General features: G+C 45.0%; 1 protein-coding gene across 2 annotated transcripts; it reads left to right on the top strand.

Annotated features, from left to right (window-relative positions):
- Nucleotides 1–32496: 32496 nt before the first annotated feature.
- FGF5 (fibroblast growth factor 5) lies at nt 32497–62249 on the top strand. 2 transcript variants are annotated; one of them, XM_039325165.1, is made up of 4 exons: nt 32497–33152; nt 40411–40446; nt 45534–45637; nt 61094–62249. In XM_039325165.1, exons 1-4 carry the CDS (start codon nt 32714–32716, stop codon nt 61430–61432), a joined length of 918 nt encoding a protein of 305 aa, XP_039181099.1. In that variant the 5' UTR covers nt 32497–32713; the 3' UTR covers nt 61433–62249. The 2 variants fall into 2 exon arrangements, with proteins under 2 accessions (XP_039181099.1, XP_039181100.1); XM_039325166.1 differs by lacking the exon at nt 40411–40446.
- Nucleotides 62250–66941: the final 4692 nt, after the last annotated feature.

Genomic DNA, 66941 nt, shown 5'->3' with positions numbered 1-66941 from the left:
TTATTTCAACAACCTTGATTCTCATGCTAGGTCCAGTCTAGCTGAACTCTCATGCACATCCCCTCCCCAGCATCATCTAACTCTAAAAGCAAAAATAAGAAAATGGCTACATCTCCATCTGTTGTAAAAGCCAAAACATCCGATGTTAGCAGAATTGACACACTTTTTTCAGGGCTGTTGTAACTTTGAATGGTCACTAAATGAACTGTTGTAAGTCGAGGACTACCTGTATATCATGGAGGGAAGAGAGGAGTGGCCCTGATCATCTGTGGATGGCTGCTGGGGAGGCGATTCTCTTTTGCTCTCTGTTTGTATACAGCGCAACTGTCAGTCTTGCCAACTGAGCTGTTATTGACAGGTTTGTGATCTGAGAAGGAAGTGGGGATTATCGGCACAGCCTGGGACGTTATCTTGGGCTGAACTTAGCACTGAGGTGATCCACGTTGCCCAGAACAGTTTCTGATTACACACCCCAGGCCTAAATATATCGCCTGTACAAAAATACCCCCCTGTGGCTGTGCAAAATAAAGTTGTGGAGCCGTGTTATTTATAACAGCCCAGGGAAGGGAAACGGGTCTTTTGCAGAGTTATTCTGAGACAGGCCACTGACCTCCAAAAGCTCCCATAATAGATCCATTTCCTTCTGACTGGAGTTTGTCCACCTGAAACAAACGCAGCTCTAATCCCTGGCTGCTGGTGAGACTTTTTTTTTTTTAGTATTATGGTAATTATAAGGCTAAATATAATTGCATTATGGTCATTGTAAAGCATTATTAAGGTGACCAACCATCCTCCTTTAGGGAGGACAGTCCTCCTTTTGTGAGTTCTATCCTCCCTCGAAAAGTGTCCTCCTACATGTCCTCCTTTTCGATATTTGAAGACTAATCTGCAGGGCCTTTTTTTCCCTCATAGAACACTCAGAATGGCATTTTGGCACTTTTTTTTGATGGTTTTTTTTCAACTTTTGCATGAACTGTGCTACTCCTGCTATTGGTTTTCGAAAGCCAATAGGAATTGCTGCTGAGCGCGCCAAAACACCTGGCTGACAAACTTTGCACATGCAAGTTGTCTGTATTATTGTTGCAATGAATAAAGTGTTTCTTTTATTTACGATATTTTTTCTTCAATTTATTTGTGTCCTCCTTTTCATTGTAAAAAAGTTGGTCACCTTAGCATTATAATACAATTATGCGGAATGTGATTGTGCAAGATTTAAGTATTTCTCAGATTGGATTCCTGACATATGTATTTGACTGTCGATGGGGTGATTTGTTTGCAAGAGATTTTGTTGTCTCCAGTTACTGCCATCCAGCCTTTCTTTTGGTCTTTCTTGTTATTCCTTTATGGCAGGGGTCCCCAACCCCCAGTCTGGGGACCAGTACCGGCCTGCGGCATGCCAGCAACCGGTCCGCACAAACAAGCAAAGCCCCATCCGTGGGATGCAGGCAGCACACAAAACCACGCACCCTCCGGTCCGCGCAAAACCTCTCTCCATGTAACTGGTCCCTGGTGCCCAAAAGGTTGGGGACCACTGCTCTACAGCACCCTGACTACACCACCCAGAAATTCTGGAGTGATTAGCTGGCATAGTCAGGGTACCATAGAGGAATAATAAAAAAGACAAAAAAAAAAGTCTGGATAGTGGACATGGCAGTAACTGGAGACGGAAGGAACTGGAGAAAAAAATCACAAAATACCCAGACCTGCAAATAGAAGTAGAATGACTGTGGCAAAAGAAAGCAAAGGTAGTACCAATAGTAATAGGCTCCTTGGGTGCAATCCCAAAACCTGGAGCAACAGCTGAACACCTTCGGCATTGATAAAAGCGCCTTCAGTCAATTGCAGAAGGCAGCTTTACAGGTGGTCCTTGACTTACAATGGTTCATTTAGTGGCCGTTCAAAGTTACAACGGCCCTGAAAAAAGTGACTTAAGTCCATTTTTCACACTTACGGCCATTGCAGCATCTCCACGATCATGTGATTTACGTTTGGATGCTTGTCAACCGGTTCTGATTTAGGACGGTCGCAGTGTCACGCGATCCCCTTTTGCAAACTTCTGACAAGTCACTGGGGAAGCCAGATTCACTTCACAGCTGTGTCACTAACTTAATCATCGCAGTGATTCATTTAATAAATGTGGCAAGAAAAGTCGTAAAATGGGGCAAAACTCACTTAACAGGCTTCTCACTGAGAAGCATTCATTTTGAACTCAATTGTGGCCATAAGTCCAGGACTGTACTTGGAACAACTCACATCCTGCAACAATACCTTTAATACCTTTAAGAGTTGCAGTGGCACAGTGGTTAGAATGCAGTACTGCAGACTATTTCTGCTGACTGCCGACTACCTGCAGTTTGGCAGTTTGATTCTTACCCGTTCCATCCTTCCAAAAAAACCCGAAGACTTGGGGGTATAATGCTGACTCTGTAAATCGCTTAGAGGGGGCTGTAAAAGCACTGTGAAGCGGTACATAAGTCTAAGTGCTATTGCTATTGTCACAACATCTGATCCACAGCCCGGTACTGGTCTGTGATCCTTTGGGAACCAGGCTGTTGAAGCGGTGTGTGTGTGTGCAAATTTTCAATTGCATATAGACCAGATTAAGTTGAGCATGCAAACCCATCCTCTCCTCTCTGCCACTGCTACTAGCCAGCTGCGCAGCCAAAAAGGGTGGCAGCTGCTACTTTAAAGGACGCTACAACCGGTTGTAAAGGCAGCCTGGAGATTAAAACATACGAAGAACGGCGATGGGACTTGGGTTTGGCTAGTCTAAAGAAAAGAAGAAATAGGGGAGACATGATAGCAATCTTCCAGTATTTGAGGGGCTGCCACAAAGAAGAGGGGTCAAACTGTTCTCCAGAGCACCAGAGGGCAGGACAAGAAATGATGTTTGGAAACTGATCAAGGAGAGAAGCAACCTGGAATTAAGGAGAAATTTCCTAACAGTGAGGATAATTAACCAGTGGAACAGAAGTTGCCTTCAGAAATTGTGGGTGCTCCATCACTGGAGGTTTTTAAGAAGAGGCTAGACAGTCACTTGCCTGAGATGGTATAGGTTCTTCTGCTTGAGCAGGGGGCTGGACTAGAAGACCTCCAAAGTCCCTTCCAGCTCTATTCTATTCTATTCTATTCTATTCTATTCTATTCTATTCTATTCTATTCTATTCTATTTCTTTTCTATTCTTTTCTTTTCTTTTCTTTTCTTTTCTATTCTATTCTATTCTATTCTATTCTATTCTATTCTATTCTATTCCCATTGACTTTACTTGTCAGAAAATGGCTGGGAAGTTCATAAAAGATGACCACACGACCCTGGGAGGTTGCAACTGTTATAAATACATGTTACCAAGCACCCAAATTTTGATCACGTGACCATGGGGATGTGGCAACAGTTGCACGTGCAATTGTAAGTAAGTTTTTCCGTGCTGTTGTAAATTTGAAGGAACCTTAAACACAGTGGTGGCGAACCTAAGGCACGTGTGCCAGAGGCGGTACTCAGAGCCCTCTCTGTGGGCATGCATGCCATTGCCCCAGCCCTGCCTCCCCCGCGGCCTCCTCACCAGTAGCTCCCCTGGAGGAGAGTCACCCTGAGCGTGGCCTGAACAAAGCAGCACAGTCAAGGACATGGCAGCCAGGCAGCGGGGACAAAGACTCCGCCCTCACGCACTGTCATGCACAGTTGATGCTGCGTGGTGCGGGCAGAGGGCGTGGCCACCATGGCGCTGCTGGTCTGCCTGGGCGAACTGCGGCAGGCCGTGGAGGTGGTGAGTGGCCCTGCGGATGGGCGGGATAGGGGTGGGGCAGGGCAGGATGGGGGCAGGGCAAAGTGGGCGGGATGGGGGCGGCGGAGGTTTTTGGGCACTCGGTCTCTAAAAGGTTCACCATCACTGCTTAAACAAATGGTTGTAAGTCTACCCACATACATCTTCATTATTCAACTGTCTTACTCGTACATTTTCCCACGATTTCTCAAAAAAATCTGTCATTCTTTTTTTTTTTGCTTTCTTCTTATTTGAAAGTCTGTATTGTCCCTAGCTTTCAGGATTCAACATACTTTGATGATTATGAAAGCTTGTTCTGAAAAACTTAGATCTTTTACTCTTTGAAATCTTATGAATAGTTTTTTTTTTTTTTTAAAAAAAATCTGCTTCAGTTCTCAAGTCTTTTATCTCCTTTCATAGCTCCTCCTGTAACATAAGTTAAGAAGGATTCCATGGATGAGAATCCTCAAGGGGAAAACAACTCAAGAAGCTTGGGAAATTTTGAAAAATGAGATAATAAAAGCACAGTCTAGCACAATATCAACAAAGAGGAAAAATAACAGCTCTCAAAAGAAACCAGCATGGCTGCATAAAGAACTCTCTGACAAATTGAAAGATAAAAAGGACAAGTATAGAAAGTGGAAAGAGGGGAACATAACTAAGTCAGAATATCAGCAAATAGCCCGAGCCTGCAAAGATGAAGTGAAGAAAGCCAAGGCTCAAAATGAACTAAGGCTTGCGACCAAAGTCAAAAATAACAAAAAAAGCTTCTTTCAACATGTAAAAAACAAGAAAAAAGTGAAGGAAATGATTGGTCCATTAGTGGGTGGAAGTGGCAAGAAGGTGACAAGCAACAGGGAGAAAGCAGAACTATTTAACTCATTTTTTGCATCTGTCTTTACACAAAGGGAAAAAACAGACCAACCTATCAAAAATAGTGCCATAAAAAACAAAACAGAAACACAAGTTAAGATAGGCAAGAAAATGGTTAGGGAGCACCTGTCCAGCCTAGATGAGTTCAAATCGCCAGGACCAGATGGATTACACCCCAGAGTTCTCAAGGAACTGGCAGATGTGATATCGGAGCCACTGAACTATATTTTTCAAAGATCCTGGAACACAGGGGAACTACCAGAGGACTGGAAAAGAGCTGATGTAGTTCCCATCCTCAAAAAAGGAAAAAAAATGGATCCAGGAAATTACAGACCTATCAGCCTGACCTCAATACCTGGGAAGATCCTGGAAAAGATAATCAAACAACGAATCAACGAACACCTAGAGGCAAACAAAGTCATTACTAAAAGCCAACATGGGTTTGTCAAAAATAGATCATGCCAGACAAATCTTATTGCATTCTTTGACCAAGTGACAAAATTAGTGGATCAGAGGAATGCTGTGGACATAATTTACTTGGACTTCAGTAAGGCATTTGATAAAGTAGATCACAACCTACTACTTGACAAGATAGAAAAATGTGGGGTAGACAGAACCACCACCAGATGGATCCGTAGCTGGCTGACCGGCCGTACTCAGCGAGTGGTCCTCAATGGAACTGCATCTATATGGAGGGAAGTGTGTAGTGGGGTGCCCCAGGGCTCTGTTCTGGGCCCAGTACTCTTCAACATCTTCATCAACGATTTGGATGAAGGGATAGATGGGGAACTCATCAAATTTGCAGATGACACCAAGCTGGCAGGAATAGCCAACACTCCAGAAGACAGGCTTCAGTACAGAAGGATCTGGACAGACTTGAACACTGGGCACTAACTAACAAAATGAAATTCAATGGTGAAAAAAGCAAGGTTCTACATTTAGGCAAGAAAAACCAAATGCACAAGTACAGCATAGGTGGCACCATGCTCAATAGTAGTAACTGTGAGAGGGACCTCGGAGTCCTAGTAGACAATCACTTAAATATGAGCCAGCAGTGTGTGGCAGCTGCCAAAAAGGCCAACACAGTGCTAGGCTGCATTAACAGAGGGATAGAATCAAGATCACGTGAGGTGTTAATACCACTCTTCAATGCCTTGGTAAGGCCACACTTGGAATACTGCATCCAGTTTTGGTCACCACGATGTAAAAAAGATGTTGAGACTCTAGAAAGAGTACAGAGAAGAGCAACAAAGATGATTAGGGGACTGGAGGCTAAAACATATAAGGAACGGTTGCGAGAATTGGGTATGTCTAGTTTAACGAAGAGAAGGACAAGGGGGGACATGATAGCAGTATTCCAATATCTCAGGGGCTGCCATAAAGAAGAGGGAATTAAGCTATTTTCCAAAGCACCTGAAGGCAGGACAAGAAGCAACGGGTGGAAACTAATCAAGGAGAGAAGCAACCTAGAACTAAGGAGAAACTTCCTGACAGTGAGAACAATTAATCAGTGGAACAGCTTGCCTCCAGAAGCAGTAAATGCTCCAACACTGGAAGTTTTTAAGAAGAGACTGGACAGCCATTTGTCCGAAATGGTGTAGGGTTTCCTGCCCGAGCAGGGGGTTGGACTAGATGACCTCCAAGGTCCCTTCCAACTTTACTATTATTATTATTATTATAATACTAAATCTGGTTGCATCTGCTCCAAGCCAAATCTTACAGGCACACCTGCTCTCTTCAGTTTCCCAGATTTAACCTGTATTTTGGACCTGAATACTATGACATCTTGATTTAAGGCATCGCCACGTAGTGAACTTTTGAGACAATGGGTCAATTTTTTTGTCCAAACATCCTTGCAAAACACAAGACAAATCTGAAGTAATTCAAAAGAGGCAGTTAAATTTACATTATTTTTACATCACTCATGACAATTTACATCATTTTCATAATGACCTCATTATGCAAATAACAAAAAAAACAGCATAAATTGCATCAATGTGCAGCATTTATGCAAATGAAATAATTACTGCGTTTTAATCATTTGCATAATGATGTCATCACTCAAATGACATAAACCACACAAATGATGGACCAGTTGGTCTATTAAATCAAGCACAACTCATGGTCTGTGCCACAATTATATCACCTGAATTATATTTTTGCCTAACCTAAATCTTCCTATAATACCAGCTTCTTCGATTTCTCCAATTTTTGCAGGGCCCCTAAAGTCACATTCACAACAGTTTTAAGGGGCAAGATCATTTGAAATCTTTCTCTTTGAAGTCTCAGTTTGTTCTAAGTTAAAGGTTTTCTTTCCAACCTCAACCACTAAACCTGTTGCAGGAAGACCAAACACATTCTTGTCATTCTCATCTTGGAGATAGCTGCCTTTGTCTTTTCTTGCCTGACTTTGAAAATCTATGTTCAATCATCGCACAACCTTTTTGATGCCCTGGCTTTCATCATTCGTCGTTGAGTTGCAGATCATAATTTATTTTTAGAGTGCTTAACATATATGCTTAATGCAATGCATCACTTTATAAAAACAGTAGTAATTCTCTACAAAGCTATGCTGTAAGGCCTCGGAATTCCAAATTTGCATTTTTGTGTAAATGCCGCTGGTTTCTGAAGATAGATAATCATAACCATCACTATTATCATCATCTTAAAGCATATATTTTATGTTTTGATTATTATAAAACATGGGAAATCCACGTAGATTATGATGATATGTAGAAAGCTAGATAAATAGCTAGGTCAGGGGTAGGCAACCTTGGCTCTTTTATGACTTGTGGCTGGCTCAGGAATTCTGGGAGTTGAAGTCCACGAGTCATAAAAGAGCCAAGGTTGCCTACCCCTCAGCTGGGGGATGATAGATGGAAAGACAGACAGACAGCATTGATAGCTAGCTAGCTAGGTTAGGGGTAGGCAACCTTGGCTCTTTTATGACTCGTGGTTGGCTCAGGAATTCTGGGAGTTGAAGTCCACGAATCATAAAAGAGCCAAGGTTGCCTACCCCAGAGCTAGGTCATAGGCAGACAGAGAGATGACAGACCAGATGATAGACAGACAGATGTTAGAGAGACAGATATAAGATAGATACTATTAATTCTAATTCTATACATAGCTCTCTTTTTTTGGAAGTACTCTTCAACATCTTCAAAACTGATTTAGATGAGGGGATAGAAAAGGAAACTCATCAAATTTGCAGACAGCACCAAGTTGGAAAGAGTAACCAAAACTTTAAAAGATAGACTCAAGATCCAGAAGGATCTTGACAGACTTGAACACTGGACCCTATCCCAAAAAATGCAACTCAGTGGTGAGAAAAGTAAGATTTTACACTTAGGCAAGAAAAACCAAATACAAGGTGTAGAATAGGTGGCACCTGGCTCAATAGTAACTGCAAGAGGAATCTTGGAGTCCTAGTGGACAATCACTTAAATCGGAGCCAGCAGTGTGCTGCAGCTACTCAATGCAATCCTAGTCTGCATAACAGAGGGATAGCATCAAGGTCACATGAAGCATGTATCATTTTATGCTGCTTTGGTAAGATTACACTTGGAATACTGTGTCCAGTTTTGATCATCGCAACACAAAAAAGATATTGAGATTCTAGAAAGAGTGCAGAGAAGAGCAATGAAGATGATTAGGGGACTGGAGGCTAAAACATATAAAGAACGGTTGCCGGAATTGGATATGTCTAATCTAACAAAAGACTAGGGAGTGTCATGATTGCAGTCTTACAATATCTGAAGAGTTGTCACAGTGAGGGTGTGTGTGTCAACCTCTTCTCCAAAGAACTTGAAGGGACGACACAAAGATGGTAACTTATCAAGGAGAGAAGCAGCCTAGAACTAAGGAGAAATTTCCTGACAGTGAGAACAATTAACCAGTGGAACAACCTGTCTCCAGAAGTTGTGGGTGCTCCATCACTGGAGGTGTTTAAGAAGAGACTGGAGGTGTTTAAGAAGAGACTGGAGGTGTTTAAGAAGAGACTAGATAGCCATTTGTCCAGAATGATACAGGATCTTCAGCTTGGAGAGAATCAGCTACCTTGATACATATGGTTGCACTTTCACAATCAGAATCTCAACACTGCACCAAGGGAAGCTGATTGTGCAACAAAATCTCTATTTGCAAGTATTAGGGCTGCAACTTGGATTAAATTTCCCAAAACGTATTTATGTGCTTGCAGTTGTGGGCAACTCTTTAAAAAGCTAATCCTCATCATCATCTCACTCTTTAACCTAACACAAGACATCAAGATGGGACCTTGTCCCGCCAGGATTTTTCAGAAGCGGTTTTCTTATCTGTGCAAAGAGGCATGGCTGTGAGACAGAGTTGGAAACCTATCATCTGCTCCTGGAAAGAAGAGGAGAAATTGCCAATTTCTCCGCCCACAAATTTGGTGGGAAAGTTTGAACGGCCATTTTGACTTCCCTACAGAGCAAACAGACAAAACTTGCAACTTTTCCAGAAGGGGAGAAAAATGGTGATTTGTACAAATCCTTAGCCGTGAGGGAAAATTGCAGGACTTCTATTGTTTGTGGTGAGTGACTAGTCATGCTTAAGCTTGAATGTGATTTAGCTTGGATGCCATTATAACAATAGCACTAAGATTTATATAACACTCCATAGTGCTTTACAGCCCTCTCTACGCAGTTTACAGAGTCAGCATATTGACCCCCAACAATCTGGGTCCTCATTTTATCGACCTCGGAAGGATGGAAGGCTGAGTCAACCCTGAGCCCCGTCAGGATTGAACTAAAGACTGTGGGCAGAGTTAGCCTGTCATACTCCATTCTAGCCACTGCACTACCAGCGCTCCAGGGATTATGTTACTTTGGCGTTGGAAAAAAAAACTCAGTAAAACTCAGGGGATACCTTGAATTATCCATCTCTTGAGAAATTGAACAGAGCCTAGTCCTCAACTTTATTTCCTTATTTATTAAATTTTCCTGTCACCCATTTCCCCTATAAGGTGACTTTCGGTGACTTACCAGCATTCCTTTAGCAACTGTTTGAAGTTGCAACGGCTCTGAAAAAAGTGACCTATGACTGGTCCTCACACTTAGAACCATCAAAGCTCCCCAATGGTAACATCATCAAAATTCAGACACCCGGCAACTAGCACGTACAGGTAATCCCCGAGTTATGAGCATTCATTTAATGCTCGTTCAAAGTTACATGATGAGTAGTACTTATGAGCAAGTACTACTTATGACTAGTACTTATGAGCAAGTTCCCAAATTATGAATGTTTGCAGCGCCACGGCAGTCATCCACCCTTACGAGTGATCGCAGAGGCCCTCTAACACTCACCCTGATTAGTCCCTCCCTCCCCCTCGCCCCGGGTTTTCCTAGGCCAGTGGAGGCGAACCTATGGCACGGGTGCCAGAGGTGGCACTCAGAGCCCTCTCTGTGGGCACACGTGCCATCGCCCCAGTCCTAGGCCTTCAGCTGGGTTTTATAAAACCTTTTCGCTTTAGGCCTCTGCCGCCGTGTGCAAAAAAAAAAAAAAAAGGTTCAATCAATCAGTCAATTTTAACTTCTTGTGGGAAAAAAAAAGGTCTTGCAAAGTTGGAATTGATTGACTGAACTTTTTAGTCCCATCCAGTCTGCCGTTACCACCACAGCCACGCCCACCCAATGGGCCACACCCACCCGGCACCCGACGATGCATAAGTGGGTTTTGGGTTGCAGTTTGGGCACTCGGTCTCTAAAAAGTTTGCCCTCACTGCCCTAGGCACCAGGCCTTCAATACTCTTGGCTGCTCCAGGCCTTTAGTGCGTTTGCAGAAAATGGAGGCCTAGAGTAACGCAAGATCAGTGGGGCGAGATCTCACGCTACTGATCTCACGTGATCTCACGGTACTTTAGGCCTCTGTTCTCTGAAAAAGAGAACGGAACCAAAGCCAGGGATGCTTCCGCCTTGCCTCCGGAGGCTGGATCCGGGCTCTGGAGGCCTTTTCCAAGCCGTTGCTACTTGTATCTGAGGCCGGCAGATGCTTCTGTGCCTCTCCCCCCCCGCGGCCCAGAGCGGCCTGGAAAAGGCCTCCAGACCCTGGATCGGAGCACGGGGCAGGGGGCGCAGAAAAATCCCCTGGCCTCAGATATGGGTGGCAGCAGGAACCGCGGCAAAGAGGAGATGAATCTTTTCCAGGTGAGTCCGGCGTGGCAGGAAGAGAGGGGAAAGCGTAAGGTATCTTATTGGTTCAGGGAGGCCTTGGGGGTCTGTCCCTTACTAGGCCCTCCATGGCCTTACCCACCCTGAAATACCTCATGTTTACTTAACGAGCCCCATGCATCTTAACGAGCAAGGGAGTGATCTCGTTTGAGTTACGAGATTCACTCTACGAGTTTTCGAGTTATGAGTGGAATGGGCAGGCTCCATTACACTCGTAACTCTAGGACCACCTGTATTTACAATGGTTGCAGAATCCCAGGATCACATGATCCCAAGCTAGCTTGTGACAAGCAAAGTTAATGGGGGGGAACCAGGTTTGCTTAACGACCATGCGATTCACTTAACAACAGCAGTGATTCACTTGACAACTGTGGCAAAACTAGTTGTCAATTTGGGCTCATTTAACAACTGAGTTGTGTTTAGCAACAGAAATTCAGGTCCTGACTGTGGTCCTAAATGGAGGGCTACCTTCTAACTCCCAGTTGAAGCTGCTCGTAACTTTGGGGAAAAAAATGAGTGAAATGTCTTTTGATTAAATTAATTATTCAGGTGCAATGCAGTGATTAATACATTTCAGCTTTTTAACAAAGCAAAAATCATAATTGTGTTCTTGAAACACATTGTTCTCTCTCAGCAATTAGCAGCCTACTGTGAAAGATATGAGAAGAATTGCATACATTGGGAGGTATTACACTGATCGGTTGCCTTTTGCTATTAATAGAAAGCATTTGTTCTTTCAGCCAATGTGGGCTCCACCTGCAATAAAGCAATAAACCTTAATTAAAAGTGGATTATTTCGGATCAACAGTAGTCTCCTTCTGGCAAAGAGTTTATGATGATTTTCCCTGGTCAAACTTTCAGCAGGATTGTGGTTTCTATCTAGATTCAGAATGGCTGTATTCACATGCTGCTTAATACACTTTATTGGTGACTGTGTGGGTATACATCAGTTCAGCTACTGTGATTTGCGAAGTGGTGTTTCTTGATTTAAAGAGTTGTGTGAATTAATAAATTAAAGATGGCCTTGAATTGAACTTGATTCCTAAAGATTATCTTTATGGCAATGATATAGAAGAACTTTGCCATTCCCTTCTGCAGGATTTTTTTTTGCCTTGACTTCCCAGTCCAGCTTAAGGGGATGGATATCCCTGGTGATCCTCCTGGTGTCCAGGAGATTCTCAATCCTGGAGATCATGGACTTTCTTGGGATTTTTTTCCTTGAACACATTTCACTTCTCATCCAAGAAGCTTCTTCAGTTCAGCTTCTTCTTCTTCTTCTTCTTCTTCTTCTTCTTCTTCTTCTTCTTCTTCTTCTTCTTCTTCTTCTTCTTCTTCTTCTTCTTCTTCTTCTTCTTCTTCTTCTTCTTCTTCTTCCTCTTCCTCTTCCTCTTCCTCTTCCTCTTCTTCTCTTTTTCAGAACTGAAGAAGCTTCCTTTTTCTTCAAGGAGAAAAACCAAGACAGTCCAGCTGCCTTTTGGAAAAAGCAGCTTTAGGACTCCAGTCCAGGTCTTAAGCAGACCATGATGTTCATTCCAAGATCAGCCAAAGTTAGCTAACCATAGTCATCTTCCACAATGATCATTCCTCAACCTTTAAGGGGAAGACACTGCAGAGAAGATGACATCTTTGAATTATTGTATTAATGTCTTTATATAATGGATAAACCCATGCATGGTGCTTGGTTCTATGGGATGGTTCTGAAGTTCCCATCTAATTTGAAAACTTCTGCCAAGATCTGAGCAATCAAATTTGATCTTTTTCTGAAGTCATCTCCTCCTCCTCCTCCTCCTCCTCCTCCTCCTCCTCCTCCTCCTCCTCCTCCTCCTCCTCCTGAGAGCATTTAACCAATCCCATAAATCCATGATGTGTCATTCCAGTCATTGAAGCAGAGACCACAAAAAGAAAGGGAGCAAATTTTTGGCTCCATAGAAATTCATTCCAAGGGATTCCAAGGGCCTGGAAAGTTAAATAAGAAGTTGGTAGTGTGATGGACCATGGTGTCAAAGAAATACCTGGCTGGAAGCAAGACATAATGTTTGGTATTGTAGGAATGGGCAACCTGTAGCCTATCGCTGTAGGAGAAAAAAGAGGCAGAGCCTGGGGGCAGAGTCAAGAGAGGAATAAGTCTGGAGTCCTTAGGTTGCCACGTGCGATTCAAGTTCAGATGCTCTTGAATTCTCTTGATTCTTATCTAGTCTCAATTTACTGCTGGTGGTTAGTCGGCCAGATTCTTGCATATAGGCACGAGCAATAAATCTTCTTAACTGGAACTTAACATGTGATCCTGATTTTTTTTTTATGCCTGTCAATAGCCTCTTCATGCATGTTGAGTGAAGGAGAAGTGCAGGTGGACGTGGGAATGGAAGACAGCAGAAACAGGAAATGATGAAAAGAGGAAACAGAGTTCTTAATGAGTTCCAAACTCACGAGATAACTTTGGGGTTCTATCAGGCGGAAGGCTGGGTTGACATTGCATAAGCCATTTGGTTGTATAGTGTTGTGAGAAGGCAAAACCCTCCTGCCACTTTTGCCACCCAGACCACTCACCGACTCTGACCATCCCTGGCCTGTCAGTGAACCCCAAGCAATAAACTGAAGACTTCTTAAGCCTTTCTGCCCATATTAACCCTTGGGCTGAAACCGATTAAGCACGCCTCTCACTAGGAAACTGGCAAATATCAGCAATACAATCAAAACCACAAGAAATCCCCTCAAGATATGGAAATCCTTTATACATTCAACAAGAGTCTCTGGACTCAAACCCATCACCCAAGGTCAACATCTGGGCACACAAAGAGTTGAAGATCTCATCTGTAGGGTGAGAAGACTACATCTCTTCGTCTTCCGGATTCAGCTCAACCCCAGCTCCACCCAACGAGGCCAACCATGTTCACACGCTTTCTAAAACAAAGACTAAACTCTCCTATAAATATTTCTAGTCTTGTCTTTCCATGTGTGGCCCTCCTTTGATTGCTAAGCTGTTCATTTCATTGTTAAATACATTTCTACTTCCACTTCAAGCATTTGTCCTGTGCTCTTTGACCCATCCGAAACCAGAATTAGAACATAAAATAACAGAGTTGGAAGGGACCTTGGAGGTCATCTAATCCAACCCCCTGCTCAAGCAGGCAAATGGCTGTCCAGTCTCTTCTTGAAAGCCTTCAGTGATGAGGCACCCACAACTTCTGAAGGCAAGCCATTCCACTGGTTGACTGTTCTCGCTGTTAGGAAATTTCTCCTTCGTTCTAGGTTGCTTCTTTCCTTGATTAATTTCCATCCATTGTTTCTCGTCCCGCCTTCTGGTGCTTTGGAGAATAGTTTGCCCTCCTCATCTTTGGGGCAGCCCCTCAAATACTGGAACACACCTATCGTATCTCCCCTAGTCCTTCTTTTCACTAGACTAGACATACCCAATTCCTGCAACCGTTCTTCGTCTTTTAGCCTCTAGCCTCCTAATCACTTTCTTTTAACAGTGTATTGTGTGAATCCATGCCATTCAGTTAAGGCACCTCTGGGCATTTTATAGCCCCCAGGCCACATCTGGCCCTTTGGCCATCCCTGTGCAGCCTGCCTGTTTTATTTTTATTTTGAAAGTGACTTCCCCCCCCCCCCGCAATTTAGTTACGTGCGTGCATGCATGCTTGTGCACCTTCACATCCCTATTGGTTCAGCCCTCTGCAACGGTCCCGGTTTCTCATGTGGCCCCTCAGTTAAGGCAAGGTTCAGTTGTGTGATGTGAACCCAAAACCTGGACTAACTGCAGCCTGATCAAATCTTTGTAAGAAAGTGGCCAAGTCCAATCTAATTAAGGAAAACGTGCCTAGTCCCTTCTCGACTTGCGGTGGACTTACTTCTGCAGATTAGCCCGTTGCTAAAGGGGTGGTGCCATCATCCATCTGGACCAGTGGTTCTCAACCTGTGGGTCAGGACCCCATTTGGGGTCAAACGACCATTTCACAGGGTCGCCAAACAAGGCAGTCCGCCATTTTTTTCCCCTTTTCCTTAGCTGTGCTACTCCCTTTTATTCTATTGGCTTTTGAAAGCCAATAGAATAGACTCTCTTGAATAGAGTCTAATTCTATTGGCTTTCAAAAGCCAATAGGAATTGTCCAGGCTGTCTCTGCCCTTCTCAGCCCGCTAAAAGTCCCATTCTGCAAAGGGTGCTGCAAATTGTCTGCAGCGAAGGCGAGCTGTCTGGAAGTTTCCACCCCTCCCTGCTGAGCAACTACTAAAAATGTAAGTAAAAGAGGGCCAGGGGTGGGAGGTGGGAGGCCGACGGGCACAGGGAGGGTTGCTGGCGTGCGTGGGGCCCAGCGGGTGCCTTACACTCCTTGGGCTTGGCCAGCTGGTGGCCCAGCCGGTGGTTGCCCTGCGCCGTCGCTGCCCCTTGCCAGCTACGCCTCGGCCAGCGCAGGGGGCGGCACCACACATGCACGGCGCTCCCGGGCAGGGAAAGTCCTCGACTTATGACCGGTTGGGTAGTCCTCGACTTACAACCAGTTGGGGTCGCGGCATTAAAAAGGTTGAGAACCACTGATCTGGACTTAGGTCAGGCTAATCTTGAAGACAAGGATCCGTGTGGGGGTGCTGTTCTGCCTGGTCCTGAGCACCTTGACCCTCCCTTGCAGCTGCTGGCAATCTTCTTGCCTTCCCAGAGCCTAGGGCTGTGCAACACAATCCTTCTTCCCCTCTCCTCTCTTGTTTCCTTTCGGCTTCGGCTTCGGAGCTGCTGCTGCAAATGATGCCTGGAACAGCCATCGGGCTGAGCTGAAGCCCAGGAGATATTGGGGAGGGGGGCTGCGATGGTAACCGAAATCCAAAGCTCACTGAATTTGCTTCAGAAGAGTCAACAACTTAATGCTCCAGATTTATACACCCCGAACGCCCCCCCAGCACCTGTTGGAGTCAGAGAAGATGAAACAGCCTCCACAGTGACTCCTGTTCACTTGAAATACTCAGCAATGCCAGGAATTGGGAGTCGGACTGGAGAAAAGAGACTGAAAACCTAAAACCCGCCATCTAACATTTCAAAGGCAGCCCTTGTGAAAGGGATTGAACCTGCTGCCCTCTGGCTGAACAGCCACAGAAAACATTTCAGCCAGAACAAAGATCTGTATTTGTTCAGACAGCAGCAAACAAATTTAACTGTGCAGGAATAGACCGCGTTGGTCCCTGGAGAGGGCATGTAGACAGCGGAGGAGGCCACGTGCCACCTGCCGGGGGGGGGGGGGAGGAGGAAAGTTGGTGTTGAAATGGACAAAAATCAGATTACTGTGAGCCAGAATAAAGTCGGCCTATTCCCCATGTTGTGGCTTTCACAGGAAAATTTAGAACCGACAGCAGTATTGTAAAAGAGGGGGGGCAGTTGGGTCTAGTGCAGCAGTTCTCAACCTATGGGTCGCGACCCCATTTGGGGTCGATCGACCATTTCACGGGGGTCGCCAAGCAAGGCTGTCTGCCATTTTTTCCCCTTTTCCGGCGGGTGCCTTACCTCCCTTGGGCTGGGCCAGCTGGTGGCCCAGCCGGTGGTCGGCCTGCTCCATCTCTGCCGCTTGCCAGCTACGCCTCGGCCGGTGCAGGGGGCGGCACCATGCATGCACAGCGCTCCCGGGCAGGGAAAGTCCTTGACTTATGACCGGTTGGGTAGTCCTCAACTTATGACCAGTTTAGTCCTCGACTTACAACCAGTTTAGTCCTCGACTTATGACCAGATGGGGGTCGTGGCATTAAAAAGGTTGAGAACCACTGGTCTAGTGGTTAAGGAAAAGGCTAGAAATCAGGAGATTATGAGTTCTAGTCTCGCTTTAGGCTTGAAAGCTAGCTGGGTGACTTTGGGCCAATCACCAGGAGACTGTGAGTTCTAATCCCGCCTTAGGCATGAAAGCCAGCTGGGTGACTTTGGGCCAATCAGTAGGAGATTGTGAGTTCTAGTCCCGCCTTAGGCACGAAAGCCAGCTGGGTGGCTTTGGGTCAATCACCAGGAGACTGTGAATTCTAGTCCTGCCTTAGGCATGAAAGCCAGCTAGATGACTTTGGGCCAATCACCAGGAGACTGTGAGTTCTAGTCCCGCCTTAGGCATGAAAGCTAGCTGGGTGACTTGGGCCAATCATCAGGAGACTGTGAGTTTTAGTCCCGCCTTAGCCACAAAAGCCAATTGGGTGACTTTGGGTCAATCACCAGGAGACTGTGAGTTCTAGTCTCACCTTAGGCATGAAAGCCAGCTGGGTGACTTTGGATCAATCACCAGGAGACTGTGAGTTCTAGTCCTGTCTTAGGCATGAAAAACAGCTGGGTGACTTTGGGCTAATCCCTCTCTCTCAGCCCACCCCACCTGAGAGGTTGTTGTGGGGAAAATAGAAGCAGGAAGGCATATTGGGCATGTTCCTAATCTTGTGTTGTTTCTAAAAAATAATACAGGCAGGATAAAAAAATGTAAAATAATAAATAATGACAAATAACTAGGCAGTGCATAAAATTACTACAGTGTAGTGATTCCAATATTTTAACAGGGGAAATCGCAATCCCTGCTTTCATCCCACAGGCATAGGGCAGGGGTCTTCAAACTGGGCCCTTTTATGACTTGTGGACTTCAACTCCCAGAATCCCTCAGCCGGGCACCCTGGCTGAGGAATTCTGGGAGTTGAAGTCCACAAGTCATAAAAAGGCCCAGTTTGAAGACCCCTGGCATAGGGTGTAAACCATATACAAGTTATTTTTTAAAACTTATTGATTGAGTGGGTACAAGATTATGGCAGCAGAAGAGGCAAGCTTCAGAAAGGGAGATAATATTATAGAACAGCATTTATTGACTTACCATCTCCCTTTGATATACTAAATAAAGGAAAATTTAGGAGAAGTTACCGATACAGCTGGAAGATTTATTTTGCATAGTATAAATTGTATGAAGCTAGTTTGATCTACTGGCTAAGTCACCAGGCTAGAAATTAGCAGTGGTGATAAAGGTTCTGCAGTATAAAATCATATGAGAAATGGTTTAAGGGGCCCAGGTATAACTAACCTAACGAAGAGAAGAATTAGGGGTGACATGATAACTCTCTTCCTGTACTTAAAGAGCTGTCACAAAGAAGAGTGGATCAACTTATTCTGCAAAGTTTCTAAGGCTGGGCCAAGAAGCAACGGGTGCAAACTCACTAAAGGGAGATCCAATCTGGAACTAGGGAGAAACTTCCCAACAGTGAAAATTAACCAATGGAACAGCTTGTCTCCCAGAGATGCCAACCATCACTGGAGGTTTTCAAGAAAGGAAATGTTGGGCTCAATTGTGATCGTAAGTCGAGGACTGCCTGTATTCCATTCATCTCTCTAATGCAGTGGTTCTCAACCTGTGGGTCAGGATCCCATTTGGGGTCGAACGACCATTTCACGGGGGTCGCCAAACAACTCAGTCCGCCATTTTTTCCCCTTTTCCTTAGCTGTGCTACTCTCTTTTATTCTATTGGCTTTTGAAAGCCAATAGAATAGACTTTCTTGAATAGAGTCTAATTCTATTGGCTTTCAAAAGCCAATAGGAATTGTCCAGGCTGTCTCTGCCTGCTGAGCCCGCCAAAAGTCCCATTCTGCAAACGGTGCTGCACCAGTTGAGCAGTCCTCGACTTACGACCGGTTGAGTAGTCCTCGACTTACGACCGGTTGGGGGTCGCAGCATTAAAAAGGTTGAGAACCACTGCTCTAATGCTAGGAGAGCACAGAAACCCTTGAGGCCTGTCTGTCCAGAGATGAGATTTATATAGGATTTGCAGCCCAGCTTCCCTGAAACATCAGCTGCTGATAGAAATGACTATGCAAAACATTCAGTACAAACCTGAGACTTTGCTGTTAGGAATTCTTGAAAAAAATGTAAGTAAAGATGACACATATTTATTCATTCACGTGGTTACAGAGGCAAGGATATTAATTGCGCAACAATGGAAAGCTACGGATGTACCGAGTGGGGAAGCTTTAATTCAGAAAATCACGTATTGCCCAGAATTAGACAGGATAACTAAAAGATTAAAAAAATCAGGATGAATCAAATTTTTTTTATCCAATATGGAATAAATTTTATAGATGGTGGGGGAAAAAAATGGAGGTCATTGTAATGAGAAAAGCCAAGATTGAGATTAGAATGATGTTACTGTAAAGAGATTTATTTGTAATTAATGTAAATGTGGACTGAGATGTCTGTCAAATGTTGATTTACCATGTTCAATGTTTTCAATTCCTTTTTTTAATTCAATAAAATTTATATATTAAAAAAGGAAAAAAAAAAAAGGAAAAAAGAAACAGCTGCTGCAGGAAGCCAAGATCCATTTGGGACCCCAAGCAATTTGATCCCTGCCCTCAGATCCTAAAGGCCTGGCCCTGGGGTCTCAGAATCCAAGAAAAGGAGCCGGCTTTCCTTCAGCACAGCTCCGGCTTGCAGTTGTTCAGGAGAAGGAATATTTCAGAGTACTTTCCATACCGTACCTCTTTCTAAAAGAATTTTGCTGTCCTTGCAGAAAGCACCGGAAAGGCAATGGATGGCAGCTTAAGAGCGAGAGACCTCTGACCCATAGCAAAAAAGAGGAAAAGAAGACATGGGTCTGTATTAAAAGCCCCATATCCCTATGGATATGTGGATTTACAGATGGTCCTTTGGACAAGAAATGATTTTTAAAAAATTAATATATTTCTTCTTCTTTTTTTTCCAAAACAATTTTATTAGTTTTCCATTTTACACCAACACAGCTTAAGAACCCACGTGGAAACATGGGGATCAATTTTTTTAAAAAACAAACAATAACATAGTAAATATATGCACATTATTTCTTAAAAATTTCCCTATCTATATAGAATATTATAATCAAATTAATACATTTTCAGATGAGTTCATTCATTACTATGCCTAACCATCAACTGCATTAATCAATAAAAAAATTTAATCTGTAAAAACCTATATTTCTTCATACATTTAAACTTAAACTTAATGAACTCTCCATTTATTTAAAAACATTATAATCAAGTCAATATCTTTCTAAAACCAATTCATTCACTAATATAACATTTCATCCAAGTTATATAATTAAAAATAAACTAACATTCTCTATCTATTTATATTGTTATAAGCTCATTAAAACATTTCTAAAACAAATTTTCAGTGAATATATCACTCTATGTAAATTTCATTGATCCATAAAAGTTTACAAACTCATTATCCATCCCAAAGATCCTGTATCATGCTTTCTTAATTTTGCAAATATTTAATCTTAAACTAACATATTCATTTATTATTCAGGTGCCCCAAGTGTTTTTTTTTATTTAAACATTATTAACTCCAGAAATAAATTCTTCTCTTTCTCACCAAAATATATTTCTTCTTAACAGTGCTATCTTTTTTTTTAAAAAAGATATTTTATTGATTTTCCAGTTTTACATATCGGTATTTGGAAGGCAGTGTGGTAATTGAGTTAAACAATAATTCAATAATACAGTCCTTAGTAGATATCTCAGGTTACATCATCTGTTTCCCTTAACATTTTCTATTTCATATTTAAACAAATACATTTCTAATTATATCAAAATTCAATATAAATTTCATTATCGCATTTATAAATACATTTTTTTGCTTATACATATCTTAATAAATCTCAACAGTGCTATCTTTAATTATTTTTCAAAAAAAGAAAAAAGAAAGAAAAAAGGAAGGAAGGAAGGAAGGAAGGAGAAGAAAAGAAGGAAAGAAAAGAAAGTGGAGGAAAGAAGGAAGAAAGGAAAAAAGGAAGGAAAGAAAAAAAGAAAGGAAAGAAAAGTTAAAAATAATAAAAAATGCAAACTGTAAATACGAACTAAATAGGAAAAAAATGTTCATCTCAATCTTGACAATTTTAAGACATGTGGACTTCAACTCCCAGAATTCCACAGCCAGCATTGCTGGCTGTTGAATTCTGGGAGTTGAAGTCCACATGCCTTAAAATTGTCAAGGTTGAGAAACACTGGATGGTGTGGATTAACTGATGAAGTGAGTTGCAGCTCGTGAAAGCTTCTGCCCTTAATAACATGGGTTACACTCAAAAGATGCTAACAGGCTCTTTCTGAATGTGTGAAGTGGGTGGCATTCAGGGAAATGGATTTTTAAGCACTGGGGTTCTAAGTAATTTAGGGTTTTATTGACTGTGGACAATGCAGAGCTCTAGGTCGGGGGTGTCAAACTCAATTTCATTGAGGGTCGCATCAGCACTGCGGTTGCCCTGGGGGGGGGGCGGCCTACTGGGTGGGTGTGGATGGAGTGGGTGTGGCCTACTGGGTGGGCATGGCCAGCTCTACATCGTTCACGTCAAGGGTGCCTGTGGGGCCCTGGGCAGGAGAGGGATAGATCTGAGGGTCTCTGGCAGAAGAGGGTGGGACCGGGCAAGCGCCAAGGCATGGCCCATTTCTTCATTCCTCACAAAGGGTGACACCTCCCCAGCATGCACCCAGGGGGTGGGGCTGATGCGGCAGGGGCTGGTTCCTAGCTGTTTCTAGACGGCCTTGTGGAGCTAAGACTGAATGCGTTTCAGCATAGATGGCCACCACAAAATTGTACATTGGCTCCCGGCCGGCCTGGGCCAAGGCAGCGGGGGCCGTTCCCTCACTGTTTTCAGGATGGCTTTGCGGGCTGCATCCGCCCCCTGGGCCTTGTGTTTGACATGTCTGCTCTAGGTTGTCTGGAACCCATCTTAGCTTCCTCAGAAGCAGGCACCTGGATCTTTGCGCTATTTGCAGCTTTTCTGACTGCCTTCAATCCCACGGAAAGAAGGACAGTAAAATAATTCTAGGAGAGTAGAACAATTGAAGTTAGCTATCCTAGGCTCGGCAGGTCCATCCCTAACTTAACAGCCGCAGTGATCCACTTAACAACGGTGGCAAGAAAGATCATAAAATGGGGAAAAGCGCACTAAACCTCACTTAGCAATAGAGGTTTGGGGCTCAATTGTGGTCGTACGTTGAGGACTATCTGCATCTTGGTTTTTAATTCCCCAGCCCTCGTTTCCTTGCTGTTCAGATTCCACACATCCTTGTTGCATTTCTATAATAATCTCTTAAAAGAATCTGGTAATAATCCACGAAGCTTAAGCACGGAGGGGTGGCTGACAGTCCACAACTGCTTCTGCTCTATTTTATTTTACTTTATTTTTTTTTATAAAAAAAGACCAGTCTCAAATCTAGCAATTTTGTCTCCCTGTTAACAGATGTGGTAGCCACAACTATCTCAAGTTAAAAGCTGGGCTGAAATCCCCGAACTGTCACTGGGTCTTCAGGTTGCGCCAAACAGGTGCTTTTTTCTCTTCTATTTCTTGTGAAAACTCTAAGGATTTTTTTCTATTTTCTACTCTCCTGTCACCATTTCCAGTTTCTATCAACAGATGTTTATATCCAGACAACAGGTGTTTCTTTGCTGGCCAAAGGCAGGGAGGATAAAGGGAAAAATTAAGTCCACACGCTAAAAACATTTGCCGTCATTAAAACGCGCAGAAAATCCATATTGTGCAAAGGAGCAAGTCTTGATGAGAAGAGGCGTTAAGGGCCAAATAGCGTATTTTGTGGTGCTTTGCTTTCCAACAACAACAACAAAATAGCTAGTCATTGATTTCAATTGTATTAGAATTCAGTACTCATTAAATCAAAAGGTGGGGTATACAGGCAGTCCTCGACTTACGATCACAATTGAGCCCAACATATATGTTGCTAAGTGAGACATTTGTTAAGTGAACGTTGTCCCGTTTTACAACCTTACTTGACCACAGTTGCAATCACGAACTTGTGAAGTTAGTAATGTGGTTGTTAAGTAAATCTGGCTTCCCCATTGACTTTGTTTGTCAGAAGGTCGCAAACCCCTGGCATACTGCAGCCATCAGCTGACAGGCATCTGAATTTTGATTACGTGACCATGGGGATGTTGCAACGGTCGTGAGTGTGAAAAATGCTCTTAAGTCACTTTTTTCAGTGCTGTTGTAAATTCGAGCGGTCACGAAATGAACTGTTGTAAGTCGAGGACTATCTGTAAATCAACCAACCAAATAAAGAATAATAGTAATAGTAATAATAGTAATAAAGTTGGAAGGGGCCTTGGAGGTCATCTAGTACAACCCCCTGCTCAGGCAGGAGACCCTATACCATTTCGGACAAATGGCTGTCCAGTCTCTTCTTAAAAACTTCCAGTGTTGGAGCATTCACCGCTTCTGGAGGCAGGTTGTTCCACTGGTTAATTGTTCTAACTGTCAGGAAGTTTCTCCTTAGTTCTAGGTTGCTTCTCTCCTTTATTAGTTTCCATCCGTTGCTTCTTGTCCTGCCTTCAGGCGCTTTGGAGAATAGCTTGACTCCCTCTTCTTTGGGGCAGCCCCTGAGATACTGGAACACTGCTATCACGTCCCCCTCCCCTTGTCCTTCTTTTCATTAAACTATACCCAATTCCAGCAACCATTCTTTACATGTTTTAGTCTCCAGTCCCCTGATCATCTTTGTTGCTCTTCTCTGTACTCTTTCTGTTTTTTTTACATCATGGTGACCAAAACTGGATGCAGTATAAAATAATATTTTCTGTAATTCTAGTGGGAGGAAGTCCCATATTTCCAGTGGAAAAGCATTTGATTGTCCACCTGTTCTTAGTGAATTTTCTGTAGTTTGGGGAAAATCAAAAATGGCAAAATCAGCCTTAAAAATAAAGAGGCTTCAACTGCTGGAGGGTGGATATTTAAAGCTATAAACGTGGCAGAGATGGCAAAACTAACACATCTAGTAGGAGAGAAATCTAAAGTGGCTATGATTGCAGACTGGAGTCTGCTTATAGATTACATTATAAAAGTAGGGGGGAAATAGCTCTGTGATAAAGGCTTTTATAGATTTAAATAAGGAGAAATAAGGGAAAATTTAAATAGTAATTATAATGGTCATTGGTTATTGGATCTGTGAGGAACTTCAAGGGCAAAAATGGGCTTTATGTTTTTTAAGTTAGGTGTTTAGTGCATTGCATTTGTCTGTTAATGCTTCTGTGTACGTTTCTGCACTACGTTTTTATGTTTATTTTATATGTAGATTTTTAAAATAAACTTTATAGATATATAAGCATAGCAATGCTTGTCTTACAAATCATGACGGGACGATTCCAGTTTTGATCTGACTGTGAAATTTCTCTTGGGCACTCTTTCTAACAGATTATACTTGACGTTCTGTAGAATATTATCTCAGAAGAAACACAAGCTTGCTGGAGGGCTACAAAGAGAGTGTGTCTGATTTTAAAGCAGAGTTTGGCATCATTCTTTGATATTTTTTTTTTAGGTTATTTTGTGTTATGTTAATGGCTGATTTATGGTTTTCATCTTTATCCCCTTTCCAAAAGTTGGGGAATCTGTTTGCTGCTTTTAGTGATAGAGTAATCTTCAAGGTCTATATAGAAAGGTGGAGGAAGATGGACAGTTTAGAAATAGGAAAAATAAGTGAATGAATGAATGAATGAATGAATGAATGTGATTTGGTGGCTACGCAACATATGGCCGCAGCCTTTCTCTGCTTCAAGTAATCACAACTGCTTCTGTTCTTCTGGATAAATTATTCACACAGTAACATCTGGAATAAGGGCCTCTGAATTAGCTTTTATGAAGATGCTTTTTAATATTGCTATTTAACAGCATCTTCATAAAACTGATGCAGAAGCTCAAAGAGGTTAGCACCTAAGAGATTTCCCTGTCAGGTAGGAGAAACCAGGAGCAAAGGTTAGGTCCAAAATGAATGCAAGTTTATTTCATGCTGTCTCTAAACCAGAATCTTAACTATTAATGGTCAATGCAAATTGGTGGTAGATATGGAGTCTAGGACAGTGATGGCGAACCTTTTAGAGACCGAGTGCCCAAACTGCAACCCAAAACCCACTTATTTATCGCCGGGTACCAAGTGGGCATGGCCCACTGGGTAGGCATGGCTGTGATGGGCATGGCAGACTGGGTGTGGCCAAGGTGGGCGTGGTCACCTCAATGTTGCTCGTGGGGAGGGACGCCTGTGGGGCTGGGCAGGGTTGGGGAAGATCCAGGGGGTCTCTGGCAGGTGGGGCAGTGGGCAGGAGGCTCATCCTGCGGGGTGAGGTGAGGCAAAGCAAGGCAGGGCAGGAGTGCCATTGTCGCAGGGCAAGGCGAGGCAGGGGCCAGGGCGGCTGCTGCCTGACACCATCGGCCCCCACAGACAGAGGCCAGAGAGCGCATGGGGGCCAACAGTGTCCGTCAGTAGCCACAGCCTGCTGGCTCCTTTACCAGCGCACCCTGGGGCTCTGCAGCCCACTGCCAGCAGTTTAGAGAAGCCACCTCTGAGCTGGACGGACGGCTGACAGCTGAGGAGGTGATGCAGTGGGTCGTGCCCAGGAAAAGGAGAGAATGCGAGGCCAGGAGGGATGGGACCGGGGGGGGGGGGAGGGAAACCAGCCGTGCTGGGGTGGATCCAGCCAAGTGGGACCTTGGCGAGTTAGCGGGCGGCTGGTTGAGGAGGGATGGTTGCCATCTTCGGGGCATGGTGTGCATGCCCACAGAGAGGGCTCTGAGTGCCGCCTCTGGCACCCGTGCCATAGGTTTGCCACCACTGGTCTAGGACAATGTGGTGCAGCCAACTCGGCATGGCCAACTCACCCCGCCAATTAGCCAGGGCCAACTTGCCACAATCGTTGTGCGGAGAACTCACAGCGGGACAAGAGTTACACTAATATTGAAGAAATGGTGGAACAGAATTCTGCAAAAGGAGGGACAAAATGAGATGTGAGTGACAAAAATTAAAATAATGTTTTAATTACTTTAAACTTAAACTGAACTGTTGAATTGTCCCACAGAGACTTGGCCCATGATAAGTTGGCAACAGAGTGTTGTCCCGCTGCAAGTTGGCCATGGTGAGTTGGGGCCACACTGAGTTGGCCCTACCAAGTTGTCCCATTCCGATAGAGAAGAGTCAACGGAATTCAAGGAGGGCTGGTCTTAAATCTCTTGAGGGCACAAAGAGATTCCAAACTGATGACATCCTTGACCCCCTCCCTCAGATTCAGCCTGATCACCCCCTACATTCCCAAGGTTTCTCAGTTTCTCTTTCAAGCAAACATTTCACGGGGATGATGATTCTTATGACATGAAGTTTCACCTGCTGATTTCTGTAAGATCACATTCCTGCAAATACACATGAAAGCCAAGTCTTTTGTTTTATTTTCTGCCTTCATCAGAGGGGAAAACGCATACTATAAAGCACTATTTCTCAACCTTGGCAAGATGGGTGGACTTCAACTTCCACAATTTCCCAGCCAGCAGGCTAACTCCTGCTAGAAGTTAGATAAGGAAGTAACAGTTAAAGCTAGTTAAAGAAGCAATGTTTACAAGGATAGAAATAAGTGGAGCATGGCAAGCCCTTGTACATAAACAAAGATCAAACCCTACTCCCTTGCAAGCACTGATGATGTTACCTAGTTGGGTAATGAAATGTCTACAGAAAACAATCAAGCTCAGAGAGCACCAAAGACCCTACAATTCAGCCCTGAGCTACAAATATTATGTTCAAAATGGAGTTGTAGAATGAATAAGGTTGGTACACACTACAGTTTTCTATTTTTTTGCTTTCTTTGTCTTATTGACTGCCTTACTTTATTGTTCAGCACATCTCAACAGTCCTCTTTTACATTGTTCATAATAAAACTGCCTATCCCAGGAAAATACGTGTTTAAGGAGTTACAGACAGAGGCTGCATGGACATATGTGCTTTGACACCGAAGGGCTATATAAGAGGCAGTATAGGTAATCCTTGGCTTTGGACAGTTCACTTAGTGAAAAAAAGTGACTTACGGCTGTTTTTCAGGCTTACAACCATTTGAACCATGATCACATGTTCAAAATCCAGACGCTTGGAAAATGGGTTCCTATTTTATGACGGTCGCAGTGTCCCAGGGTCACGTGATCCCCTTTTGCGACCTTCTGACAAGCAAAGTCAATGAGGGAAGCAGATTCACTAAACAAGTCTTACTAACTTAACAACTGCAGCGATTCATTTAACAACTGTTGCAAGAAAGGTCGTAAAATGGGGCAAAATTCACTTCACACATGTCCCCCTTAGCTGTAATTCGAGGACTACCTGCAATTGACAATAATTGCTGTATTGCTAAGTTTAAGAGAAAGTCCCTAAGTTCTATTAACTGAAGTTCCAACTCAGGCAGAAAAGAACTTGGACATTTTCATCCAACCGACAAAGAAAATAACCATCTGTTTGGGCTGTTTTCTTTTGCTAATTTTTTTCCTGCACAGTTCCAGATAAGAAGACTTTTCGACAGGCTCACCTCGTTCCGTTCTTTGTGGGTTTTCTAGTTTTAAGCTCGCACTGTCATTTTGGTGGATGAAATTTTTGCTCAGAAAAACAAAAATGATTTATTACGAAGACCCATTTGCAAACACAGATGGTTTGGCGCAAAAGGGGTTAAAATAGCATGGAGAAGACACAGATGGCTCGGTGCAAAAATGTCAAGGAATGGGGAGATCGCAGATACTGTATTGCCAGAATATAAAAATGCTTGTTCTTGTACTTAAGACCTAAAAACTGGTATACAAAACGGAGGGTAGAATTCTTTGAACAAATTGCTGCATCTCCGGAATATAGATTTGCTTCATTCAATCCAAATCTGTTTGTGTGTGTGTGTGTGTGTGTGTGTGTGTGTGTGTGTGTCTCATTCAACTCTGGATGAAAATTCTTCAACAAAGAAGCTGATCAAAGATGCTCTATAGCAGACATGTCAACCACAAGGCCCGGGGGCCGCATACGGCCCACGAAGTGGTTTCATGTGGCCCGTGAAGCCATCCTGGAAACAGTGAGGGAATGGCCCCCGCTGCGTTGGTCCTGGCCCAGGCCAGCTGGGAGCCAATATACAATTTTGTGGTGGCCATCTATGCTGAAACACATTCAACCTTAGCTCCATAAGCCCCCCCACCACCACATGGCCTGACAGGAATAGTGTGGCTCCTCCAGTGGACCATGCCTTGGCACTTGCCCTGGTCCCACCCCCTTCTGCCAGAGACCCTCAGATCTGTCCCACTCCTGCCCAGGCCCCACAGGCAGCCTTGACGCAAACGATGTAGAGCTGGCCACACCCACCTAGTAGGCCACAACCACTCCATCCACACCCACCCAGTAGGCCGCACCCACCCTGGCCACACTCACCCGGCCCCCTGAGGGCAACTGCAATGCTGATGCAGCCCTCAATGAAATTGAGTTTGACACCCCTGATCTACAGCAAAAGGTGTGTGGTCTGGAGTCTCTCTGTGTATGCAGGTATAAATGATAGATGAAAGAAGTCGGCAAATATCAGTAAAATGAGGAGGGCTCCTTGCTCCTTGTTGAGCTTAGTGGTTTTCTTGCAGACATTTCATTATCCAATTAAGTAACACCATCAGTGCTGGAAGGGAGTCGGATTCTCTCTTTGTTTATATACAAGTGATTTGCCAGGCCCCATTTATTTCTATCCTTGTAAACATTACTTCTTTATCTAACTTTAAATATTACCTGCTTATAGCTAGCACTGATGATGTCACCTAGTTTGGGTCATGACTGAAATGTCTGCAAGAAAACAACCAAGCTCAGAGAGCACCAAGGAGCTTTTGTGTCAAGCTACAAACATTCTCCTTTATTGTTTATTTAATGATCAATTGTCCTTAAGAGAAAATAAATTGTATTTCATTGGAAGACATGCAGGTTGTCTTCAACTAACAATGTAATTGAGTCCAGAATCAGACTTCTTAACTCATGCCGGTCATGAAGCAGGTCACCAACATGATCACACCTGCTTTTTTTGGGCAGTGGTCATTAAGTGAATACCACAATCGTTAAGTGAATGCTGGAGTCATTAAGCAAATCCATTTTTCGTGATGGAATTTTTTTTTTTTTTGCCGGAAACTGTAAATTAAAGGCCAGTTTCTGGCACAAAAAAACCCCGATAAACTGTGCTCCTATGATTGTGGGATGCTGCAAACTGCCATAAATGCAGGCCACTTGCCAGGTCTTCCAAATGTGATAAGGTGATCTCATTCTATTCTATTCTATTCTATTCTATTCTATTCTATTCTATTCTATTCTATTCTATTCTATTCTACTCTACTCTACTCTACTCTACTCTACTCTATCTAATCTATCATCTCTCTTTCTATCCATCCGACCATCCATCCTCCATCCCTATGAGAGAGAGATGGATAGGGATGGATAGATGGATGGTCGGATGGATAGAAAGAGAGATGATAGATTAGATAGAGTAGAATAGAGTATAGAGTAGAGTAGAGTAGAATAGAATTAGAATAGAATAGAATAGAATAGAATGATAGAATAGAATAGAATAGAATAGTATAGAATAGAATAGAATAGAATAGAATAGAATAGAATAGAATAGAATAGAATAGAATAGAAGAACAGAGTTGGAAGGGACTTTGGAGGTCATCTAGTCCAGTTCCCCGCCCAAGCAGGAGACCCTACACCATTTCTGACAGATGGCAGTGCAATCTCTTTTTGAAAGTTTCCAGTGATGAAGCTCCCATAACTTATGAGAGAGAAAGAGAGAGAGGACAGGGAGGGAGGGGGGAGAGAGGGAGGGAGGGAGAGAGAGAGAGAGAGAGAGAGAGAGCTTCAAATCGCATTTCATAAACCATGATTTTCCTTGATATCACCCACGAACGGCTCTCTGGCCAACAGACCACAATTAAAGCTAACCAGGACAGGCCAAAATGGAAACTTACCTTGTGGTTGTGTACGTGCAGTGTGTATAAAAACGGGGCCAGGAAATACTGTGAATGGCAGACAATTTGATCCCCTTCTCATCCCTGAGGAAAAACACCCTCCTAAGGTTTTTTACAAGAAGTGGGCCAAGCAACTTCGGTCAGTTACGCATCCAGCCACCCTCACCCAGACAGCCAAAGGGGGCTTCTGGTCGGTGCTCGAGAGAGGAGACAGCCAAGGTCTCACGCACACAGGGCCGCGGAAAGGGAGACTGAAGGAGGAGGAGGAGGCGGCGGCGGCGGCGGCTGGCACAGCGGGGGAGCGGGCGCGCTTTTGGGTCTGGCATCATCGCCACGTCGGGTGAATAATTCATCGGCCGGGCAAGGCGTCCGCTGGAAGCGCGCAGGGCGCAGAACAAAGCAGCTCCCGAGCCTTTCCGACCTTGGGACGCGCTGCGCCCTTCCCTGCTACCCAGGCGCGTCTGGGGTTGACTACAACTCCCATCATCCGGCTTTGGGGTTGAAGACTGGGCTGATGGGACTTGTCGTCTAACCACCTCGAGAGGAGTCTGGCGTCCCCAACACGGCGCTGCCAGCGATGCGCGCCCCCAGGTGTCAGTCCTTCCTTCCCCGCGCTCTGGCTACCTTCACACGACACGTTTCCACTCGATTAGGTGACTAAGCTGACCGGTGAACCCTGCAGCTCATCAGACGGGCAACGCCCGATGCCAGGAGAATATCTAACCCAGGTTAACTCTCGCCAAGCTAAAACGCGGGATGGAGAGGGGAATCTTCCACGCTTTTCACCCAACCCAAGGACAATTAGAAGCCCTCTGACCCACGGTGTGAAATGAGAGACACGGATTGTAGGTGCCACGAAAGACGACCAGCACTGCAACGCGCCTTAATCGCAGCGCTTTTAAGCTAAGGAAGGAAAAAAAAAAAAAAAAGCGCAGATGTCCCGAAGCTCAAACAGCTACACCACGTTTCCCGCACTTCAAACACAGATCCTCTTTTTTGGGTCATTTGCGGCGCTGGAAACTGGGGGGGGGGGGGGGAAGAACCGGGATGTAGCCAATTGAGCATGCGCAGAAAGGTATCACAGTTAACCGGCTGGTGTCAGCTAGAAATAATCTAGGTTTATCCGTTGGAGTCAGCGGAAGACTCGCCCTTCCAGGCCTGGATGGATTTTCCACCTGGAATCGTTGCTCCAGCGAGACTTTCCAGACTATAAAAGGATTCGTACTCTGCATAGTTTCGCTCTCAACTTTCGCCGCTGATGTTGCCTCTTTCCCGCCCACCTTGGCTGCTTGGTTGATGCAGACCGAAACGGGCTCGCAAATTCAGGCTGCAACCTTGCACGCGCCCGCGTGGTACTCTGAATCCCACAATCCCCAGCCAACAAGCCTGCCTTATGAGATAATAAAACACAGCTCCCGTCTCCCTCTCTCCCCCCCTCCCGACAACAGGCCGTCTTGAGGATCGCGGTGCTGGTTGCTTTGTTAGATCTACTTTAAAAAATAATAATAATTATTTTTTATTTTTCCAAATTCTCCCCTATACATATACCGTGATATTTATCAGACGTTAACATACATTCTTTTTACAGTCACATATAAGATGCTTTTAATAAAATGAAATAAATGCATACACATGACTTTTGGTGTTGCTCGCCCATTTCCCCTTTCACTGTATCCACATTCCTTCTTCTCTACCTTCTTTCTCCCTTTCTTCTCTTCCCTACTTCCCTCTTCTTCCTCTCCTCTTCTCTTTCCTTCACCACTTCTCCCCACTTCTCTTCTTCTCTAACCTTCCTACTTCCTTCTCCCCTCCTTTACTCTTTTCTCTCTCTTCTCCTTTCTTCCCTCTCATCCCTCTTGTTAGATCTACTTTTGTGTGCAGCCCGATCCGAATCTTATATAGGCAATCGGGACTGGGAATGTAGAAACCCAGGGATTATAAATGCGACCCAGGCTTCTTTTCCTTGTGTAAACCCCGCCGCCGAGCCTCGAGGTTTCGTTGTCATCGCGACTAAGGGCTACTGCAGTGTTTCCCAAACTTGACAATTTTAAGGCATGTGGACTTCAACTCCCAGAATTCCACAGCCAGCATTGCTGGCTGTGGAATTCTGGGAGTTGAAGTCCACATGCCTTAAAATTGTCAAGTTTGGGAAACACTGGGCTACTGGGACAGAACCCTTCTTAGCCCTTCCACTGAATTCTCTCTCTCCCCGCCGCACGTTGTAAACCCCCCCCCCGCGCCGGTATGTTTCTCAGCTTTGGCAGCTGGAAGATGCGTGGACTTCAACTCCCAGAATTCCCCAGCCATTGAAAGTCCACGCGTCTTCAAATTGAGAAAGTTGGGCAAGCGTCAAATCATGAAGCGGGGGATTCCGCGGGACACTAGCGTGTAAGTCACCTTCAATCCACTCCTCCTTTTGGAGAGCCACCCAGAAGCGCAAGATGGAGAGGTGGGGACCGAACCGCGCTTCCGTCAAGCCCTACTACACCGCCTGTAGCCATTCTGGGGCAGCAGCCTGGCACCCGCCTCCACCCCTCGCTAAAAAGAGATCCCCCGCCCTGGCTCTCGCCTCTCTCTTCCTCCCAATTCGGGAACCTTTGCCGGTGGGGAGGCAAACCCAAACCCACCAGCTGGTGCGTAAAAGCGCGGCTGGTGCGTAAAAGTGCCGGCTTGCGCTCTCCATTGTGACCAGGGGTGACCCTCGCCTGCCCGGCGTCCTTCTTCGCCGTTTCCTCCTCCTCCTCCTCCTCCTCCTCCTCCTCCTCCTCCTCCTCGGTGGTCCTGCGAGACGCGTCTCCACCTCCGCCCCCTCCTTCCACCCCCCACTCCCACCCCGCCTGGGAAGGTCTGCCGAAGCGAGCCTCCTTTAGACTCCAGGCATGTCGAGAGAGCTGTGAGATCACCCGGGTTATAAATATCTCCGTGCCAGCGCCGCGCTCTCGGACCGCGCTCTCCCTCTCGCGGGCCGACTATGCCGCCTTCCCAGCGCGGCGGAGCGCACGGCCGGCCGCCCCGAAGGTGCAGCAGCAGCAGCGGCGGCGGCGGCGGGAGCAGCAGCAGCGGCGGGAGCAGCAGCAGCAGCAGCAGCCGCCGCCGCTTCTCCTCCTCCTCCTCCAAAATGCCAGGCGCGTCCCTCGGGCTGGAAGCATGAGCCTGCCTTTCTCCAGCTGCCACCACCACCACCTCCTCCTCCTCCTCTTGCTTAGCCACTTGATCCTCCTGGCTCTGGCGTACCCGCGGCCCCCTGTGGCGCAATTTGGAGAGGCCGAGCACCACAACGGCGGCAGCAGCAGCAGCAGCAGCAGCAATCTTGGAAATCGCCCCGCCACTTCGTCTCTCTCCTCCTCTTCCTCTTCCTCCTCCTCTTCTTCTTCTTCTTCCTCCTCCTCCTCCTCCTTTCCAGCACCTTCCTCTTATTCCTCCCCCTCCGTCGGAGTTCAAAACGGCGGCGCGGAGATGAGCAGTTTTAAGTGGAGTCCCTCCGGACGTCGAACGGGCAGCCTCTACTGCAGGGTGGGCATCGGTTTCCACCTCCAGATCCACCCGGATGGGCAGGTCAACGGCTCTCACCAAGACAGCCTCTTAAGTAAGTGCGTGGGCGCCTCTCCTCCCCTCGCTTGGGCGAAGTCTGGGGCCAGCCCGGTCGCTTAAGTTCTGCATTTCGGGGTGTGTGTGTGTGTGTGTGTGTGTGTGTGTTTGACTTCGCCGTCCGCGCGCGCGCGCCTGGTTGCACGCCTGAGTTTCAAGTGCATCTTTAAAAAAAATATTTAATTTATGTAGCTTTAAGACTGCCTTAGCTTGGCTCAGTCCGTGGGCAAGTCCTCTCGGTTCTGCCTAGGTAATGTCTAGCTTTGAAGCGCCGCTGCGTGCGCTCCGCGAGTTCATTCCGGTGCTCAAAACGCCTTTGGGATTTCGCTGCGGTTCAGTCAAGTGGAAATCCTAAGCCCTGAGCGCTGAAATCTGGATGAGGGGTATTCTCTAAAACAGCAGTGGCTCCCAGCCTTTTCTAACACCCCGCACACCCCAGGAGCGCTTCTGATACATTCTCGCATCCCTTACAAAAGTTTGAAATAATGGCAACGAATTATGCATATACATTATAATTTTGAAAATCCAAGTTTTCGCACCCCCTGGAATATCGTCTCGCACCCCTGGTTGGGAACCCCTGGTCTACATAAAGGGTCTATAAACTGACAATGGAAGGTATACTTCTGAGCAAAGCCTTAATAAATATACGGATAAGCAGTCCATTACTGGAAAGTATTACAATAATAATTGGGGGAAAAAAAGCTTACGATTGTGCTGTTTGTGCTTTCTTGAAATCCTGTCTATTCCTTGTGTCTTCAGGGCATCAGTCGCCTATTAAGGAGGTCTAGACCCTATTCAGTTTAAACAGACAGAATTTTGCCCAGGTAGAGAAAACATTACAGCATAGGCTGTTATTTCATTGACCTGCTTGGAAGCAAGATCCCCCCCCCCAAGTCCGGGGGATGTCGGTGTAACTATGGAAGAAATGTGTCACTTGTGACTACAAAAACCATCACAGAGTCCAATGCAAACATCTGAAAGAATGCAGTACAGTTAGTCCTCCATGTATGATGACAACTGAGCCCAAAATTGGTGTGGCTAAGTGAGGCAGTTAAGTCAGCTTGCCCCATTTTACAACTTCTTTTTGCCATAGTTAAGTGAATCACCGCAGTTGTTAAGTTAGTGACACGGTTGTTAAGTGAATCTGGCTTCTCCGTTGACTTTGCTCGTCAGAAGTTTGCAAAAGATGATGAAATAACCCCAGGACACTGCAACCGTCATAAGTACATGCCAAGTGTCTGAATTTTGATCACGTGACTATGGGGATGCTGCAATGGGTCGTGTGAAAAACGGTCCTAACTCCCCTTTTTTAAGTAACTTTGAACGGTCATTAAATGAATAGTTGTAAGTTAAGGACTAAGCATTGAGAGGGGTCTTAATGCAAATAATACATGGTGCAAATGAAGGGGGATAAGTGAAAGGCATCCCTCTAGAGCAGGGGTCCCCAATCCCCGGTCTGTGGATTGGCACAGGGCTGCAACTGGTCCGCACAAACAAGCAAAGCCCCATCTCTGGGATGCAGGCAGCACACAAAACCATGCATCCTCCGGTCCGCGGGAAAACATCTCCATGGAACTGGTCCCTTGTGCCCAAAAGTTTGGGGGTCTCTACTCTAGAGTACGATTTATTTTGCAACGTCGCATGTTTTTCCTGAACTGTACCACTTCAGGCAGCAGCTGGGAAGTTTGTCTCCCATCCCAAATGTTTGGCATATTGAAATCTCCCTCTGTGAGGGAACAATTAAATGATAATCTTCACTTCTGTTGCCTATCGAAGCATTCTGGCAGTTATAATCTGGGAAGACTATCTGGTGAAGCGTGAGAGCATAAGGTGAAGACGCTTCATCCCCTTTGGAAGGCTGAGAGTTCAGTCTTAATGAGCAGCAGATATTTCTCAGGGAGCAAAGAAAAAAAATATCTTCTGTGAACCCCACATAGGCATCAGGAAGGGCGTCCGGCCAGTAAATGTTCAGCTCCATTCAAGTCTCCCCAACTCTACCCCAAATTAAGGGATTACAGCGTCGTAAAAAGAAAAAAAAAGTGGTTGAGAGTGGCTGGCTGGCATGGAAAATCAAGGCACCTCCACCCTTGTTCCTTCTGCACCTGATCCAGAGTGGATGAAAAAACATAGGATGGGGAAAGGAAGGCACCTGAGAAAGACAATCTCTTGTGGCACTAACATCTATTAAAGCATATCATAAATCCAGTCTGCTTTGCTGAATGGACTATAGCCATTGTGGCGAACCTATGGCACGTGTGCCACAGGTGGCACGCAGAGCCCTCTTTGCGGGCACACACGCTGTTGCCCCAGTCCTAGGCCTTCAGCTGGGTTTTATAAAACCTTTTCGCTTTAGGCCTCCACCTCCATGTGCAAAAAAAAAGAGGTTCAATCAATCAGTCAATTTCAACTTCTCGTGGGAAAAAAAAAAGATCTCGCAAAGTTGGAATTGATTGATTGAACTTTTTAGACCCACCAAGTCTGCCATTACCATGGCAGCCACGCCCACCCAATGGGCCACGCCCACCCAATGGGCCACAGCCACCCAATGGGCCACGCCCACCCGGCACCCGACGATACATAAGTGGGTTTTGGGTTGCAGTTTGGGCACTCAGTCTCTAAAAGATTCGCCATCACTGGACTATAGTCGTTAAGAATTATTTTTTTAAGACTGTTGGCTATACAGATTGTCCTCCACTTACAACCATTTGTTTAGCGACAGTTCAAAGTTACAACAGAACTGAAAAAAGTGACTTACGACTGGTTTTCACTTTAAGATCATTGCAGCATCCTCAGGGTCATGTGATCAAAATTCAGGGGCTAGGCTGGGGAATTCTGGGAGCTGAGGTCCACAAGTCTTAAAGTTGCCAACCTTTGCTCTTAACCAACATTTTCCAAACTGGGTCCTTTCAGATGTGCCAGAACTACTAATGCTGGATACCTGGCCAGTAGCCAGAATCCTACCACATCCAGAGGGAACCACTTTGGTGAAAACTGCAGTCTGGTATGTTTATTTGGCCAATTCCTAAAGAAATTTCCAGATTCTCTGTTTTGTATGAGATTTGTAAGGCCTTGAACAATTTTGGACCATTTAAAGTTCAAAAAAAGATAAAATTGGGAAGCAAGTGTAGGCTGTGCATTAGGATACCGCTCTTTACAGCTGCTGCTGTACTGCCCTGTGATTCCTCAGTTGCTGGGCTATGATTTGTATTCCCACAACCTCTAAAATGATTTGGGGAAATCCTTATCTCCTGAGTCATATTTTGATTTCACCATTCTCTTACCAGTTAGGTTAGTGTTTTTCAAACTTGGCCAATTGAGATGTGTGGACTTCAACTCCCAGAATTCCCCAGCCAGCATGCTGGCTGGGTTGCTGCAAAAGTATGATGACTGGGGAATTCTGGCAGTTGAAGTCCGCATCTCTTAAAGTAGCTGAGATTAAGATAACAGCTCTTTCCAGAGCCTGGGCATCTCCCAAGTAGCGGCATATCGATTTCCAGAATTCAATAGCTACATCCCCAGAACCACACTTGGATATTGCATCCAGTTTTGTTTGCCACAATAATAATAAAAAAAAAGATGTTGAGACTCTAGAAAGAGTGCAGAAAAAAGCAACAAAGATGATTAGGGGACTGAAGGCTAAAATATATGAACATATGCAGGAATTGGGTATGTCTACTCTAATGAAGGACTAGGGCAGGGGTAGGCAACCTTGGCTCTTTTATGACTCGTGGACTTCAACTCCCAGAATTCCTGAGCCACCATGGCTCAGCTCGGAAACTCTCCCTTTCCCCTCAGCATGGCTGGCTCAGGAATTCTGGGAGTTGAAGTCCACGAGTCATAAAAGAGCCAAGGTTACCTATCTCTGGCCTAGGACTACGCCGCTTTGTGACTCGTGGGCTTCAACTCCCAGAATTCCTGAGCCAGCATGGCTCAGCTTGGAAACCTCTCCCTTTCCCCTCAGCATGGCTGGCTCAGGAATTCTGGGAGTTTAAGTCCATGAGTCATAAAAGAGCCAAGGTTGCCTATCCCTGCTCTACACTTTGGCAATGGTGACACAATGGGGAAACCCAGATTCACTTAACAATGGTATTACTAATTTAACAACTGCAGTGATTCACTTAAGAACTGTGGCAAGAAGATTTGTAATATGGGGCAAAACTCACTTAACAAATTTCTCACTTAGTAACATAAATTTTGGGCTCCGTTGTGGTCATAAGTTGAGGACTACCTGTATTAGCCTAAGGCAGGGATAGGCAACCTTGGTTCTTTTATGACCCGTGGACTTCAACTCCCAGAATTCCTGAGCCAGCCATGCTGAGGGGAAAGGGAGAGTTTCCAAGCTGAGCCATACTGGCTCAGGAATTCTGGGAGTTGAAGTCCACGAGTCATAAAAGAGCCAAGGTTGCCTACCTCTGGCCTAGGCCTAGGCCGCTTTATGACTCGTGGACTTCAACTCCCAGAATTCCTGAGCCAGCATGGCTCAGCTTGGAAACCTCTCCCTTTCCCCTCAGCATGGCTGGCTCAGGAATTCTGGGAGTTGAAGTCCACGAGTCATAAAAGAGCCAAGATTGCCTACCCCTGGCCTAGGGAATGACATAACAGCAGTCTTATAATATTTGAGGGACTGTCACAGAGAAGAGGGGGTCAATCTCTTCTCCAAAGCATCTGAGAGCAGCACAAAAAGGAACAAATGGGAACTTATAAAGGAGAAATCCAATCTAGGATAAATTTCCTGACAGTGAGAACAATTAAACAATGGAATGGCTTGCCTTCAAAAGTTGTGAGTGCCCCATTACTGGAGGTTTTTGAGAAGAGACGGGACAGCCTTTTGTCTGAAATGGTATAGGGCAGTGTTTCCCAAACTTGACAATTTTAAGGCATGTGGACTTCAACTCCCAGAATTCCACAGCCAGCATTGCTGGCTGTGGAATTCTGGGAGTTGAAGTCCACATGCCTTAAAATTGTCAAGTTTGGGAAACACTGGTATAGGGTTTCCTGCCTCAACAGTGGATTGAACTGGAGCAGGGCTTTTCAACCAGTGGTACGGGTACCACTTGTGGTACATTGGCACCTGGCAGGTGGTACGCGACCATCCTAGAAAAGTGATAGCAGGGGAGGGGAATGAGCTGAACCGGTGGCAGCACCGCACAAGCCTGAGCGAGAGATGGCTGGAGCTGCAGCGATGTCAGGGCTCAGCAGAAGCACCAGGATCAGTCCCTCTTTCCAACTGATCGGCGCTTCTTTGGGGCTGTCAGGGCTCAGTGGAAGCGCCAGGATCAGCACAGGCTTGAGCTGGAGCTCGGAGCTGATCCTGGCGCTTCTGTTGAGCCCTGAAGAAGCACCAATCAGCTGGAAAGCAGCATTGATCCTGGCGCTTCTGCTGAGCCCAGAAGAAGCGCCAATCAGCTGGAATGTTTCCACATCTCAGGGTCTTGTGATTTACATTCAGATGCTTGGCAACTGATTCATATTTATGACGGTCACAGTGTCCCAGGGTCATGTGAAGTGACCAAAACCTGCTGCAACCACCTAGCAGAGGGGGGGGGAATAAAAACCAAACACCCCCACCCCACCCCTGCTGCCAATCCTCAACAGAAATGCTCAGAACAATGGAAACCTCAGAGAGGAGGAAGAGCGCCGCCGGGTGGGCAGGCAGGCATCTTGCTCAGCTGTGCCTTGGGCACTTTTTCAGTGCCATTGTATCTTCGAACAGTCACTAAGTGAACTGCTGTAAGTCGAGGACTACCTGTATTTTAACACTTTTTCCCTTTTTTTTTTTTGGGTCATCAATTTTTGAACACCTTGCTAGGCGACTGGTGGTACTTGGATGTTGCCATATCCTAAAAGTGGTACAATGGGTGAAAAGGTTGAAAAGCCCTGGACTAGATGACCTCCAAGGTCCCTTCTAACTCTGTTAATTCTGTTAACTATGGTGTGCTACGACTCAGCTAATGCCAGAAAGCCAATTCAGTATCCTTGCCAGCAATAAAGTTCTGAATTCAAACATCTGCCCCTCCATCTAATCAGTGTGTGGCAGAAGGCAAACTTTCTGTCCAGCAGAATGCAATTTCTCAGTCTTAAGTCAAAATTGTGTTGATTATCCAGGGTTCCAGGAAGAGAGGATACTGATTTAACTCCCCTTCCTTTTAAAATTAAGAGGGATGATTATGACAAATGCTATTAATAGGTGGAACGGCCTAAACCAGGGGTAGGCAACCTTGGCTCTTTTATGACTCGTGGACTTCAACTCCCAGAATTCCTGAGCCAGTATGGCTCAGCTTGGAAACACTCCCTTTCCCCTCAGCATGGCTGGCTCAGGAATTCTGGGAGTTGAAATCCACGAGTCATAAAGCGGCCTAGGCCCAGGCCAGAGGTAGGCAACCTTGGCTCTTTTATGACTCGTGGACTTCAACTCCCAGAATTCCTGAGCCAGCCATGCTGAGGGGAAAGGGAGAGTTTCCAAGCTGAGCCATGCTGGCTCAGGAATTCTGGGAGTTGAAGTCCATGAGTCATAAAAGAGCCAAGGTTGCCTACCCCTGGCCTAAACATATACAGGTAGTCCTTGACTTACGACAGTTCAAAGTAACAACGGTACTGAAAAAAGTGACGTATGACTGTTTTTCACACTTAGGACCATTGCAGCATCCTCGTGGTCACATGATCAAAATTCAGTCGCTTGGCAACTGGCTCATATTTATGACGGTTGCAGTGTCCCGGGGTCACGTGATCCCCTTTTGTAACCTTCTGACAAACAAAGTCAAGGGGGAAGCCAGATTCACTTAACGACCGTGTTACTAACTGAACAATGGCAGTGATTCACTTAACTGTAGCAAGAAAGGTCATAAAATGGGGAAAACCCACTTCACAACTGTCTCACTTAGTAACAAATGTTAGCCTGAATTGTGGTCATAAATTGAGGACTACCTGTATTGGTGTTCATTTTACAAGTATTTAAAATTATAATACTGCAGATTCCCCCCCCCCCCATGTGGATGTTTTGTCGCTCAAGCCCCATAATTCCCAGCCAGCATAGCTGAGCATGATGGGAGTTGCCTTCCCACAGATTTGCAGAGAAGAAAACTAGTGAAAAGAAATGAGGGAATACAAATATATATATATATTTGGCATAAAACTCTGGGGGTCATTCAAACAAGGCACTCAGAAGAGGAGAAAAATGCAGTGGAAGTGAGGGAGACTGAATAAATTGGGGTGAATCGCAGGAATTGCTGACACAGGGTTTTTTTTCTCCCCTTCAGCTGGAGGAGCTCAGCAGATGTTCCAGTTCTTGCTGGGTAAATAAAAGGCTTGGTTAAACAGCATCAATATCAATGCGATGTAGAATACTGCAATTGAAGCAGGAAGAATAGATGTCTGGCCAGCTCTTCAACAAGGCCAACATTTTGCAAAAATTGCCTAGCAAACCTTGAGAGGTTTCCAAAGCTTCATCCTAGCCAGTTCTGTCTTCCATTGCCATCAAGGCCAAATACAGGTAGTCCTCAGCTCACGGCCGCAATTGAGCCCAAAATTTCTGTTGCTAAGTGAGACAATGATTAAGTTGTGATATGATAGCAGTCTTCCAATATCTCAGGGGCTGCCACATAGAAGAGGGAGTCAAGCTACTCTCCAAAGCGCCCGAAGGCAGGACAAGAAGCAACGGATGGAAACTAATCAAGGAGAGAAACAGCCTAGAACTAAGGAGAAACTTCCTGACAGTTAGAACAATTAACCAGTGGAACCACCTGCCTCCAGAAGCGGTGAATGCTCCAACACTGGAAGTTTTTAAGAAGAGACTGGACAGCCATCTGTCCGAAATGATAGAGGGTTTCCTGCCTGAGCAGGGGGTTGGGCTAGATGACCTCCAAGGTGCCTTCCAACTTTATTATTATTAATAATAATGATAATATGTTGAATTTTGCCTCATTTTAAGACCTTTCTTGCTACAGTTAAGTGATTCACTGCCGCTGTTCAGCTAGTAACATGGTGGTTAAGACTTTGCTTGTCAGAAGGACGCCAAAGGTGATCACACACCCTGGGACCCTGCAACCGTCATAAATACAAGTCGGTTGCCAAGCGTCTGAATTTTGATCACGTGACCACGGGGATGCTGCAACGGTCGTAAGTGTGAAAAACAGGCATTAGTCAATTTTATTTCAGGACTGTTCTAACTTTGAATGGTCACCAAATGAACGGTTGTAAGTTGAGGACTACCTATATTTGCATCATCAACAGCTGGGTATAGCAGCCCATAAAATGTAAGAAAATTAGTTGAGGTATAACGCTGACGGTCCTGGAAAATGAAAATAATAGGTGCGGATGAGAACTTAAGCAGAGGAATTTGCAGGCTTCCAATCGGTGACTATTTATGAAAAAGATCGGAAGAGATAAGAAGATATAAAACACTATTCTGCAGAAAGATCCAGTTTGGTGTAGTGGCTAAGGCACTAGGCTGGTCAGGAGACTGTGAGTTCTAATTCTACCTTAAGCACAAAGCCAGGTGGGTGATTATGGGCCAGCCACTCTCTCTCGGCCTTAAGAAGGAGGTAATGGCAAACCACTTCCTAAATCTTGCCAAGAAAGCTGTAAGGCAGTGGTTCTCAACCTTTTTAATGCTGCGACCCCCAACCAGTCATAAGTCGAGGACTACTCAACCGATCGTAAGTCGAGGACTACTCAACTGGTGCAGCACCGTTTGCAGAATGGGACTTTTGGTGGGCTCAGCAGGGCAGAGACAGCCTGGACAATTCCTATTGGCTTTTGAAAGCCAATAGAATTAGACTCTATTCAAGAGAGTCTATTCTATTGGCTTTCAAAAGCCAATAGAATAAAAGGGAGTAGCACAGCTAAGGAAAAGGGGGAAAAAATGGTGGACTGCGTTGTTTGGCGACTCCCGTGAAATGGTCGTTCGACCCCAAATGGGGTCCCGACCCACAGGTTGAGAACCACTGCTGTAAGGACTAGTCCATGCAGTGGCCAGAAGTCAACAGTGACTCAAAGGAACACACATGTGCATGTACACACACGTACACACACAAAGGCACACACACTGCAAAAACTGCTGCCAACAATTTCAGTCTAGGACAGTGGTGGCGAACCTATGGCACGAGTGCCAAAGGCGGCACTCGGAGCCCTCTCTGTGGGCACACGTGCTGTCGCCCCAGCTCCACCTCCCCCTACGGGCCCCTCCACACCAGTAGCCCCTCGGAAGAGACTCACTCCCAGGCATGGGCCCCCTGGAGCAGTGCAGCCAAGGACATGGCAGCTGGGCAGTGGGGACAAGACTCCGTCCTTGCGCTCCATCGCAAACAGATGATGCTGCGGGACATGGGTGGAGGCTGTGGCCACCATGGCACTGCTGAGCTGCCTGGGCAATCTGCGGCGGGCCATGGAGGTGGTGGGTGGCCCTGCGGATGCGGTGCAGGGGTGGGGCAGGGGTGGAGCGGGGGTGGTGAGGGTGGTGTGGGGGTGCGGCAGTTTTTGGGCACTCAATCTCTAAAACAGCGGTTCTCAACCTGTGGGTCGCGACCCCATTTGGGGTCGAACAACCATTTCACGGGGGTCGCCAAACAATGCAGTCCGCTATTTTTTTCCCCTTTTCCTTAGCTATGCTACTCCCTTTTATTCTATTGGCTTTTGAAAGCCAATAGGAATTGTCCAGGCTGTCTCTGCCCTGCTGAGCCTGCCAAAAGTCCCAGTCTGCAAACGGTGCTGCAAGTTATCTGCAGCGAAGGTGAGCTGTCTGGAAGTTTCCACCCCTCCCTGCTGAGCAACTACTAAAAATGTAAGTAAAAGAGGGCCAGAGGTGGGAGGTGGGAAGCCGGCGGGCGCAGGGAGGGTTGCTGGCGCACGTGGGGTCCGGTGAGTGCCTTACCTCCCTTGGACTGGGCCAGCTGGTGGCCCAGCCGGTGGTCGCCCTGCGCCGTCTCTGCCGCTTGCCACCTACACCTCGGCCGGCGCAGGGGGCGGCACCACACATGCGCGGCGCTCCCGGGCAGGGAAAGTCCTCGACTTATGACCGGTTGGGTAGTCCTCGGCTTACAACCGGTTGGGGATCGCGGCATTAAAAAGGTTGAGAACCACTGCTCTAAAAGGTTTGCCATCACTGGTCTAGGAAGTTTTCTTACTTCTTCTCCTACAATGTGTTTGCCTTATGACAGGATGGATTTTAAGGGAGGGGCAGCCAACGCAGCAAAAGGAGTCTCACCTTTTTCTTAGGACACAATCTTGAGATGCTGAACCGGGGTGGGACGGGGGGGAGGGGGGGGAAGGTAGATGGGGAGGAAGGCAACGGATTACTTTGCTTCCAATATCTGGTACTCTGGCATCATTTGGTGGGAACTTGGAACAGATGCAACAGAGGCAGGTTAAGGATTTGCAGTGGGGACGGCTTATTTTATGCTGGTATAGTTTTCTGAGCGGAGAGGAGAAGAAGAAAGATCCTTAGATTTCCTAACCCTGCAGAGGAAGCCTTGGACTCCGCAATGTCTTGCTTCACTTGCAACGTTTTGTTTTTGTTTTTCGCTCGCTCAAAAGCCAGATCCTTCTGCAGTTCCAGAATCACCTTTGTTGACCTTCGAGGCAAAACAAAACAAAACAAAAAATTGCTTCTATTTTTCGTTTGCTTTTCAATAGCCTTCTGAAGCAGAGCTACAAGAGGCGTCCTTTTGAGATGCAAATCTTCAAAAGGAGGAGTGGGAGGAAGAAGGAAAACAGAAGTGGAGGAAGAGCTGTTTAGCAGTGAAATATTTGATTTAGAAAGAGAGAGAGAGAGAGAGAGAGAGAGAGAGAGAGAGAGAGAGTGGGGGTGCTGCATTTCAGTCCACAGAGACGTGGGGCATTAAGGAAGGAACTGTGACAGCCTGACCCAATGTTTCTCAACCTTCACTGGTTTAAGATGTGTGGACTTTGACTCCCTGGAGAGTCCTGCTGCCTGGGGAATTCTGGGAACTGAAGTCCAGACATCTTAAAGATGTCAGTGTTGAGAAACCGTGGCCAAACCTATCCAGGCCAAAAATCTCTCCTTTCTTTCCCCCCCTCTCCTTCCCTCTCTCTTCACATCTTCCTTCCTTCCTTCCTGCCTTCCTTCCTCCCTCCCTCCCTCCCTCCCTTCCTTCCTTCTCTTCTTTCCTCCCTCTTTGTCATCTTCCTTCCTTCTTTCCTCCCTCTCTCTCTCCCTTCCTCCCTTCTTTCCTTCTCTTCTTTCTTTCCTCCCTCTTTGTCATCTTCCTTCCTTCCTTCTTTTCTCCCTCCCTCTCTCCCTTCCTTCCTTCCTTCTCTTCTTTCTTTCCTCCCTCTTTGTCATCTTCCTTCCTTCCTTCCTTCCTTCTTTCCTCCCTGCCTCCCTCTCTCCCTTCCTTCCTTCCTTCTCTTTTTTCCTCCCTCTTTGTCATCTTCCTTCCTTCCTTCTTGCCTCCCTCCCTCCCTCTCTCCCTTCCTTCCTTCTCTTCTTTCTTTCTTCCCTCTTCATCATCTTCCTTCCTTCCTTCTTTCTTCCCTCCCTCCCTCTCTCTTCTCATCTTCCTTCCTTCCTTCCTTCCTTCCTTCCTTCCTTCCTTCCTTCCTTCCTTCCTTCCTTCCTTCCTTCCTTTCCCCTCTCCTTTCTTTCCTCCCTTCCTCCCAGTTGAAGACAGATGCAGGCTGTTGGGGATGAGTCTGTGTTGTCTGTGTTGCCCCTGTCTTCAACAGTGAAGGCACACAGGGGAGAAAACATCCTACAGCCAAGAAGCCTCCACATCCATTTGCACCACTTAGGTGACCTTGAGGACACAGATAAACCTCCAGGTGGCCTCAACGACTCTCTAAAAGAATGCAAACCACCAGCTGTCTGCAAGGAGTATAAATCCTTCCATTCTCCACCATCCAGTCAGAGCTGAAGAAGCTTCTTAGATGAGAAGCGAAACGTCTTCAAAGGAAAAACACGAAAGTCCACTTGCCTCCTGAAAAAGCACCTTTGGGACAACGGTGACCTGGGATGACTGAGAATTTCCATAGACTTTTAGATGCCAGACTCCTTTCTTTTTCTTCCCTGACATCTCCATTGATGCTTTTGACATGGAGGGCAATTAGTTACTACTAATAGAAGCTGTGGTTAAAATTCCCCCCCCCTCTTCATCTTGCATCAGTTTTGTCCTTTAAAACCTCAGGACATCTATAAATAAATGCATATTCAGATAAAGCAAGCAGCAAGCTAGAAGCAATCAGCCATGAAATCACAGGTTATAAGCCTAAAATGACAGGGACTTTTTCTGATTTTTTTTCTTTCCTTTCTCAGATAGTGCAAAATGACAAGGCATTTTAAGTTTTCTTTCTCCTTTTCGTTTGTTTGTTCGTTCACGGTGCAATGAAAAATGAATTTTATTTTGGGGATTTCTGTCCTTTGTAGGTATTTTGGAAATATTCGCTGTGTCTCAGGGGATAGTAGGAATACGCGGAGTTTTCAGCAACAAATTTTTAGCCATGTCGAAAAAAGGAAAACTGCATGCAAGTGTAAGTACACCTTTAAAACGTGCATTTCCAATATATATGTTGAAATGTTGAAATATACACTGCTATGGCATCATCTATTCTTGATGAAGTTTGATTATGCACACTCTGGAAATGTCGACAGGAATAATACGATATTTTCCTTTGACTTTGTTGAAGGAAAAGTCTTCGTCGTAGTTCAGTCCAAGCCAGGAATAAACAACATGGCGACTGTTTTAGAAAGAAGGTTGCAGTTTATTGAAGAGGAGAGCGAGACAGAAAGATGGCTCTGGAAGAAAAGAGAGAGAGCACATGTAGGGAGTGGGGTTTTATACCCTCTGGAGCCTTTTGTTTGGAGTTGTTTCCTGTTCCTGTTTGAGGCATGGGGAAGGGAAGCATTCTGCCTGCCTTGATAACCAGGATTTGCTGATTGTCTGTAGTCCACCCCAGTGCAGCCCTGCTTTGTAGAGGAGCATCACTGCGCCTTGATCAGTTCCTCAGCTTTGCTAAGAGCAGTGCAGACTTTTGTATGTACATAAAAGCCACTGCTTCTGAGTCACACAAAGGGGCTGTTATGCCGTGACAAAGAGATGCAGGGTGCTGTTTTGCTTTGTGGCTTGGGTTTGGAAAGAACTTTAATTGGAATTTTGAAGGTTTCAGTAGCTCTGCCTTCCTTGAATAGAACAGAGCGGGAAGGGACCCTGGAGGTCTTCTAGTCCAGCCCCCACCCAAGCAGGAGAACCTACACCATCTCAGACAGGTGATTGTCCTGTCTCTTCTTTAAAATATTCAGTGATGGAGCGCCCATGATTTCTGGAGGCAAGTTGTTCCACTGATTAATTCTTCTCACTCTCAGGAAATTTCTACTTAGTTCTGTGTTGGATCTGTCCCTCTCAAATGAGGTAGTTGTATGCTGCTGGCAGCTAACAGATTGAAGTGACCTAAAATCCTACAAGGAGAAAAAGTACATTCCTCTTTGCTTTCTTCCAGGATGTAATGTTGACTCCCTTACTATAAACCTTCTGAAGTAGAATAGAATAGAATAGAATAGAATAGAATAGAATAGAATAGAATAGAATAGAGCTGGAAGGGACCTTGGAGGTCTTCTAGTCCAGCCCCCACTCAAGCAGGAGAACCTACACCATCTCAGACAGGTGATTGTCCAGTCTCTTCTTAAAAACCTCCAGTGATGGAGCACCCACAATTTCTGAAGGCAAGCTGTTCCACTGGTTGATTGTCCTCACTGTCAGGAACTTTCTCCTTAATTCCAGGTTGCTTCTCTCTTTGGTCAGTTTCCAACCATTGTTTCTTGTCCTTCCCTCTGGTGCTATGGTGAACAACCTGGTCCCCTTCTGCCTTGTGGCAGCCCCTCAGATACTGGAATAATTTCCTTAATTGGTAAGTTGTTCCATTGTGGAATTGTTGTTCCTGTTAGAACATTCGTTTGGATACTGTACCAGAATTTGCTTTCTAGTTACATAGGACAAGAACCAGTTTGGTGTAGTGCAGGGGTAAGCAACCTTTGCTATTTGTGACTCGTGGACTTCAACTCCCAGAATTCCTGAACCAGCCATGCTGAGGGGAAAGGGAGAGGTTTCCAAGCTGAGTCATGCTGGCTGAGGAATTCTGGGAGTTGAAGTCCATGAGTCATAAAAGAGCCAAGGTTGCCTACCCCTGGTGTAGTGGTTAAGACATCAGGCTAGCAACCAGGCAACTGCAAGTTCTAGTCTGACCTTGGGCACAAAGCCAGCTGGGTGACCTAATGGGCCAGTCACTTTCTCTCAGCCTTATGAAGGAGGCAAGGTAAACCACTTCTGAAAAACCTTGTCAAGAAAACCGCACAGTCTTCTCCAGGCAGTCTCTGAGAATCTGACAGAATTGAGCAGAGGGAAAAACAAAACTAAAGACATTAAACATTAAAATGTCTCCTGCCTTTTGCGATATATAAGAGTCTCACACTGAGGGATTTCACTGTGCTCCACCACCACGGAGATCCTTTATCAGAATTATTATCAGAATAACCTAGTTGGAAGGGATCTTTGAGGTCTTCTAGTCCAACCCCCTGCTCAAGCAGGAGATCCTATACAATTTCAGACAAGTAGCTGTCCAATCTCTTCTTTAAAATCTCCAGTGTTGGAGCACCCACAACTTCTGGTGGCAAGTTGTTCCACTGATTAATTCTTCTCACTCTCAGGAAATTTCTCCTCAATTCTGTGTTGGATCTGTCTCTCTCTAAAATGAGCTTTCATTTCTTCTTCTGCCTTCAAGTGCTTTAGAGAGCAGGTTGACCCTTTCTTCTTTGGGGCAGCCCCTTAGATATTGGCACACTGTTCTCATGTCACTCCTTCTTTTCGTTAAAAAAGGCATACCCAATTCCTGCAACTTTTCTTTTAGATCTGTTTGTCTGAAGAGATTGTTTGTCGATCAAGAGGTTATTGATCTTTGCAAAAGTCCCCATTGGGTCAGGTAGCATCCATATCTTTCCTTAGCTCAGAGAGCTTTCCCCAATTCATTTATGACAAAGACATCATGGCCAGGTAAGCAAGCTATGTCCTCAACACCTTTGCTTTTCAAGAGTTGTGGTGATGCAGTAGTTAAAATGCAGTATTGCAGGCTGACTCTGTCCACAGCCTGGAGTTTGATCCTGACTTTCTCAAGGTTGACTCAGCCTTCCATTCTTCCAAGTTTTGTAAAATGAGGAACCAGATTGCTGGGGGCAATAATGCTGACTCTGGAAATCCGCTCAAAGAGCACCATAAAACACTATGGAGTGGTATGTAAGTCTAAGTGCTATTACTAACTGCTAAGCACTTTTCAGCTGCCTTGCCTTCTCCATTTAGCCCAGTGGTTCTCAACCTTTTTAATGCCGCGACCCCCAACTGGTCGTAAGTCGAGGACTAAACTGGTCATAAGTCGAGGATACTCAACTGGTGCAGCACCGTTTGCAGAATGGGACTTTTGGCGGGCTCAGCAGGGCAGAGACAGCCTGGACAATTCCTATTGGCTTTTGAAAGCCAATAGAATTAGACTCTATTCAAGAGAGTCTATTCTATTGGCTTTCAAAAGCCAATAGAATAAAAGTGAGTAGCACAGCTAAGGAAAAGGGGAAAAAAATGGCGGACTGCGTTGTTTGGCGACCCCCATGTAATGGTCGTTCGACCCCAAATGGAGTCCCGACCCACAGGTTGAGAACCACTGATTTAGCCAGATGGATGCCTTTTGGAACAAGTTAGTGGGAAGGCACCTGGCACCCCAAAAAGAATGCCCTTTTTGCTCTTGAAGAGATTGGACAAGTTTCTTTTAGTTGAAGTACTTCTCTCATAGACCTCTCCACTGGGTATTTTGTCCCCAAACTGTGTCCCCTTTTTTTTGCTAAATGACTCAGCATTTTTTAAAAATAGTCCTAGTACCTTTGCTGGTTAAGCTTGGTGCAAGGGTAGGCAACCTTGGCTCTTTTATGACTCGTGGACTTCAGCTCCCAGAATCCCTGAGCCACCATGGCTCAGCTTGGAAACCTTCCCTTTCCCCTCAGCATGGCTGGCTCAGGAATTCTGGGAGTTGAAGTCCACGAGTCATAAAAGAGTCAAGGTTGCTTACCTCTGGCTTGGTGTAAGATGGGGTTTTGTATAAGATGGGACTACCTGTATAGGATCTATCTTTAATGACACAAATGATTTCTTTATAAGCTTGTGATAATTCTTCCCCAGCCAGCAGTACGGAATGGCCCCAAATGCAGAAAGCTTGGTTGCTCCTCCCAGATAACTATAAATTATATTAATATTTCACATTAAAGCCGTGTCTTGTAGTTTAGTGACAGCTCAAATTAAATTAACCCCCTCCTTGTTTTCGAGCCAGACACGTTGCAGATGGAGCCAAATGGAAGAGGGGTTATTCTGGAAAGGATGTGACCTGCGAGTCTTCCTTCAAATCAGTGCAAGAAATTAGCTGAAACCGGAGCCAAACGTCTAAAGATTACTGGGCTAAATAACGCTGATAATGTAAAAACAGCATCTGCTCTTCATTCTTGCTTTGGCAAGATGGATGGGCTAATGAGTTTGAGGAGCGCCTCATCGGAGCTGTGCCTGTCACTCATAGGAAGTCTTTGTTATCAAGGATTAGAAGATTGCTAGCCAAGCGCAGAATAACATTCGGTTCTGTGGTTTTTGGAAGGAGGGCGGAAATTCTATAGGCTCCTTACCGTAGCTACATTTCAGGCATCCACCGAAGGAGTGCTTTAATTAAATTATAAAGCAGTTTGTCTGAAGGAAGCTGGATTCGGAAGCAAGAAGGGTTCTGCCAATTCTGAGCTTCTGCCACAGATGGCTTCAGTTCTCGTTCTCTCTCTCTCTCTCTCTCTCTCTCTCTCTCTCTCTCTCTCTCTCTCTCTCTCCCTCCCTCCCTCTCTCTCTCTCTCTCTCTCTCTCTCTCTCACACACACACACACACACGCATGCACGTGTGCACACACACACACAACCTGTATGTTTCCGAAGGAAAGCTCCTGCAACGTGACAGGAGAGAAAACCCATTGCTTTCAATGGGCTTTACTTCTGAGTAAACATGCATGTGGTAAGACCTAACCAGGCTTGGCTCATCTCAGCAAACTAAGCAAGGTTGCCTCTGAGTTTGGCGGGAGATCACCATAAAATTGCAGGGCTACGGGCTGGATCGGAGAGTTGAAAAATCCATCCTAGGAAAAAGGAAGCCCCGCTTGTGTTGTTTTCTAAAATAATTTTTTTTAAAAAAGTCCCACAGATGTGTTTGTGAAGTCTCCAGAAGCTGAGCTGGGTCTGAAGGAGTCTTCATTTTAAAAAAAATGAGCAGCAATGATTCTCAACCTTGGGCGCTTGAAATTGTGTGGACTTCCTCAGCCAGCTATCTTCCCAGGCCATCTGGGTTGAAGCACCCAAGGTTGAGTAACACTGATGTGTAGGTAACAAGTAAAGGTTTCCTTGTCAGTTGTGCCCGATTCTAGAGCACGGTGCTTAATTCTGTTTCTTGGCTAAGGGAGCCAGCGTTGTCCGAATACAATTTCCGTGGCCATGTGGCCAGCATGGAAGGCACATAGACCGCTGTAACCTCCCCACCGAAGTGGTATCTATTAATCTACTCGCATTTGCCTGCTTTCAAACTGCTAAGTGGGCAGGAACTGGAGCAAGTAACCTGGGCTGTCAGCTTTCTAGCTTTAACCGCTGAGTCATCGTGCCCCTTATATAGGATATACATATAGGATTTTATATATCCTATATACCAGTGATGGCGAACCTTTTAGAGACCGAGTGCCCAAATTGCAACCCAAAACCCACTTATGGATCGTCGGGTGCCAGGTGGGTGTGGCCCATTGGGTGGGCGTGGCTCATTGGGTGGGCGTAGCTGCCGTGGTAACAGCAGACTGGGGGGGGGGTGACTAAAAAGTTCAATGAATCAATTCCAACTTTGCAAGATCTTTTTTTCCCCCGAGAGAAGTTGAAATTTGATTGAATGACCCCCCCCTTTTTTTTTTGCACACGGCAGCCAAGACCTAAAGTGAAAAGGTTTTCTAAAACCCAGCTGAAGGCCTAGGACTGGGGCAACAGTGTGTGTGCCCACAGAGAGGGCTCTGCGTGCCACCCGTGGCACACATGCCATAGGTTCACCACCACGGCTATATACATATAGTATATTATACCTGTACATAGGATGTATAGGACTGGGCTATAAATTCTCTTACTGTTCAGATAAATTTTCAAGGTTCTAATGTTATAAAATCAATATTTTTGCAGTAGCAACAAGCCATTTTTGACAAAGGGAAAAAGGATCTCCCCTTTTTTAAAATGGGAATTGTTTAGAATGAATAAAGTGAAAAGCGGGTTTTCTTTACTCCCCAGGTCTAATCCTTGTGATTTCTTCTCTTTTGCTATGGAAGCTCTTAGGAAGAAGGAAAGACATTTAAGGCAAAGCAGCTAAACCAGATCCAATGGGTACCGTTACTCCCAGTTCTTTCCCAGACCCAGATGACTCAAGGAATAAGGAATTGTTTCTAGTTTTATTTTTCAATCAGCAGAAGGTTAACCACGTGACAGATAAAACAAGCATGCAGGCTCAGAAGAATAAACAGGAAAGCAGCTTTCTTGAGGCAGGAAGAGTATAGAATGACAGGTCAGCTGGACTGGCCTCACATGTGACTTTATAGAATGTACATCTGTCATACAAATTAAGAGGCTGGGAAAAAGTACGCTTACCATACCTAGTCATTACAAAATCAATTAAAGTTTTGATTGCAGGTCAGTCTGCTCTTCCTCCGTCTCCCTTTCCTTTGCCTTCTAAAAAAAAAGAAGCCAAACTCCGAATGCAGTCTTTGATACAAACCAATTTCCATGATTCATGTACCATGAAAGGTGACTTTGTATTCAACGTTTCTTGTGCATCCACCTTATCTCATCTACGGGTTTTATACAATCTCCAGATGATGTATTTCTTCTCTGACTTTCCCGTTGTTGGTTTTTTTCCTACCACATCCCTCTGATCCTTTTTCCTAACTACAGAAAATCAGTTCAGGAAGGAAAGAGGGAAGAGCTGCATAGTTTAGATCAGACTTCCCCAACCTTTCCAGCTTTGCAGGCAGGCCGGGCGGGACGAGGCGGGGTGGGGGGGGGGAAGAAGGGACGTTTCTGCACGAGGGGCGGACAAGCACGCTTGCCTGCACTTGCCTGCTACTTGGGCAATTGGGGATGTGTGCACCTGCACATCCTGCCACTTGCATGGCCCAGATCTGAAGGGTTCAAGGCCTGGGGACCCCTGGTTTAGATCCCATCTTTGTAGAAAAACACCCCAGGAGGACGATGGAAATGAAGAAGAAAGTAGTACGGTAAAAATGTAAAGATAAAAACAAACGTTTTTCCCTATCCGGTGTTTATCTCCATTTGCTAGGCCGGGGAGCCACCACTGTCATAAGACGCTTCTGTGATCATGTGGCTGGCATGGTTATACACTGAGGTGCACGGAATTATGTTACTTTCCTACTGAGGTGGTACCTATTTATCCACTTGTATTTGCATGCTTTTGAATTGCTAAGTCGGCAGGAGCTGGAGCTGTCAAGTTTCCGACTGACCAACCCAACCGAGCAAGCACTATCGAGACGATCTGATCTCTTAATGCAAAACTTTACTGGGTACATCTTTTTGGCACAAATGAAGCAAAACTAGCGCTAGTTAATTCCTGCGCAAACCACTATAATTAAGATATAGATTTCTCCCTCCCCCTATTACTGCAGGTCACATGGTCCAATTGAGTCCCAAATTATTGTTATGAGGAAGTGTCTCTCTGTGTTTGCAAATATCTGCTGAAACGTCCGTGGTTCACACGGGCTGACTTCTTGTGGTCTGGAACCTGCATTCCATTTCCCCCTCTCCTCCCCCCCCCAGTGCACGTGCATGCTTTGAGTTTGTGTGTGCTTCGAGTTTGACAAGGATAGGAATGGGAGCTCACCCCATTGTGTGATGTTTGGGTCTTGAACTGGCAAGCCCAATGTTTTAATTGCTAGGCCGTCACATCCCGCTAAATGTGGTACAATAAATTATATATATAAAAAATAGATGGGTCTGTTAATAGAGGAAAAGGAAGTGCTGACTGGAGAAAATCAAGAAGGAATGTGTCTTACATTAGGAATGAATTTTAAACAGCTGTGTGTTCAATACAAAAATGAAACAGGTATGGGATAAATGGAGGTGGAGGAAGAAAGTCACAATGGATGACTTCCCTTTGGAGAAGTGAAGAAAGAGCTTGAAGGACAAAGAAATAAGGACATTATAAGCAGTATATAAAATTATATATGCTTCCATATCAAAGACTTGAGATGGTAGAAGAGACTACAAGTGAGTTTATGTAGAAACACCTGATAAGGAGCAAAGTTCTTGAATGGAGCAGGGACTCTACTCCTCCAGGTGTGATTGAACTACATTTCCCAAAATGCTTTATCTTTAACCCTGTGGGTAGGATTTGTAGCTGAGCAACATCTGACCTCTCCCATCTCTTACCAAAGGATTGCAGCAGTTTGATTTTCTTCAACCTGATCCTGTTCATGAGTTCCATAAATTCCCAGCATTTGTGTGTGTGTGTGTTGTTGTTATAATAATAATAATAATAGTAAAGTTGGAAGGGACCTTGGAGGTCATCTAGTCCAACCCCCTGCTCAGGCAGGAAACCCTATACCATTTCAGACAAATGGCTGTCCAGTCTCTTCTTAAAAACCTCCAGTGTTGGAGCATTCACCGCTTCTGGAAGCAGGTTGTTTCACTGGTTAATTGTTCTAACTGTCAGGAAATTTCTCCTTGCTTAGTTTCCATCCGTTGCTTCTTGTCTTGCCTTCAGGCGCCTTGGAGAATAGCTTGACTCCCTCTTCTTTGTGGCAGCCCCTGAGATATTGGAACACTGCTATCATGTCCCCCCTCGTCCTTCTCTTCATTAAACTAGACATACCCAATTCCAACAACCATTTCTTATATGCTTTAGCCTCCAGTCCCCTAATCATCTTTGTTGTTCTTCTCTGTACTCTTTCTAGAGTCTCAACATCTTTTTTACATCGCGGTGACCAAAACTGGATGCAGTATTCCAAGGGTGGCCTTACCAAGGCCTTGTAAAGTGGTATTAATACTTCACGTGATCTTGATTCTATCCCTCTGTTAATGCAGCCTAGCACTGTGTTGGCCTTTTTGACAGCTGCAGCATACTGCTGGCTCATATTTAGGTGATTGTCCACTAGGACTCTGAGGTCCCTCTCACAGTTACTACTATTGAGCATGGTGCCACCTATGCTGTACTTGTGCATTTGTTTTTCTTGCCTAAATGTAGAACCTTGCTTTTTTCACCATTGAATTTCATTTTGTTAGTTAGTGCCCAGTGTTCAAGTCTGTCCAGATCCTTCTGTATCTTAAGCCTGTCTTCTGGAGTGTTGGCTATTCCTGCCAGCTTGGTGTCGTCTGCAAATTTGATGAGTTCCCCATCTATCCCCTCATCCAAATCGTTGATATAGATATTGAAGAGCACTGGGCCCAGAACAGAGCTCTGGGGCACCCCACTACACACTTCCCTCCATGTAGATGCGGTTCCATTGAGGACCACACGCTGAGTACGGCCGGTCAGCCAGCTACGGATCCATCTGGTGGTGGTGCTTTCTACCCCACATTTTTCTATCTTGTCAAGTAGTAGGTTGTGATCTACTTTATCAAATGCCTTACTGAAGTCCAAGTAAATTATGTCCACAGCATTCCTCTGATCCACTAATTTTGTCACTTGGTCAAAGAATGTAATAAGATTTGTCCGGCATGATCTATTTTTGACAAACCCGTGTTGGCTTTTAGTAATGACTTTGTTTGCCTCTAGATGTTCGTTGATTCATTATTTGATTATCTTTTCCAGGATCTTCCCAGGTATTGAGGTCAGGCTGATAGGTCTGTAATTTCCTGGGTCCATTTTTTTTCCTTTTTTGTAGATGGGAACTACATCAGCTCTTTTCCAGTCCTCTGGTAGTTCCCCTGTGCTCCAGGATCTTTGAAAAATATAGTTCAGTGGTTCTGAGATCACATCTGCCAGTTCCTTGAGAACTTTGGGGTGTAATCCATCTGGTCCTGGCGATTTGAACTCATCTAGGCTGGACAGGTACTCACTTACCATTTTCTTGCCTATCTTAACTTGCGTTTCTGTTCTGTTTTTTATGGCACTATTTTCGATAGGTTGGTCTGTTTTTTCCCTTTGTGTAAAGACAGATGCAAAAAACGAGTTAAATAGTTCTGCTTTCTCCCTGTTGCTTGTCACCTTCTTGCCACTTTCACCCACTAATGGACCAATCATTTCCTTCACTTTTTTCTTGTTTTTTACATGTTGAAAGAAGCTTTTTTTGTTATCTTTGACTTTGGTCGCAAGCCTCAGTTCATTTTGAGCCTTGACTTTCCTCACTTCATCTTTGGAGGCTCGGGCTATTTGCTGATATTCTGACTTAGTTATATGCCCCTTTTTCCACTTTCTATACTTGTCCTTTTTATCTTTCAATTTGTCAGCGAGTTCTTTATGCAGCCATGCTGGTTTCTTTTGAGAGCTGTTATTTTTCCTCTTTGTTGGTATTGTGGTAGACTGGGCTTTTATTATCTCATTTTTCAAAATTTCCCAAGCTTCTTGAGTTTTTTTCCCCTTGAGGATTCTCATCCATGGAATCCTTCCCAAGCCCTCTCTAAGTTTATTGAAATTAGCTCTCTTGAAGTCCAAGACTCTAGTTTGACTGTGTTCTATTGCTTGTGCTTCCATAATGATGAATTCCAATATTGCATGATCACTTCCTCCCAGGGTTCCTATGGCTTGTTGTTGTTGTTATAGAATTTTGGAATCTGGGATGTGAAAAGCTTGAAGATCCTGAGTGTAGGACTGGATTATAAAAATATGTAGCAGACTTCTGAATAGGAACAAACTCTACCAGCACTTCTAATTTGAGGGCCCTCTTGGGAGAACTGGAGATAGAAACATCACCACAAACATTATCTCCTTGTATCACTTGGGTGAGATCGGAGATCTCCTATGTATAGTCTCATGTATGACATATAATCGGGTGGATTTAACCATGAAATAATAAATGTAACTGGCATAACCTTTGGTAAGGAAGGATTTGGTTTAGATGCTGATGCACTAGTGAGATTTAAATATGTGAACAACCGGTTCTCTGTGTGGATGCCGCTTCATTTACCGAGGCATTTTCTATTGCGCTATTCTTTCCTCATGGATGGCAAAGGCAGCTGAGCAAAATTAATGTCCCGGGAGACAAAAGAACTGCTCTTCTGTTTGACACGGATCTTGGCAGAAAACACAGGTTTTGCTTCAGTAGCTGTAGATAACTTCACACCACTGCTCTTGCATCTTTGTGTGGTAGTACAAACGGCGAGACAAAGATTAGAGGGAAAACCGGACCTCCACAGCAAATGTTTGCAGGATTGGATTCAGCCTTTATTAATTTCAGAGGGGGTGGATCACCAGAGTAGAATAACATTAGAAATTCCAGCAATGTGTTTTTCTGGAAGTTATGTCTAGAAGAGGCCTCCAGCATCTGGGCATTGCTCACCCATAAAGTAATAAAAGAGATGGCATTTTGTTGCAGTCTAGACTTATATTTAGTTTAGTGTTCTTCCTGTGTAACAGAGGTGAACTATTTTGAGCTTCGGAATCATTCTTTTTAGTTTATTCTATTGTATTTCATTTTTGACAATCTCAGGATCTGCTGTGATTGCAGTGCTGAATTTCAGCAACATGACTGCTGAAAATTGACAGCGGGGGTTTCTGCTCTTTTTGAGGTGGGGAAATGATACAGGCAGTCCTCGACTTACAGCAATTCGTTTAGTGACTGTTTGAAGTTACAGCAATGCTAAAAAAAGTGACTTATGACCGTTTCTCACACTTACAGCATCCCCGTGGTCATGTGATCAAGATTTGGATGCTTGACAATGGACTCTTATTTAGAATCATGTGATCATCACCTTTGGCGACCTTCTGACAAGCAAAGTTTATGGCAGAATTCCTGAGCCAGCCACGTTGAGGGGAAAGGGAGAGGTTTCCAAGCTGAGCCATGCTGGCTCAGGAATTCTGGGAGTTGAAATCCACAAGGCATAAATGAGCCAAGGTTGCCTACCTCTGACCTAGGCCTAGGCTGCTTTATGAGTCGTGGACTTCAACTCCCAGAATTCCTGAGCCAGCCATGCTGAAGGGAAAGGGAGAGTTTCCAAGCTGAGCCATGCTGGCTCAGGAACTCTGGGAGTTGAAGTCCACAAGTCATAAAAAAGCCAAGGTTGCCTAGCCCTGGTTTATGGGGAAACCAAGCTCACTCCACAACCATGTTACTATATTAACAACTGTGGCGATTCATTTAACATCTGTGGCAAGACAGGTTGTAAAATGGGGCAAAACTCACTTAGCCAACCTCTCGCTCAGCAACATAAACGTTGGGCTCAATTGTGGTCATAAGTGGGAGGACTGCCTGTACTTTTAGTTTCTGCTTTTCATTTGACTGTACAGTTTTCATCCTAAATTGCATATTATGTAGTTGTATGCTGTTGGCAGCTGACAGATTGAAGTGACCTAAAATCTACAGGGAGAAAAAGTGCATTCCTCTTTGCTTTCTTCCAGGATGTAATGTTGATTCCCTTACTATAAACCTTCTGAAGTAGAATAGAATAGAATAGAATAGAATAGAATAGAATAGAATAGAATAGAATAGAATAGAATAGAATAGAATAGAACTGGAAGGGACCTTGGAGGTCTTCTAGTCCAGCCCCCTGCTCAAGCAGGAGGACTTATACCATCTCAGATAGGTGAATGTCCAGTATCCTCTTAAAAATCTCCAGGGATGGAGCACCCACAATTTCTGGGGATAAGCTGTTCCACTGGTTGATTGTCCTCACGGTCAGGAAGTTTCTCCTTAATTCCAGGTTGCTTCTCTCCTTGATCAGTTTCCAACCATTGTTTCTCGTCCTTCCCTCTGGTGCTTTGGTGAACAATGTGATCCCCTCTTCCTTGTGGCAGCCCCTCAGATACCGGAATATTGCCATCATGTCTCCCCTATTTCTTCTTTTCTTTAGACTAGCCAAGCCCAGGTTCCGCAGCCATTCTTCATTTGTCTTGGTCTCCAGGCCTTTGATCATCTTAGTTGCTCTTCTCTGAATTTTTTCCAAACTCTCAACATATTTTTTTGTGATATGGTGACCAAAATTGGCTGCAGTATGCGAGATGTGGTCTAGGGCTTTGTAAAGTGGTACTAATGCTAATACTAGACCAGAGAGGAAACATGAGCATTTGAACTGATTCTACTTTATTGTAAGCTACATGAATAAACTCTTGCTATTCTGAAAATACCGTCTCCCGTTATCTCTTTTTATAGTCTGTTAAATGAGGGACTTTCCTTTTTTAGTTTCTTTCAATGCCCTTTTTGTGGCTGCAGGCTCCCCCTGCCCTTATCTGATCATTCCCTAGGCAGCCTTTCTTCTCCTCCTCTGCCAAGGTCATTCCCACACACCACCACATTGATTTCCTCTACAATCATAGCATTCCTTGGTGGTCTTCTCTCCCATGCTAACCAAATCCAACCCAGTGTGTAATTTTCTGAAGATGGGCCAAGAATGGTCACCACGGGCACCAGCTTGCTAGGATTTGCTGAAATGACACAAAACGAAAGGAAAGGCACATCTAATAAGGTGAAACATAAGACAAGATTTTAAATGCAGGCTTAGAAACTATTTCTGATTTATTGCTAGAGATCCCTTAGGTATTTATGTTTCTGGTGAGTCTGCAAGAATGGAAAGATCAGATTTCCACCTCCTTCTAGGTCTTTTTCGGCTTCCAAGGAATTCTTCATTTTCTCTTCTGACAATGCACTTCCAATGCCAAGCTGAGTTCGCAACTCTGCAATTCAATATTTTCCTCCAGTGCCACTGAGAGAAAGGTCATCTCAGTCCATTCCTTAGCTGAATGGAGGAAGCAACGGTTGCACTCTTTGTTTTCTCGACCATAGCCCACCTAGTCTTCCCGGAAACTTGTATTAAACTTGTATTACTTACAATGCCTTGGAAAAGCCACACTTCGAATACGGCATCCAGTTTTGATCACCACGATGTAAAAAAGATGTTGAGACTCTAGAAAGAGTATAGAGAAGAGCAAAGATGATTAGGGGACTGGAGACTAAAACATATAAGGAACGGTTGCTGGAATTGGGTATGTCTAATCTAATGAAGAGAAGGACGAGGGGGGACATGATAGCAGTGTTCCAATATCTCAGGGGCTGCCACACAGAAGAGGGAGTGAAGCTCTTCTCCAAAGTGCCTGGCAGGACAAGAAGCAACAGATGGAAACTAATGAAGGAGAGAAGCAACCTAGAACTTCCTGACAGTGAGAGCAATTAATCAGTGGAACAACCTGCCTCCAGAAGTGGTGAACGCTCCAACACTGGAAGTTTTTAAGAAGAGACTGGACAACCATTTGTTTGAAATGGTATATGGTTTCCTGCCTGAGCAGGGGGTTGGACTAGATGACCTCCAAGGTCCCTTCCAACTTCATTATTATTATTATTGTTATTGTTGTTATTATTATTACTCCTCACACAGCTTCAGCCCTCCAGGGTTGTGTTCATTTGCCTCCGACTACTTCCCAAGACTACTTCGGAGGCAAATGAACACAACCCTGGAGGGAGGAAGCTGAGTTAATACAAGTTCCTGGGAAGACTAGGTGGGCTATGGTCGAGATCTCTAGGGCTTAGACAGTCTCCCCACCAAAAAAAAAATCAGAGTTCCTAAGAAAAGTTTGCCAGAAGACCATCTTCCATGAGACACGGGGAGAAAAGGACCAGTTTTGTTGACAGTTCCTCTCACCGCGATTTTCCCCTCTTCTGTATGTAATGAGTAGACCTTTGACTTCAATCACCGTTCCCATTCACCCAATTGAAGGAGGCCTGTTGACAGACGAGAGACATGCTTCCTTTCCAAAACAAACTTAGGGCCTTTGGGAGCTAATCATGTGAAATTGTCTTCTGAAATTGAGACTGGATCAAGTCAGCAAGAGGAAATCATTGCCAGGCAAGCAGATCATCTTTCGGCTTCTTTCTGTTATTCCTAGACACTTAGCGCCATCTTCTTGGAAAGGAATTTGATTATTATTGTTATTTCGTATTTGAAATGCCTTGCCAACAAATGACTGGAACTTATCAATAAAGATTTGGACGCAAGAGGTCTTCTAGTCCAGCCCCTTGCTCAAGCAGGAGAAACTACACCATCCCGGACAGGTGATTGTCCAGTCTTAAAAATCTCCATAGGGATGCTGCAATGGTCGTATGTGTGAAAAATGGTCATAAATCACTTTTTTACAATGCCAGTGTAACTTTGAACGGTCACTAAACAAATTGTTGTAAAACGAGGTCCTGAACCTTTTGTTGTTGTTGTTGTTTAGTTTCATAAAGCAAAACAGAAGAAAAGAAGATATCAGATTTGGTTATTTGAGTTCCAAAGTTGGGAAGGGGATGCTCTGGAAGTGCCACTAATATTAGATGAAAGAAAGCAGAGCAGGGGTAGGCCACCTTGGCTCTTTTATGACTGGTGGACTTCAACTCCCAGAATTCCTGAACCAGCATGGCTCAGTTTGGAAACTCTCCCTTTCCCCTCAGCATGGCTGGCTCAGGAATTCTGGGAGTTGAAGTCCACGAGTCATAAAGCGGCCTAGGCCTAGGCCAGAGGTAGGCAACCTTGGCTCTTTTATGACTCGTGGATTTCAACTCCCAGAATTCCTGAGCCAGCATGGCTCAGCTTGGAAACTCTCTCTTTCCCCTCAAGCATGGCTAGCTCAGGAATTCTGGGAGTTGAAGTCCACCAGTCATAAAAGAGCCAAGGTGGCCTACCCCTGAAGTGGAGGGACCTGTAATGAGATTTAATGCAAATTAATTTCCTTTTTGTCAATTCCTGCTTTTTTTTTTCTTTTTTTCAGGCCAAATTCACCGATGACTGCAAGTTCAGGGAGCGGTTTCAAGAAAACAGCTATAACACCTACTCCTCGGCGGTTCACCGGACGGGCAAAACCGGAAGAGAGTGGTACGTGGCTTTGAATAAGCGAGGGAAAGCCAAGCGTGGGTGCAGCCCACGAGTAAAACCCCAGCACGTCTCCACTCATTTCCTTCCCCGGTTCAAACAAACCGAACCACCAGAACTTTCTTTTACAGTAGCCGTCCCTGAGAAGAGAAGACCACCGGTGGTGGCTCTTCCAGCCAAGCCCAAAATTCCTCAGAAGAAACCCATCAAGTACAGACTCAAGTTTCGCTTTGGGTAGCAATTCCTTGTTAATTCTCAAACGAAGAAACAATCTTCTTTACTCAGGAACTGCCTCCAAGCAGTGTCATGGTGCAGAAAGACAGACCGTGATCTGTGATATACCTTCATCTCCATTCTCGGATCTCATTTGAGGCCTAAGCTACAAGTCGAACCACTTTGGGGAAGAGAGTTAAAAAAGAAAGAAAGAAAGACATGGAATCCTTCGGCTAAGCTAAGGAGGAAAGCACCAAAGGAATTCAGATCCAGAAGGAAGCCTTAATTTGCCATCCCATCTCTTTCTGCTTTCCAATCCTTTGACCACAGATTGTCTTCTGCTGGCTTTAAATGGCTGAACTGCTGTGTGTAAAATAACTTTTCCGAGATGTGAAAGATTACCTCATACGTTGAGTCTGTTCTCTTTTTTTATCACTTCTATCTGGTTTTTAATTGCTTTAGTTCTGTACTTTTTTGTCTTGTAAGTTCAGGGGAAAGAGGCGAAGACGGTGGCTCGTGTCATGTTCTCTGCACGTATGTGTTTCTCTGTCCCGTCACTTTTTTTTTTCCTGCACTTTTAAGAACATGTTTGAAAATACCTCAAATGACGATTATCAGTGGATTTGCTCAGCTCATTCCTCTGGTGATCTAAACTGTTGGAATCTGGGAAGGAGGAAAGGAAAATGTAATAAATTGACCAGGATGGAATGGTCTGATGTGAAATTACAAGGACAATACAGGTAGACCTTGACTTATAACAGTTCATTTACTGATGTTACAACGGCAGTGAAAAAAAGTGACCATTGTAGCATCCCCACGGTCACATGATCAAATTTTAGACGCTTGGCCACTGACTCATATTTATGATGGCTACAGCGTCCCGGGGTCATGTGATCCCCTTTTGCGACCTTCTGACCAGCAAAGTCAATGGGGGAAGCCGGATTCACTTAACAACCGTGTTACTAACTTAGCAGCTGCAGTAATTCGCTTAACAACGGTCGCAAGAAAGGTCATTAAAAATGGGGCAAAACTCACTTAACAAACATCCTGCTTAAATTTTGAGCTCAATTGTGGTCATAAGTCGAGGACTACCTGTACCTGCAATTTATACACTTATGCCATCTTCTTTGAGGATACCATTGTTTAAGGTCTTACCTTGTGTATCTAGAAGGTTCCGTGTCCTATTTAAGTTGTTCAACAGAAAGCAACATTTCAGACCTGTTTGGCGGGCATTCATGTGTTTCTCCTCAGCCTAAACATCCGAGAGACTTGAGGGGAGTTCATACTTGTGGTATCCACCTACAATACAACATTTATCGCCCATGGCTGACACTCAAATAGCTAAAGAGGGTCAGAGTTGATGAGTACTCTAATGGACACTGCTGGAAATCCCAGAGTTGTAAGCTAAACTGAGAAGATAAAAGCATATCTTGTGTCAAACATTTCCCTACTGTTGCCAAGACAACAACATGGTCACATCCATGAAATTGTCAAAGGTGCTTTTTCAAAAGGCAGCTGGACTTACTTTGTTCTTCCTTGAAGGCATTTCACTTATCTCGTGATCAGAGGACTGGAGGCTAAAACATATAAGGAACGGTTGCTGGAATTGGGTATGTCCAATTTAATGAAGAGAAGGACGAGAAGGGGCAGGATAGCAGTGTTCCAGTATCTCAGGGGGGCCACAAAGAAGAGGTTGTCAAGCTATTCTCCAAAGCACCTGAAGAAGCAATGGATGGAAACTAATCAAGGAGAGAAGCAACCTAGAACTAAGGAGAAATTTCCTGACTGTTAGAACAATTAATCAGTGGAACGGCTTGCCTCCAGAAGTTGTGGATGACCCATCATTGGAAGTTTTTAAGAAGCGACTTGACAGTCACTTGTTTGAAATGGTATAGGATCTCCTACTTGAGCAGGGGGTTGGACTAGAAGACCTCCAAGGTCCCTTCCAACTCTATTATTATTATTACTATTATCATCATCATCATCCAAGAAGCTTCTTCAGTTCTGACTAAATGGTGGAGAATGGAAGGATTTATTATACCTTGCAATCACCCTTGGAAAAAAAGCTTCTCGGATAAGTTCAGTTGCCTTTTGAAAAAGCACCTTTGGGACCACCAAAGAAGGACTGGAGCATCTCCACAGACAGTCAGGTGTTGAGCTTGACTCAAAAAGAGAATTTGCTTTTACATGGACTAGTAACATGAACACTGACGTTATGCATCCCAGATTCCTTCAGTTTGATACCTTCCGCAGTGTTTTTTCAATATATAATTTTACTGAAACTCAGCTCTGACCCTTTGCAGTGTTAAAACCATTACTTCCATTAAGCTAGGTTAACTGGGGGTTGGGGGCAGGAGCGGGAATGGTGACAATTATTACAGGTACAACTATTTGTTTAGCAACCAAAATGGCACTGAAAAACATAGAATCGCTCCTCGCAGATGCAACCACTGCTGCATTCTCACAATCATGTGATCAAGGTCCAGTTGCTTATTTACATACAACAGTGGCAGCAGCCCAGGGTTATGTGAATACCTTTGGTGACCTTCCCAGCCAAATTCCAACCGGCAAAGTTGGTGGGGAAAGACAGATTCGCTTAACGCAGGGGACCTCAAACTTGGCCACTTTAAGACTTGTGGACTTCAACTCCCAGAATTCCCCAGCCAGCCATGCTGACTGGGGAATTCTGGGAGTTGAAGTCCACAAGTCTTAAAGTGGCCAAGTATGAGGACCCCTAACTTAATGGTTGCCTTATTCCCTTAACTCAGTGGTTCTCAACCTGTGGGTCGGGACCCCATTTGGGGTCGAACGACCATTTCACGGGGGTCGCCAAACAATGCAGTCCGCCATTTTTTCCTCTTTTCCTTAGCTGTGCTACTCCCTTTTATTCTATTGGCTTTTGAAAGCCAATAGAATAGACTCTCTTGAATAGAGTCTAATTCTATTGGCTTTCAAAAGCAATAGGAATTGTCCAGGCTGTCTCTGCCCTGCTGAGCCCGCCAAAAGTCCCATTCTGCAAACGGTGCTGCACCAGTTGAGTAGTCCTTGACTTATGACCGGTTGAGTAGTCCTCGACTTACGACCGGTTGGGGGTCGCGGCATTAAAAAGGTTGAGAACCCTGCTTTAACTGAAAGGTTGTTGGGGAGTGGCGTCTATCATTTGCCTTTGGCTGGCCCTGGTGCGAGAGCAGTCATTTTATGAGGGTGCCCATGACATATTTTCAAAATTCCTGATGCCTCAGCTCAAGCTTCTACTGCTGACCTAATTAATTAAGTTAGTTAAATCACTTCACAGGAGACCTCTGATTTTTGCCATTTCAAGAAAGAGGTGCGGGAGCTTCACCTTGGATTGAGATTTTTTTTTTCCAGAAATAATTCAGAAATGGACGATTCAGTCCAGGGGAATCCTCTTCCATTTCCCAACCGGGGAAAAAAAATGAAGCATCCATTGCAATTCATAGCTGCACCTACCTAGGGTATATCTATGGAGATTCTCAGCCATCGAGGTCATGGTTGTCCCAAAGGTGCTTTTTCAAGTGGCAACTGGATTCCTTGTTTCTCTTTGAAGACGTTTCACTTCTCATCCAAGAAGCTTCTTCAGCTCTGACTGGATGGGGGGAGTGGAAGGATTTATATTTCTTGCAGACAGCTGGTCATCTTTTAGAGAGTCGTTGAGGCCACCTGGAGGTTTATCTGTGTCCTCAGGGTCACCTGAGTGGTGCAAATGGTTGTGGAGCCTTCTTGGAACTGCTGAAAGGGCTGTAGACTGGAGATAGATGATGTCATATCCCTCCCCCTCTGTTGAGAGAGGGCTGTTCAGTTTTGTTATAGATGGCCTCTTTGACCCCTCTTTCAAACCAACAGGCCTCTCTGTCCAAAATGTGGACTTTCAGCACAGTCCTTTCAACAGTTCCAAGAAGGCTCCACACCCATTTGCACTACTCAGGTGACCCTGACGACACAGATAAGCCTCCAGGTGGGCTCAACGACTCCCTCAAAGAATGCAAATGACCAGCTGTCTGCAAGGAGTATAAATCCTTCTATTCCCCCATCATCCAGTCAGAGCTGAAGAAGCTTCTTGGATGAGAAGCGAAACGTCTTCAAAGAGAAACAAGAAAGTCCACTTGCCTCCTTGAAAAAGCATCTTTGGGACTATCTAGGGCAGGGGTAGGCAACCTTGGCTCTTTTATGACTCGTGGACTTCAACTCCCAGAATTCCTGAGCCAGCATGGCTCAGCTTGGAAATCTCTCCATTTCTCCTCAGCATGGCTGGCTCAGGAATTCTGGGAGTTGAAGTCCACGAGTCATAAAAGAGCCAGGGTTGCCTACCCCTGGTCTAGGGTATATTTGAACCCTGAAAACCTTTGCCAATGCTCATAATATGAAGAATCCAGATGGTAGCACTTTGAGTCTTCTTGCCTCCATTTAATATTTCTTGAAGAATAAATCCCCTTCTGATAAAGGAGAATACTTGTAGCTCAGGGTTGAAATGAAGTGGTCTCTGAGCTTGGTTGTTTTCCTGTAGACGTTTCATTACCAAACTAGGTGACCTCATCAGAATGATGATGACTGATGTGGCTACCTAGTTTGGGTAACGAAATATCTGCAAGAAACCAATCGAGCTCAGAAAGCACCAAAGACCCTTAAATTCCTTTCATTTGTGAACATTACTCAATATTTTTGCTTGTTTTTTGTCAAAGACAGTGCGGGTAGTCTTGGACTTAAAGAGCAGTTTGTTTCGTGACTGTTCAAAGTTTCAGTAGCATTGAAAAAAGTGACTTACGACCTTTTTTCACATGACCACTGCCACATCCTTGTGGTCACATGATCAAAATTCACATGCTTGGCAACTGGTTCATATTTACGACAATCGCAGGGCCCCCGGGATCATGTGATCCCCTTTTGTGGCCTTCTGACAAGGAAAGTCAATGGGGAAGCCAGATTCACTTAACAACTGGGCTACGAACTGAGCAAGTGTAGTGATTCACTTATCAACTGTGACAAGAAAAGTCGTAAAATGGGGCAAAAACCTATTTAGCAACTGTCTCGCTTAGCAACAGAAATGTTGCGCTTAATTGTGGTTGTAAGCCGAGGACTCCCTGTATCTGTCTTTGAGTTTAGTGCCCACCAAGGGCTGATCCCATCCCCTTCCTCTCTCTTCAGGTGTGTTTTAAGATTTCTTGAGGCGTTTTCCTTCTCCTTTGCAGAGGGACAAGGAAGCGGTCAGATGAGAGGAAACACACTCTTCCCATCCAAGTGTCCTGATTTCCACACAAGCCCCCGCTGTTCCTGTCGGACAGCTGGGAGGACAAATTTTATTCTGAAGCAGCAATGACAGTGTTTAAAATACCTCTCCCATGACCCTGTGGAATTTCTACTCTTCTAGGTCCACAGAGAAAAAAGCAGCTTAATTAGAGAAGCAACTTTCATTCTGCAAACAGGATCAAATGTCACCACGCGGCCCATGGACACAGCAAGCCAAAAATGTCCTTTCCACAGCAGACACCCTCCTCGTTGTTCTTCCTGGCCATCTG

This window comes from Crotalus tigris, unplaced genomic scaffold, assembly GCF_016545835.1.
Source record: "Crotalus tigris isolate CLP2741 ecotype Arizona unplaced genomic scaffold, ASM1654583v1 scf7180000024318.704991, whole genome shotgun sequence".
Classification (NCBI taxonomy): Eukaryota; Metazoa; Chordata; class Lepidosauria; order Squamata; family Viperidae; genus Crotalus; species Crotalus tigris.
Note: the sequence above shows the minus strand (reverse complement) of the source record. Positions and strands in the feature narration are given on the sequence as shown.

Coding starts and splice junctions, on each gene's coding strand:
- FGF5 (XM_039325165.1), top strand. CDS start 32,714: ATGAGCCTGCCTTTCTCCAGCTGCCACCACCACCACCTCCTCCTCCTC. Junction 40,447..45,533: donor GATGTTCCAGTTCTTGCTGG/GTAAATAAAAGG, acceptor TGTCCTTTGTAG/GTATTTTGGAAATATTCGCT. Junction 45,638..61,093: donor AAGGAAAACTGCATGCAAGT/GTAAGTACACCT, acceptor TCTTTTTTTCAG/GCCAAATTCACCGATGACTG.